At 33.7% G+C, this 72,089-nt stretch overlaps 4 protein-coding genes across 6 annotated transcripts in view; 2 read left to right on the top strand and 2 right to left on the bottom strand.

The window, feature by feature from the left end:
• Nucleotides 1-17,128: 17,128 nt before the first annotated feature.
• Nucleotides 17,129-18,942, top strand: LOC124374910 (G-protein coupled receptor Mth-like). The gene has a single exon (XM_046833048.1). The coding sequence runs from the start codon at nucleotides 17,145-17,147 to the stop codon at nucleotides 18,801-18,803; it is 1,659 nt and encodes a 552-aa protein (XP_046689004.1). The 5' UTR covers nucleotides 17,129-17,144; the 3' UTR covers nucleotides 18,804-18,942.
• Nucleotides 18,943-24,208: 5,266 nt separating this feature from the next.
• LOC124353780 lies at nucleotides 24,209-44,253 on the bottom strand. Its single transcript, XM_046803780.1, has 2 exons — nucleotides 44,083-44,253; nucleotides 24,209-24,682 (listed from the first exon to the last, which is right to left on the bottom strand). The coding sequence occupies exons 1-2, from the start codon at nucleotides 44,251-44,253 to the stop codon at nucleotides 24,539-24,541; spliced, it is 315 nt and encodes a 104-aa protein (XP_046659736.1). The 3' UTR covers nucleotides 24,209-24,538.
• An 836-nt stretch (nucleotides 44,254-45,089) lies between these two features.
• Nucleotides 45,090-59,861, bottom strand: LOC124374918 (phenoloxidase-activating factor 2-like). Of its 2 annotated transcripts, none has more exons than XM_046833056.1 (7): nucleotides 59,676-59,861; nucleotides 58,238-58,413; nucleotides 57,111-57,264; nucleotides 55,174-55,488; nucleotides 54,053-54,318; nucleotides 49,959-50,122; nucleotides 45,090-46,130 (listed from the first exon to the last, which is right to left on the bottom strand). In XM_046833056.1, exons 2-7 carry the CDS (start codon nucleotides 58,386-58,388, stop codon nucleotides 45,945-45,947), a joined length of 1,236 nt encoding a protein of 411 aa, XP_046689012.1. In that variant the 5' UTR covers nucleotides 58,389-58,413; nucleotides 59,676-59,861; the 3' UTR covers nucleotides 45,090-45,944. The 2 variants fall into 2 exon arrangements, with proteins under 2 accessions (XP_046689012.1, XP_046689015.1); XM_046833059.1 differs by lacking the exon at nucleotides 59,676-59,861 and adding an exon at nucleotides 59,517-59,637.
• Nucleotides 59,862-70,553: 10,692 nt separating this feature from the next.
• Nucleotides 70,554-72,089, top strand: part of LOC124374933 (phenoloxidase-activating factor 2-like) — an 11,163-nt gene continuing 9,627 nt past the window's right edge. The window contains exon 1 of one of the 2 annotated variants that reach the window (XM_046833067.1): nucleotides 70,554-70,970. The gene's annotated coding sequence lies outside the window, so the exon portion shown is untranslated. The remainder of the gene's footprint in view (nucleotides 70,971-72,089) is intronic. The other variant, XM_046833075.1, reaches the window with a different exon arrangement.

Raw genomic sequence — 72,089 nt, forward strand, 5'->3', positions numbered from 1 at the left:
TTACTTTATTTTATTCTTGTTTCGTTTGATATATTTCATGAGAATAAAGGATTCCAATAATGCGCTGCACAATTATTGTATATAACAGTACCGGTAATTATTGTTTTTTTTTTACATATTTTATTTTCATCCTTGGACTCCAGTTCAATTTTAAATTATTAGTAATTAAAGTTTTATAACAGGCTTTTAAAAATCTGTATATTGTTAATTGTTGATGACAGTAACTATAGTAATACAAATTTTAACATAATCTTATTCAAAATTCTAAATTAGAAGAGAGAGGGTTTATTAGTTATCAGTAAAAATTATAAATTGAAGATAGAGTATCTGGTGATTCCAGGCTTTAAATCGTCAGTGAAGACGGATTGCTCTGCTTATGATGACTCCAAATCCTAGTCATGAACCTGGTTGGTGATTCCAGGCTTTAAATCGTCAGTGAAGACTGATTGCTCTGCTTGTGATGACTCCAAATACTAGTCATGAGCCTGGTCGGTGATTCCAGGCTTTAAATCGTCAGTGAAGACGGATTGCTCTGCTTGTGATGACTCCAAATCCTAGTCATGAACCTGGTTGGTGATTCCAGGCTATAAATCGTCAGTGAATACGGATTGCTCTGCTTGTGATGACTCCAAATCCTAGTCATGAGCCTGGTCGGTGATTCCAGGCTTTAAATCGTCAGTGAAGACGGATTGCTCTGCTTGTGATGACTCCAAATCCTAGTCATGAACCTGGTTGGTGATTCCAGGCTTTAAATCGTCAGTGAAGACGGATTGCTCTGCTTATGATGACTCCAAATCCTAGTCATGAACCTGGTTGGTGATTCCAGGCTTTAAATCGTCAGTGAAGACGGATTGCTCTGCTTGTGATGACTCCAAATCCTAGTCATGAGCCTGGTCGGTGATTCCAGGCTTTAAATCCTCAGTGAAGACGGATTGCTCTGCTTGTGATGACTCCAAATCCTAGTCATGAGCTTGGTCGGTGATTCCAGGCTTTAAATCGTCAGTGAAGACGGATTGCTCTGCTTGTGATGACTCCAAATCCTAGTCATGAGCCTGGTCGGTGATTCCAGGCTTTAAATCGTCAGTGAATACGGATTGCTCTGCTTATGATGACTCCAAATCCTAGTCATGAGCCTGGTCGGTGATTCCAGGCTTGAAATCTTCAGTGAAGACGGATTGCTCTGCTTGTGATGACTCCAAATCCTAGTCATGAGCCTGGTCGGTGATTCCAGACATTAAATCCTAAGTGTAAACGGATTGCTCTGCTTATGATGACTCCAAATCCTAGTCATGGATCTGGTTGGTGATTCCAGGCTTTAAATCGTCAGTGAAGACGGATTGCTCTGCTTGTGATGACTCCAAATCCTAGTCATGAGCCTGGTCGGTGATTCCAGGCTTTAAATCGTCAGTGAAGACGGATTGCTCTGCTTGTGATGACTCCAAATCCTAGTCATGAACCTGGTTGGTGATTCCAGGCTTTAAATCGTCAGTGAAGACGGATTGCTGTGCTTGTGATGACTCCAAATCCTAGTCATGAGCTTGGTCGGTGATTCCAAGCTTTAAATCTTCAGTGAAGACGGATTGCTCTGCTTGTGATGACTCCAAATCCTTGGCATCAATCTGGTTAGCAACTACAAAAGGCTCAAAGTTTGAAATGGAGATGTTACTACTTGTAACTGCTCTACATGAGCTTGTTGTGATCAGCCTGAAAGGAAACCAGAAGGTCTTGTAATTGTGAGTTAAAATTGCTACTTTTGAACCTGGAACTACCCCAAATTTCCTCTCTCTATAAATTTCTTGAACTTTGTTTTTATTAATTGAAAACCAATTTTAAATTACACTGCAGTTTGGTTGTCTTAAAGTATGACATGTACTTTAGGGGGTGGCGGAAGGTTAATATGAAAATAAAATTTTAAAATGTGCAGTCATAGTTCTTTTTTATTTACTTATATACAATAATTTCAATTGCAAATGTTTGACGATGAATGAACAAATATATTTAGTCACTAGAGGCCAGATAACATTTTGGAGTTGTTTTGACACTGAAAATAGTTAACATTTCTAAAACAATACAAATTTGTATAAATATTACATCTTACACTTGATGTTGCGTCTTTTATTAGTTTATAATTAAGATGGTAATCAATAGTTTTCAATTTAGTAACTATTGAATTATGTGTTTATCATGAGAGATCTTTTTTTGAACATTTTATTTTGTAATTTCCATTTATGATAAGAATAATATTGTTAATATGTATTGAATGAGACTATAATACTGTTTAAAACTGGATATTGTATGAACGAACATGTTGAATAATGCCAAGTGTGTACATTTAGCAGAAAAAACCCCGCATTACAAGTTAAAAGATGAGTGGCAGATGGCCAAAGGTACCAAGTTGTGACTAGAAGAAGTCAACATACAGATACTGCACACAAAATTTGAATGTGCCCTACAGATAACATATAATTATATTCATTACAGTCATCTGCCGTTATGTGTGTCAGCTAAGAAGATCATAATTTTGTTGTTATATCAAGACGCCTTTTCCAGTACTTGTACTGTAAGTTAATGTAGCCACCGTTAAAGTGTTTTAATCAACCAAGATGTACAGTTTACTTCATAAAACTTATGAGTGTTTATTATTTTGAAAAAAGTGTACGCAATATTATAATATTTCCAGTACCACAGATTAAAAAACAAAAATATACTAAATTAATTTCTTACTTGAAAAGTCGTCATATTTAAAGTCTGTTAATTTATTTAGGCAGGGAATGTGTTGTTCTTACTGATAGGATAGTTGAACAGCCTCAACTGTAGCTAAGGGTAGGTTTCGATTTTTAGCAAAATGGTTACCTACATATTTTTGCTGTACATAAAACCTACAAATAGTTTTAATCTCGCAATTTTACATTCAAAACCTGGAATATATTTTCTATAAATAGTCTACCATAAATTATTAAATTTGTGAAGGAAACAGGATTTTCCGGACATTCGCCATTGTTCAGTGATTCTAGTAAAATTTAGCGTGCACAGAATTATTATTGTATTCGATTCATTTTCAACTTAAGACATGGTGATCATGTATCTCCTTATTTTGAGCAATAATCCCTATTAAAATCAAATAACTTAGAGATCTTCATTTACTTAGTCTGTCGCACGCAATAATCCATAATGGTTATCCAGGTTATTTGGCCCAAAATTTTGTTTTTATGTCTGATATCGGTGCTCGTAGAACTCGTAGGGATCCATCTTTATTATCAACTCCAATTCATCGGACAGCCTTATATAACGAATCTTTCACTGTATCCACTTGTCAATTGTGGAACGACCTCCCATATAATATCAGAATCATTAACAAGCGATCGCTTTGGGGCTGAGGTTATGCCCTTATTGCTGTAGATCAGCTGAAGTGACGGTTGGTGGTTCTTGTGGTCACACTGGGGTAACTGCATGTAAGCTGAGTGAATGGAGAATGAAAACTGATAAGAATGAGATAATTTTATTAATTGCCTATTGTATTGTATACATTTTTGCTACAGTTCAATCAATATTTGAAGTGACTACAATTAATTTTTGAAGTGATTACCTCTTTTGGCGGGCTATGGATGTATGTTTTCCATGGTGGAAACGAAAACGGAACGTCACGCTTGTTCGCTCTATGGCGTGCTAGTGAGAGATTACTATCGCTCCTTGTTGAATGGACTACTTCTTTTGGTCGCCTATGATGTATTCTTCGCAAGTGGGGTAAACTTTTATATTATTCATCATGCATGTTTATGTTTTCCACATGATTTAAAATAGAATGATTACTTTACCGACATGTAAACAAATTGTTATATAAACATCTGATTTGAACTAATAAAAGTTGACGTTAGTGAAAACTCTTTTAGGAGAGATTAAAAGGGAAATATAAAGCGTAATAACATACAACATTATATATCATAAGTAAAATAACAAAATGCTTCTCTAATCTAGTAGTGTTTTACAATTATTTGTTTTCTAACTGCTCGATCAGTTTACTCATATTATTATTGATGTAAATGTACGAATATAGCATCGTCTGCGATATTCCCTGCTTCCGCATACTTTCCTTGGTTATGGAATTTGTCATGTTAGATTACTTAAGCCCCAGTAGCGTAGCCAGAAATTACGTTCGGGGGGGTCCGAAACCAGGGGATCTACGGGACGTTTTGTGTGTTATTTGCCAATGAGTTCACTGGTAAAAGGTAAATACCAAAAATATGGAGCTTTACTACGCCTTACAGAAAGTGTAAAGATGTAATAGGGAAATTCAACTCTCACAGCAACTCTAGTACCACAAATTTTCTTGTATATCTTCAGAAACTTTTCGAAGTTCGATTCTGACCGAGTAGAAGGCACCAAAGTGATGTTGAATTCACTGGATAAAAAAGAAAAAGAACAAAACAGAGCTTCACTCAAGCGTATAATTGACACAACTATATTCTGTGGAGAAAATGAAATACCCTTTCGAGGACATTGGGCCACTGACAGCCGGAAACCCTTTAGAAAAGTAGGGCAATTTTCGAGCGTTGCTCGGGTACAGATCAAACTAACGGTCGGAAAATACACCGGAAAAACTCTACTGATTAGAAGTTCGGCTACTTTGGATTTCATTGATAGAGGTATTTATGAATGAGTTATAATGACGATTTTTTTGTATAATTCCACTGTAGACGAGAATATAATTATCGGAAAAAAAATCGCTTTCGGTCGGAAATAAAATACACCAGAAAAACTCTAATGATTAGAACTTCAACTACTTTGGACTTCAGTTATTGAGGTAGGACGACGATTTTTTGTTATCATTAAACTGTACTCGACTATCTGTATAGTTACCGAGAAAAAAATCACTCGGTCGGTAAATACCGAAGAAAAGCTCTCTACAGATTTAAGTTTTGACGATTTTGGATTTCAATAACAATACCAAAAATAGAAATAGAAAACAATAATAGACCATTTTTTGTAAGGAATAAGTATATAAATAATTTTCAGGCTTCCGTTTTTGATCAGGGTATAACTAATCATTGTTTATTAGCTGTAAATTTTAAAATTGCGCCTACACAAGCTGTAAACCCATCTGTAAATTCTGTACAAATTTCTGATTTATTGAAAGTAGCTATAGATTTTAATCTTGTTAAGAATAAGTTACAGACAGTCAATTGGAATGATGTATACTTGGATAGTGATGGAAATAATTCCTTTTGTAAGTTTTATGAAATTATAAATACATGTATTATAAATACACGTATAGGTTCAGGTGTGGCTTGGTAATCAACTAGACCCAGAACAATGGGGTTGGAAGCATGTCAATAATGCATTGGAACTAACCCACACGCTTCTTCCACCTGCAACAGAAAACCTCCATAATTCTGTTTTTGGCAACTGCAAAAAGGGGTGTAACTTAAGATGCGGCTGCAAAAAGGTAGGCTTATTTTGTTCACAAGCGTGCACCACTTGTCAAGGCCAATCGTGTTTAAATGTTGAATCTCCAACAAAAGAAGGTTTTACATGAACGACGAAACAACTGATGTATCGCTGTTAGTACAATTTTCGTTTACTCAAGAAGGTGAGGAAGAAGAAGATGGAGGGGAAGAAGAGGAAATAATTAGGGACGATGATGATGAATAAAAGATGTTTACAATCAAGTATAACGGGACTTGTCACTCGAGCTGTATCTGATTGACAACGACCACACTAACAAAAGTGCAACGACTTAAAAGAAGAAAAATAACCAAACATTTATTTAATTTTAATGGAATAGGCCTACCGGGGAAACCACAGTAAAAAAATCGCGCTAGGTTTACTACCTCGTAGGTGGCGTGGAAACGTGTCCATATTATAGACAATACAGCGTAAGAACATTTTGTAATTGTTTTTTCTTAAAAATTGTTAGTGTTATGAAAAAAAGCATAAAGAGCATTTTTGTAGATAATTGCATGATCTACAATTTATGTTTGAAATATTTTTTCACAAAACTAACAACCGTTTCGCTGAAAAACTAAAAAGACCTATTTTTGTGAAATTTGACCTTGAATAAAAAATTTTGCAGACATGGGATCGATGGGGACTTTTCACAATTTTATAAAAATGGTGTCCCTAAAATCTATGCAAATTTTCAGCTTTCTGGGAATTTTTGCAAGGGTCAATGTCTAAATTGACTGGACTAATAAGACAGTAAGTAAATACCATCTGTAAATCAACCTCATTGTTTCAATCTTTTTATATACCAGATCACATACATTAGTACCAGGCCACGATTGCCGGTAACCACCACGAAGGCGACGTAACGTGCTAGTCTGTGAATGACAACTGTACTTTAACATCACTGTTTCAATATTTCTCTATACCTGACCTACAAGTACGAGTACATCCATCAACTACATACAGTACAAGACCACGAATACTCGTGCCTACAACAAGGTAAACATGCTAGTGTGTGAATGACAACTGTACTTCTACATCATCGTCTCAATATGTCCAAGTATTATAGAATACAGTAGTAGGCCACGAATGTCGGAAAACAGCAAAAGGATGATAGATGCTAATACTTCTATACTTCGATCTTGTCGTCTCAAATTTCTCTTACACTTGGCCTCCAAGTACCACACAATTGCCGATACCACCACTAGGCCATGTACATGAGGCCAGTATGTTGTATTTATGTACTTCAATCTTATAAATCAATCAATCTTTCTTTATATCTGACCTCCACGTACAAAAACTACAGTACCACTCAATTAATACCGGTTACCATCCCATCCAAAACCAGAGATCCATAGATTTCCAAGTATATCGTGATTTACACGTATATGGTGATAGTGTTTCAGTGGCAGTTTTGTAGAAAAAATTTGTCTTTCATTCTCATTGTCTCTTATTATACGAATATTTTAGGTGAAAATAGTTTTGAATGTGAACAGAGTATATTTCCAAGATAAAACAGATGCGTCCATTTAGCTACACAAGCTCGAGCAGTTCACTTGACCTTGCAAGTTCTCAATTATTTCTCGGAGGAGGAAACTGCTGAACAGGTTTGGTTCTTCAGTGAAGCTGCGGTCAGACATTAACATAATGCTTAAGAATATCGAGATAGGGAAAGGAGAGGATATCAATGAAAACAAGATTTTTTTTCTCTCAAATAAGAAAAAATCAAGCGTGATTTCATTTCGAGTAAACCTCTGTAAAAAATCAGATTTTCAGATGATTATCTTTGATTAACCGTTATATTATTAAGGCAGTCTTGATTAAGTGGCTTCAGTATTCAACACTGTATGAAAGCCATAATCGTAATGGCACTTAATCAAATGATATAATTATGGCATATCAAGTTTGATCCGTTTATAAATATTTTGTTACTCAGTGCTTTACTTGATAATCAGATTCAATTATCATTCTACAAGCCCATCCAGCGTCAGGAAACTGGTTTTAAGGAGATTTCATACGAAAATGGACAATTGCGACTACCCTGCTAGTAACTCTAAAAACAGGATATTAAAATCATAACTAAATCCTGATCGTGTTTTGGTTGCGGCCATTGAAAAACTATCTAAATGCTCATTTTGAATTTTAACTCGTGGACAAAATTAATACAGAACGCAGTATTATCATTAGTAAATCTTATAACTTTGACCGATTTCCACACGTGGAACAGGAGGGCTCTTCACTATCTGGCTCTTGACAGACTTTGAAGTGTCAGAAATTTAGCAGGTTTATTCTTGGCTGGAATATTAGGGTAAGAAATATTCGTGGTAAATAAATCAATTCTATTTATAATAAAACCATAAAAACATTTCAATTTATTACATGTTTGATAAATTACGATAGAGCAAAATATGTAATCACAATCTGATATTGCATAAGTTTCTTTAGGTAACACCATTAACATCATCAGATACATAGCAAAATAATCTCAAATCACGTACTACTTGTTGGTTGTACCAGAATTACTAAATTGTGTCAGACTGGGGGGAGGAGAAAATTTGAATATTGAGGGAATATGCAAATAGCTTAAAATTCAGCTGCGAATAAAATAAATGCTGATCTAACATAGCTGTTTAGTGACCACCAACAAGGAAATAGAGGATATAAGGGTTCTATTTGTATGGAGCTAAGTTAATTGCAATGAGCGATTTTGTGAGCGAAGTTTTAATCAGTAATTATTAATGGATTCCTTTTGGCAATGTGTCACAGCTATGTAAGTTTTCAAATGCAAGTATTTTAATCAAAATATGCATAAATATCTGTGAAATTAAAACTAACCTAGAATCTTTACTTAGTGTTTTCAGATTCAAAGGCTCGTTACCATTTTCTAAACAAGTAGGCTACCAAAAGCATTGAACCAAAATAACATAAAAATGTTGTGTAACATACGAAGGATACACGGAAAAAAGGTTCTAAACTCCATTTTGAAAATTTGACATGAGATGATTTTTATAGTGTCGATGGCCGAGCGGTCTAAGTCGTTGGACTTGGGCTTGAGTTAGAGATAGCGCAGGAACAAATCCTGTATGTGACCGTTACATTTTTTATCAGTACTATCAACCTCTTTCTGTATCGATTCTCTCCCTCATACTGTTTGATCAGATTCAAACACAGGTCAGTGGCCCATGAAGGCAGACAGAACAAGGCTTAAAATGGGATCCCTCTCCTATTTGTTTAACAGATGAATATTTACTTTGAAAGTCTTAGTTATATACTAACCACTTAATATATCACTGACGTACTTTTTCTTGTTATCGAAATAAAATGTATGAAACTGGATACAAACTATGTTAATCACCAAATACTGATACATACATTTTTATAAAAGAAATGGAAGACTTAGTCCGCCTAGAGGCAGAGAATTTCTAAACCATAGATATTCTTATATTTTTAATGAATCCAGAGACTGGTTGGTTCTTAGGCCTAGAACTCTGAGTAGTCGAAAGCTTCCTATAAGCCGAAAGCTGCAAGAGACAAGAAACATATAGAGGCTGAGAGATCCAAGAGTTTAAGACTCCCTCAAGACCAGCACCAGGATGCTTATAAATTCCCGGAGCTACTAGATTCCGGGATATTTCAGATCCCGATAGTCTCTGTAGGCGGAAACTAAAATATGTTTGAAGCTAAAGCAACTAACTATAGCTATTCTTTGTCAGTTTTACCAGAGACAAAGTTAGGTAGCTTTCAGACAATGAGTGAATCTATAAAAAAAACAACAAAAAAAAACGCTGAAATTGGAGATTTCTAGAGTAATAAGTGGATGGTAGAGTAGACCTGAACTAATAAAGGCCAGGTCACCCTGAGGTCTTGTCACAGGCGGATTTTAAGATTTGCAGCCCTCCCCCCCCCCACCAACCGTGTAGGCTTACCTTTGTACCGCGATGGGTCGACGCGATGTCGGCGATAGCGAGGCGGCCACGCTAAGCTTGTAATAAAACTAAAATACAATATTTTTAACTTGTGGAGTAATTTATTTTTTACCAACATTTGCCGCCTCGTAAATTCTGCCGCCCTGGGCTATAGCCATTCAGCTCATATGTAAATCCAGCCCCTTGGTCTTGTGTAACATACTTTCAACTTTAATATAGATAGTCACTATTAACGCTATGGCTTTAAGGAGCCAAGGCTCACAATAGAAGTTTCAAAACTCCAGATCTCCCTCATGAGTGTTCTTATCTCATTCTCTTAAAACAGATGAGACAAAAGCCCTGTTCAAATACAAATACGTTGTGTTATTGGTTAGCAAGAAGTCGTCTTTTCTTTAAATGAACAGACAAAAAGTACCTTTCATTCTTCGTCCATTTGTAAATTTCACATGCAGGATGTATCGTAATAGTTTTCTTCCTAAACTTCACTGATACAAAGTAGATTCATTGGTAAGATTAAAGGATAGGATTAGATAACTATTAACTGGATTCTTCGTAGTCACTATCCATTCTTCAAATATGAAAGCATTATGGCAAAATTACTATACTATATTTAAATCCTTGCTGTCTATTTATACAGAGTAGAATTGTATTATTAAACTAGCAGTTACCCATGACCTAGTACGTGATGTCCTATTGAATTTCAGACACGTCATAGGCATATGCTTTAAATGGCATAATACACATTCCTGAAAATGGTTGTAACTGGAAGATAATTCAACCTCCTGATTAATTTTCAAAAGTTTCAGTAATACCACATGGTATTAAATGGGTTTAAAGCATCTAGACAGAGTGGAAATATTTGTTTCATGTGCACATACTATATAGTGGTAGAGCCCTATAATAATTTTGAATTGGAAGTAGACATCTTTATACTACGTATTATTTCATTGTTCATTGCTAAAAGGTTCAAAAGATAAACTGAATTTCCACTAGCCCTTATGTTAAGGATTAGTGTGTGAATGCACTGCAACAGTTTTTCTTGTTTCCATTATCAAAAAATAAAAACATAATCGGTCTGAAAAGTCTATTTTAGTAAAAAGAAGTCTACTTTTGGTCTTGCAATCTTCGCCTTCCAATATAAGTTATTCCCAGTGTGAAACATTTCCATTGTTTCCCCGAGAAAATATATACATAAATAGGTTCGAAATATCTTCTTCGTTCAAAATATTTCATACTAACGTTTAAAACAACCTTCTTCTGGTCCATGGCATTTCCAGTGCCATAATAGCGTTTGCCGGTCAAGGAAATTGGTCTAAAAAGTTTACTTTGGTCAAAAAGTTACTTCTTCCGTACATAGAATATACTTCTGGAATCGCAGTATCGTTTTCATTGTTGTCCTGATTAAGAAAGTATATATTTAGTTAATTTACGAAATCTACTTCAGTCATAAAGCGACTACTTCTGACCGAAAGTACATTATAATGTACTTCCTGTTTAAGGTTTTTCGGAAACAGATAGTCTGCCGAGGGCATAAGACACATGTATGTCAAATTTCACCTTTATCGAACAGCTGGATGTTTCAAATAGAAAATGTTTTTTTCTAGAGTTTAAGCCCTGGATGATTTATTTTCATTTTAAATCTTTTGTTGTCTGTTGAGAGCATAAGACACGTGTATATCAAGTATAATCGTTGTAGAACAATGGAAAAAAAAATATTATTATTCTTATGAATTTGCAACTCAGTTCAACACGTATGGAGGTTATCTTCATGAAATATATTATATTTGTCTGTTGAGGGCATAAGGCGTGTGTGTATTAAATATAATCTTTCTAGAACATCGAGAAATTAAGAAATGAAATATATCAATATATAGAGTTCTACATGTTGCAACCCCATTTAAACCTCTATATATCTTTGATTTTTATGAAAATGCTTTAAGTTTTTTATTTAAGTCATGAGTGTGATACGTGTGTCAAGTTTACACTCTGTGGGATATCGGTAAGTTGGAGAACTTTTTATATTATATATATTTACTTTTCCCTACGTACATGCACATAAATTTCCTTACAAACATATGATGAGTATTAAATGGGTTTATATGCACACTTAATATCTTTTGATTACCCATTCTGCAATCTATCTGTAACATTAAATGAAACACCACAACATGTCTGTGTTTTAGATCTGACTTTTCATAAGCATGTTCATTCATAAGCATGATCCTTATGTTCACTGGGGAACTGCGAAGATAATTTTCAGTAATAATAGATGTGAGATCAGGATTCAGCTTAAGGTCAAGGAAGATTAAGGACATTCCAATAGAATAACAAGTAATCGTGTGCGGAGTCAGTCATGATAGGCGCCTCTTCCACGTCACACTTTTACTTCTGCCGATGGAGCCAAGTTTTACTTATGTTGCTTGTTGCTGTTATGTACGTTTATTACACGTGCATGTTTAGTGGTATCGTACAATCCAGTGAAATACATTCATTTGCCATCAAGACGATGTGGACCTGCTCATCTGCAATTCAGTGTAGATCTTACCAACAACACAGAGAACGCAGAAAGTTCAGAAAGAAATGGTGAGGTTGAAACAAATTCTTCAGAAAATATATATGTGCATTATTATGCTCATATACGTATATTGAGCATTTTTCAGATCAACTTAAACAAGCGTCTTAAATTTGATGACATACTCTATCCTCCAGGATATTTCTTCTATGATAACAACACTTTGAAATTATATCATTGCCTCTTGAAAACATGCATTATTAAATGTTCATTCAATGAGAGGTTTGCCTCTATAGAAATCTCACACGTGTCCCAGAAGAAACGCCATCGCCGTTAAAGCCCTTGAGAGAGTCTGAATTTTCCAAATTGAATCGCCATCAGCAATCAGATCTTCATTCCTAGAAGATGAATGAAAGCGACTTCTGTTATTGTGGGACAACGACGTGACTTACATAGAGGAAAATACGGCTCGAGATATGATATCAAGACGTCTTTCATGATGGAGAACGAACCAACTTATTAAACCTGATCTGAATCAATACTGCATGGATGGTGTTAGAGGAACTGGGAAGATAATCACTGTTAGTTGTGTTGAGAATGACGTGGATTTTGTGATTGAAACAACAATTACCGGTGATTGTTATATGATAACTAGCTGTTACCCGCGGCTTCCCACGCAATCTTTAGAACCGAAGTCCTTATATTACTTAGTAAGAGTAATTATGATGTAATAGCCTTGTCCTGATGAAGAAAATACACACATAGGTAGGACTGAAAAGCCTATTACGACCTAGGGGGAAGTCCTACCTACTTCTTATGTACTTTCGGTATAAGAGGAAATAAAGGAGAAAGAAAGAAAGAAAGAAGAAAGATACACAACTAATCTGTTAAGTTCTGATCACTGTGACAAACTTAGATTTGAAAATTATCCTTGTTTCTTCAATGAAACGAACTCCTCGTCAATATTTTTCTTGAACCTGTTAGCATTTTCATTTCTCTTCAACGTTGTAATGTTCTTGTCCAACGTCTGTAACCTCCGGATGGATGCCTTCACTTCCAGAATAGCAATTCTCTTTCTCCCTTCCACTCCCAGAGCACAAAGGGGAGAGTTTCTCGCTCTACCTCAAGTTTTCACTGTCCACGGGCTTCATAAAACTATTTCCTTTAGTTTTCTTCTCTTTCGATACTCCATTTGGATTTTTCTTTGGGAAAATAATTGAGTCGTCACAAGGTATTTTTGTGCTGGATCAGTAGCAGGACTGGATCAGTAGCAGTAGTGAACTGACTTGTGTTTCATAATACTCGTACATCAATAATTTGTTCCACCACATAAAATACTATAATGGTTTGTTTGAAATAATATAGATTGAAGTTTTAACTATTACAATTTATTATTATCATTGTAAAACTGATAAAGTTGCGCAAATATATAGGCTACATTACATTAGCCTCGAGTATTAACGAGTTCACTCTTTTATAATACGAGTACACTATTGTATATATTAATCTTTGCAGAGAGTTATCGAAGTCAAGATATATATGGCTGTTGTTTATGCCCTTAAAATTTCACATGTATTTTCAAATATAATTTATCTAATGATATTCGCTAACCTTCTGTTCGCTAATATTGTTTTAATTTCTTTCTTAAATCGCGTAATATGCTTTACGTAGTGAATAGAGTCAAAATTGTAAGACGTAAAGATTAAATGAACAGTTTTTTATCAATATTTTTTCGTAAGAGTACTAGTTACTGTATTGAATTTACACACTGTCAAGGCGTAAATCAAATCAAATATAACATAATAAAATATGGTACAGCTTATAATTACATATACCACTCATACAAAGTCTTCCGTTTTAAAACTCATAGTGTTAAGTTAAGGATTTTTGGCCTAATTAAACATTCAACGATGTTTTGAACAAAAATTTAGAGATGCATTTTGTATTTTTATTATTGTGATGTTTTAACACTAAAACCACACATGATAGTACCATCATGATAGTATTTTAACCAAGTAGAACTAACCATTTCAATAATGGAACCACATTTAATCATAAATTGTTTCATTTAAATGTATGTCTCAATTAATAATATGTAATTTTCCAAGTAAGTTTAACATTGTATACTATAGCTAGAGTAGTGTTCACATATAACACAGAAAGATTCTAATAACACATTACCTATATTGATTCATTGAAGTAACGTTCTTAACTGTGGTCACCACTGTATTTTATTAACTGGTATAACTGTTTTAAACGGTGACATTTAGTTCATGAATTCCTAAACATTAATAAATCATTAGGCTACTTTCTGTTAAAAATTGCCATATTTGTGCCTTAATAATAATAAAAGATTCTTGAAAAAGGCAGAATCGTGTTTTACTAAAGAAACCTGTATGTGTCATTGCAAAATTGTGTACTTTAGCCATTTCTATTGCTATATAATTATTTTACAGCTAATGTGAGTATCATAATCATGAATCTTCACGTGAGGTTTAGTGCTGAAGTAAAAGTTTTACATATTTTATGCCTAATCACAATATTTTGTATATGTGATGCGGAAAGAGAAAATACACTAAATCTAGACCAGTTATATAAAAAATTCAAACTAGAGTTACTTCTATATGCGGAAACTCACTGTTCGCACCGAATTTGGAACGTCAACTGGCGTAAATAAAATTCTCAGAAGGGCGCGGACCTCTATGCTACGTACTGTACGTCTTTTACCGTGTGGGGGCGTTGGGGGAGCAGAGCAGCCAGCTTTTCCGTCCACACAATTTAGGCCAGGTGCTTATTCTACCTAACGTGCTAGCTATGCCTGGAAAACTAAGGAAAGATAAAACCGGAACTGCTACTAAACAACTAGGAGCTTTTAAAACCTCCAGATGACGCGACGCGATCAGCTAGATGTGTACTACCACAAACAAGGATCAGTAGAAATATAGGTAATATCAAATTTTACTCCAAATAGCACCAGTACGAATTGATATATATATATATATATATATATATATATATATATATATATGCCGAACTACATGACAAGGATAGAAGAAAACTGTTTTTGATCGAAGTAGGTTTTTAACACCTAAGTATTTACATTTTTGATTGGGGTAACAAGACAAACTCGGATTTGGCGCTGGAGGTATAATTAATTTGAACCTGAAGTGCATATACACGTACTAGAAATGATATACGAGTACCTGATGTATGCCTACTTACGTTTTAAAATTTCATAGGACTCCATCATATTACATAATGAGAGCTTTTTACTAAGTGTTATAATGATTTCGATTTATGTTATGTTATAATGATCATATGCAGGGCCTGTAATGGGGTACCCTCTACTACCACTAATATACTGTATAGTGTCCCTTAACTGTCCACCTAGGACCAAAGTATCTACCACGCGGACGAACGACCTCACATCACCCACGATCTGCTGTATTGTCGATCTGATACCAAGACACTCGTCTTTCTGTTGTGCGGACTATTTTCTCCTCGAATTTCTTCCCTCTCTTTTTCCTTATTTTCTCCTTTCACATTTTTAAAGTTTGTCCCTCATTGGTCTCGACACTTATCAGGTTACCACGCAGGTTCTAACGTAATCATGAGTATTCTTTGAAAGAGTCTGTACTACGGTTCCTATAAGATGTTTATAAATTCCTGGATTCCTTTTCAACCTCACAGGAAACTCCCACGGAAAGTCTATGTCGATATTTATTTGTTTACTCAAAATATTATCTAATCGTCTCTTTCTTGTAATTTGATTTCATTAATAATCAATTCGTTCTTCCCGCTTCAAGTCCATATTCTTCATTTCATGCCGTAGTTTATTTAGAAATTTAAAATTTTGACAATGACATCCTTTTACATTTTTAGAGTTGTATGTGAGGAAGTGACTCTCAGATTCCATCAGTGGGAAGCACTCATGCCTACCCGATAAGGTACGGCACTTTGCTTCGCTCTCCCTCACATCGTTTGTCCTTACACGAGACTAGGGTGATGCATACGGGTGTCGTTTTTTTACAATGCTCTCCCTGAAAATTTGAAAGCTCTCTGTGAGGAAACAACTTTTAAAAAGAACCTGAGGAAGTACTTAATCGTAAAGAACATCTTTAATGGAAATGAGTTCCTCTCTGACAGTGGGTTTCAAACTATGTAAATGATTCCTGTCTTCTTCATTTTCATTCTTAAATACTACGACGTGTGATTATATTGATGAAATTTTTATTTTATGTTAGATTTAATCAACATTGACGATTTCGATGTACTGTTTTGTACCTTATGCAATAAAAGACAATTAAAATGAATTGAACCAGAAATGCTCATACACTTGCAAACATTATATGAGAGTCAGGTTAACTGTGATTATGTTACATCATAAGTAAGTATAAGGATATAGATTTTGAAAACTGTGTTCGAAGCCGTGGGTTACAACTACAGTTAATGCATATAGGCTATTACAATTTATATATTACAAAACAGCCACTCAGTAGTAATTTTAGTTAAGTGTCAGTTATAGAATAGTAATGGTTATAAAACATATTTTTATACGTGTTGTTCCAGCATTATTATTTCTATTTTAAGGCTGTATGTAATGGTTCATTTTTAAAATTTTATTGTTTACTGACTAATATTTCTTTCATTTTGAAAAACGAACATGTAATAAGCCATAGAAGCCCAACAGTTTTCTCATTTTAACAAATATTTTGCTTTTTTAGTATGCTAACTTATTTAACGAAATTGTACATCCTTTTCTCAGTGTGTGTTTTATTATTACTGATTACGTTGGAACATGGTTAAGTTTTTATTTATTATTTTACGAAGTTGCCAGTTCAGAATTCCAATAATTTATTATGATTATTTTTGCAAGCATTTTATTTTATTGCATGTAATAAAGTAATTATATGAAATTTGCCTTTTCAATACAATTTTTAAATCTAATTTTTAAATGTTATTAAACTTCGTATGTATAGAAATTTATACATCACAAAACCTGTTATATGGAAACATCATGTTTCCTTATAACTCAACCTCCAAACTAAACATAACATTAAAATAAAATACCAGATAATATGTTTTCAAGTTCTAAAATTGGTTGCTTAGTCATAAAATCACTCAGTCCACTGGTGATATGTCTAAATAATTATTGGCAGTGTAATCACCGTGAGACCAGGATCCAGCCGAGACTACATATTCAACTTGAGGTCAGTGTAGATCAAGGTCGTTTAGTCGGAGAGGCAGGTGGTCATGTGCCAGTCATGGATGCCACGTTTTCCACACCACACTTGAAGTTTTACTTCTGCCGATGGAGTCAAGTGTTACTTATGATCTTTATAGCGGCGCTCTGTGTTTTTCAAATGTATGTATTAGTGATATCGTATAGTGCAGTGTACCATGTTCCCATATCGTCGAAGCCATGTGGACCTGATCATCTCAAATTCAGCGTAGATCTAACCAACGCGAAGAATTCAAAAACTTCAGAAAATAATGGTGAGTTTGGAAACAATTCTTTACAAGAAACCTATGAAGGTAATAATAGTTTTCAGAACACCTTGAACACGACTCTTGAAATTGATAATGTACTCTATCCTGCAGGATATATCTTCCCAAATAACGACACTTTTAGAGGATGCCCTTGTCTTTTAAAAACATGTATAATTAAATGTTGCCCATTCAATCAGAGGTTTGCTTCAAGGACAAATCTCACGTGTATTCCAGAAAAATCAGCATCAACCTTCAAACCCTTCAGAGAATCCATATTTTCCAAACTGGATCGTCACCAGCAATTGTCAGACCTCCATTCCAAGAAGATGAATGAAAGTGACATATTTGTAATCGTTGGAGAACGATGTGACAAAAATAAAGGAAAATATGGCTCGAGATATGATATCAAGAAGTCTTTCATGATGGAAGATGGAACAGTCCTAACTGATCAGCTTATTTATCTTGATCTCAATCAGTACTGCATGGATAGGATTACAGGAACTGAGAAGATGATCACTGTTAGATGTGTTAAGAACGATTTGGATTTTGTGATACGAAGATCAGTGACCGGTGTCCGTTATAGAGCAGTAATTGGAGTGTTGGTGATATCGGTAGTTTCTCTATTGGTAACAATTTTGGTTTATTGGCAAATGCCAGAACTACAAAACTTACACAACAAGTTGCTAATTTCTTATTTGTTCTGTTTGAGTATTTATTACTGTAGCTTCCTTGTAAGAGAGTTTGTCTATAGCAGTCGTTTAATAGTTAGTGTTTTAAATTATCTACTGCAATTTTCTTTTTTGGGGTGGACAATATGGTTGACAATGATGTGCTACAATATTTGGTGGGTTTTCAGCCATCCCTTAAGGCAACTGAGTACAAACTCACGAACCCAGCCCAGACAGTTCACCTGGTTCTACGTGCTTGGCTGGGGCGGTCCTTTTCTAGCTTGTGCTCTGACGGCAGCAGTAGGAGTCGTACCTAACCTCCCAAATGCTGACTCGTGTGATAAGCCTAGGTTTGAAGATGATCCTTGTTTCTTCAATCAGACAAGAACCACATCAATGTTTCTGTATTACCTTCTCATACCTTTGCTTTTCCTGAATTTTGTTATGTTCTTGTTCACCATCTGTAATCTACGATGCCTTCACTTCCAAAATAGCAAATCTTTTTCCTCTTCCCAATCTCAAAAAGCCAAGGAAGGCATATTCTTGTACATAAAGTTGTCACTATCCATGGGGTTCAACTGGCTATTTCCTGTGTTTTTTTTCTCATTCAGTACTCCACTTGGCTTTTTCATGGGGAGAATAATTGAGTCTTCACAAGGTATTGTCCTTTTCATAGTTCTGGTTCTGTGCAATAAACGTATAATGGCACGATTTCGAGAGAACTGGATCAGTAATAATAGCTTCGTGTTGACATTTGTTTCATGATAAATATAAAACCGAATTAACAGTTCAAACATATAATTATTATGTGTCATATTTTTATAAAGCTGATAACTACTTAATGTAGTTTATTATTGTTTGAAATCATAATTCCTCTGGAAAAACTTAAAGGTGGGCAAATATATATATATATATATATATATATATATACACACCCATATATATATATATATATATATATATATATATATATATATATACACACCCATATATATATATATATATATATATATATATATATATATTATATACTGGTTGCACACAGTAACAAATGTCTTCCTTTTATTATTAATGCATTATGCATTGTGTTTTCATATTACCAGATCGAAAGTCAAAAGTCTAGACGTTGTTTGTGTCCGTATATTTAAACTTTCAGTATGGTGACTTCTGAATGAAAATCTAATTATTAAGAGGCAATGTAGGCTATATGCATACGTGGTTTGTTGTGTACCTTTGAAGTTATAAATGGGCTTGACGTTATGTAAAAAAATGTGTGTTTGTATACAACAGTTAGAAAAATATTCTTATGTTAAAAGAAGTATTAATATGTAAAGATCAGAGTCCGATGGGTGTAAAATAATAAAATTTAGCATAAATAATTTATTTGATATTACACGTTTTGTCACGGTTTAAGCTTACAATTTCTTAATTATTGCTGTATCTAAAGCTTATAAACAAAATGATTTTATGATTTTTTCCAAATTTCTAGTAACCATCCGCTATAGTTGTTAAAGTTCTTTTCTAATTTATTTTCAAATTAATTTCTGTTTGTTTTTTATATTCTGTATACAACGTGTACGGCACATTTGTTAAAAACCGATCAATGCATTTGGCCATACTGGTGTACTTAACCATACCCTTGATTATGACCTTCAGAAGGATTCATAATCATGGCTCAAGCATACGTGATAAAGATACTTTTCCGATTAAATTCAGTTATCTATCCCAATAACGTAAAGCTTTTCATACATTATTTTAGCTTTTGAAATAGAAGAGTAAACTGTAAAAACAGCCTTTGCAATTGTTTGAAAAGTTGCGACACTACCCTGTTATAAGTACTACACCGCACTGATGGCAATGAACAAAGATCCCTCGATGTAGTAAGCAACCTATAACGTAAAATGTCAAAGTTTTAAAGAGTCTCATTGCGAATAATAAGCTCGTTTAAATTCCAAAAAAATGTTTTGAGAGTAATAACGGAACCCCAAATCTAGACCTCAACAGTTTTTAGACACATAAAGGAACAAAAGCTATTATTCCTATTGACTGACAAAGAAAAAACTTTGGACCTGTGCTTTGATGTGGTATGATTCCTATTTTTCAATAGGAGTAAAATAAATAGTACAAATTTAAAAACTTTTTGACAGTTTGGTGTAACAAAAAGCCCTAATTGTTTACAAAATTAAAATTTGTGTTAAATTAATAAATAATAGTTCAATTATAGTTTCATGCAAATTCATTACTTAATGTTAACATTTTGTTATGTAAAGAGTTAATTAAGATAAAATCCAGTACAATAGTAAATATTAAGCTGAATGAGTACAATGTTATATAATTTATATTAGGCAATATATCATAATATTTAATTATTAAATTTACAATTATTCATAAAACACTTTTCTGGATGTTATAGTTTGTTATATTTTTGTTTTAGCGATAATAAATTATGCTTAAAAACATTTAAATGGCCTTTTACTATGAAAACCTGCAGAGCCTTTAAAATAATAATTTACACATATTGATTAGCTTTGAATAAACTTCGTTTTACATTTTAAAACATCATCGTTTATCAATATTTTTAGATTATGTGTATGTTTTTTATATTCAATATATTGTAAACTGTACACAGCCAGGTCTATAAATTGTGTTATAAATGTGTAAAGGTGTGTTTGGTAAGTGTTGAACTGTATTTATATTATAGGTTATTCAACAAAATAATTTTGCTCCATTTGTGATATTTCAATGTGAAATATATTTTACTTCAAGTAAATTTCAAAACACAAGTTTTGATTGTCATTGCGTTAATTACTATTTTTATATTAATTTTTGTTTTATTATTTGCTGATATTCATAATGTATCCTTTTAAACAATCAAAACATAAAATTAGCTCATAAGGTGGGGACGGAAATAAAATTATAAAACTCAAGCCACCAGCAGAAATTTCAGCATAGTGGAATTTAATCTGAGAAAATAAAGTAAGTCTTGGCTAAAACCTCCAAGATGAGAGGGCCGAGTCTCGGGTCTTGACCGAACTATCGGTATTGCACGGTGTTAGAGTCGTAGATAAAACCTCCAAGATGAGAGGGCCGAGTCTCGGGTCTTGATCGAACTATCGGTATTGCACGGTGTTAGAGTCGTAGATAAAACCTCCAAGATGAGAGGGCCGAGTCTCGGGTCTTGATCGAACTATCGGTTGCACGATGTTAGAGTCGTAGATAAAACCTCCAAGATGAGAGGGCCGAGTCTCGGGTCTTGATCGAACTATCGGTATTGCATGGTGTTAGAGTCGTAGATAAAACCTCCAAGATGAGAGGGCCGAGTCTCGGGTCTTGACCGAACTATCGGTATTGCACGGTGTTAGAGTCGTAGATAAAACCTCCAAGATGAGAGGGCCGAGTCTCGGGTCTTGATCGAACTATCGGTATTGCACGGTGTTAGAGTCGTAAATAAAACCTCCAAGATGAGAGGGCCGAGTCTCGGGTCTTGATCGAACTATCGGTATTGCACGGTGTTAGAGTCGTAGATAAAACCTCCAAGATGAGAGGGCCGAGTCTCGGGTCTTGATCGAACTATCGGTATTGCACGGTGTTAGAGTCGTAAATAAAACCTCCAAGATGAGAGGACCCAGTCTCGGGTCTTGACCGAACTATCGGTATTGCATGGTGTTAGAGTCGTAGATAAAACCTCCAAGATGAAAGGGCCGAGTCTCTGGTCTTGACCGAACTATCGGTATTGCACGGTGTTAGAGTCGTAGATAAAACCTCCAAGATGAGAGGGCCGAGTCTCCGGTATTGACCGAACTATCGGTATTGCATGGTATTAGAGTCGTAGATAAAACCTTCAAGATGAGAGGACCGAGTCTCGGGTCTTGACCGAACTATCGGTATTGCATGGTGTTAGAGTCGTAGATAAAACCTCCAAGATGAGAGGGCCGAGTCTCGGGTCTTGACCGAACTATCGGTATTGCCCGGTGTTAGAGTCGTAGATAAAACCTCCAAGATGAGAGGACCGAGTCTCGGGTCTTGACCGAACTATCGGTATTGCACGGTGTTAGAGTCGTAGATAAAACCTCCAAGATGAGGGGGCCGAGTCTCGGGTCTTTATCGAACTATCGGTATTTCACGGTGTTAGAGTCGTAGATAAAACCTCCAAGATGAGAGGGCCGAGTCTCGGGTCTTGATCGAACTATCGGTATTGCATGGTGTTAGAGTCGTAGATAAAACCTCCAAGATGAGAGGGCCGAGTCTCGGGTCTTGACCGAACTATCGGTATTGCACGGTGTTAGAGTCGTAGATAAAACCTCCAAGATGAGAGGGCCGAGTCTCGGGTCTTGATCGAACTATCGGTATTGCACGGTGTTAGAGTCGTAAATAAAACCTCCAAGATGAGAGGGCCGAGTCTCGGGTCTTGATCGAACTATCGGTATTGCACGGTGTTAGAGTCGTAGATAAAACCTCCAAGATGAGAGGGCCGAGTCTCGGGTCTTGATCGAACTATCGGTATTGCACGGTGTTAGAGTCGTAAATAAAACCTCCAAGATGAGAGGACCCAGTCTCGGGTCTTGACCGAACTATCGGTATTGCATGGTGTTAGAGTCGTAGATAAAACCTCCAAGATGAAAGGGCCGAGTCTCTGGTCTTGACCGAACTATCGGTATTGCACGGTGTTAGAGTCGTAGATAAAACCTCCAAGATGAGAGGGCCGAGTCTCCGGTATTGACCGAACTATCGGTATTGCATGGTATTAGAGTCGTAGATAAAACCTTCAAGATGAGAGGACCGAGTCTCGGGTCTTGACCGAACTATCGGTATTGCATGGTGTTAGAGTCGTAGATAAAACCTCCAAGATGAGAGGGCCGAGTCTCGGGTCTTGACCGAACTATCGGTATTGCCCGGTGTTAGAGTCGTAGATAAAACCTCCAAGATGAGAGGACCGAGTCTCGGGTCTTGACCGAACTATCGGTATTGCACGGTGTTAGAGTCGTAGATAAAACCTCCAAGATGAGGGGGCCGAGTCTCGGGTCTTTATCGAACTATCGGTATTTCACGGTGTTAGAGTCGTAGATAAAACCTCCAAGATGAGAGGGCCGAGTCTCGGGTCTTGATCGAACTATCGGTATTGCATGGTGTTAGAGTCGTAGATAAAACCTCCAAGATGAGAGGACCGAGTCTCCGGTCTTAACAGAACTATCGGTATTGCACGGTGTTAGAGTCGTAGATAAAACCTCCAAGATGAGAGGGCCGAGTCTCGGGTCTTGATCGAACTATCGGTATTGCATGGTGTTAGAGTCGTAAATAAAACCTCCAAGATGAGAGGACCGAGTCTCGGGTCTTGACCGAACTATCGGTATTGCATGGTGTTAGAGTCGTAGATAAAACCTCCAAGATGAGAGGGCCGAGTCTCGGGTCTTGACCGAACTATCGGTATTGCACGGTGTTAGAGTCGTAGATAAAACCTCCAAGATGAGAGGGCCGAGTCTCGCGTCTTGACCGAACTATCGGTATTGCACGGTGTTCGATTCGTAGGTACACCCTTCTAGGATGAGAGGACCGACCGAGTCTCTTGCCCGCTCAACTACGACTGTGAAAGGCTCAACACACAAGTTCTTAACATGATTATTGGAGTAGGAATTCTTTATTGAAGTATAGACTTCATAATATACGATGATGATAGCGGAAAATTAATCATACCACTGGAATATTTAAAGTCAATAACGCGTTCTGGAAAGCCACCGTAAAATCTTGAAATAAAAATTGAAAATGCAATTAGGTATACGTTAATCAGAAATATGTGTTTGTCTTCTGGATTGGTAAATAGGTAAGAATTGTGAAAGTTATGTTTTAAAAATCATTTCACTGAAAATAATTACTGTCAAAAACAAAGGCCAAGCAGTACTTAAAAACTTAAAATTAATATTAACAGACAAAAACATGCTGTTTCTTCCATCAGAACTCAATTTTCATTACGAGTAACTTTCGCAATGACGAGAAATAAAGTAAATGTAAAATAAATTGAAGTCATACCTTAGAAACATTATATCAATCAGGGAAATCCAGTATTCAGTCACGGACAGTTGTATGTAGCTTTTAGTAGAACAAGGGTGCCATGAAGACAAAGAAGTAGGTATAAAACCAAAACACACAAGGAAAAATAAACAATGAAGACAATAATAGTTAGACAAATACATTGTTTTACCAAGAAGTACTGTGGTGATTCAATGTAATATGCATAAATATTTAATTTACATAATTAACGTAATGTGTTTGTATATAAGTTTATTTTATAACAATAAAACGTAATGATTTCTGCAACGTTCAACTAAGTTACTACAAATGACGTAGGGCAACAATAATCTGACGCAGATAGTCACAGCAACAAGGAATAACCATTATGTTCGTTCGAGCAGTTCCGTCCTCCTCACAACGTTTCTATAGTCCAGTTGTCATGCTGACAGCCTCTAGAAGTCGAGGAAGATGTCTCGATCCCGCAAGTTGTTTTTTTATCCAGTCAATGAAGTTAGGGACGTTAACATAGACACCTGGAGTCTCAGTGCCACAGTCAATGCCCAAACTACGATGCCAGCTTGCACGTACACGTTGGGGTTGTTCCTGCTGGGACACACCAGAGGACTGCCACCATTACCCTGAAGATAAAATTGGTTTTATATTACCGTTAGTTTGGTTCCGATTTATTGACTATATTTTTATTATTTGGCAACATGGCATGGATAGTTTAAAACATTTTATTCAACAATTAAATTCTTTTTCAGTTTTAAAGTTCACTTTCAATATTTCTAAAAATCTTGTTACCTGGTCTAAAAACACATCGATATCTAAAAACGAAAATCCAAGTCAAAGATACAAATTCAATGCAATAATTACACTATTCAAGCTGCCATCCTGGTTACGTTAAAAAAATGTATTCCTAAAAGTCTGCTCTAATAAATATGACTATGATTTTCACACCCAAAAATTAAAAATAGCTTTTAGAAATAGAGGATATCCTAAAAATTTTTAAATTATAACATGCAAAAAGCAAAAAACTGTACTTCTAGGAATTACAACAGCCAAGGAAAATGTATTACCTCTTACTTTTCAGGTCTATACAAAATTAATGGTAGGCTATAATAAAAACAGCACACGACATTCTACTAGCTTCACCTGTAAGAAGAAATTTAATAATCCACCTAGAGTAATTTAAAAAAGCCTCAATATTTGAAAAACATATTAGTAAGACCTAAAATACCCTCTGATGACCTAAACCAAAATTTAAACAAACCTTTTGGCTGTGAACCCTGCTGTAAGCCTCGCTGCAAAACGTGTAATGTAATAATAAATTCAAACAATTATCGGATAATTGGTCAAATGACTTGTGAATCCAACAATGTCATTTACCAATTGTCATCAAAAGACTGTTCGAAAGACTACATTGGACAGACAATAACTCCATTGCACATTAGAATGAACAAAGATCGCAGTGATTCAAACTTTAAAATTAAATCCAACCCTATTTCAGCCCATGCAATGGCGCATAACAAAATTTCGAATGAATGAATGTTTTTCTTCATCCAAACATCCGGATGGTCTAAATTTAAGGTATGGATAATTGTAGATATAAATTATCCTTTACAATTCTTATTTTATTTATTTTATTAAATAACACTATTAACTACAAATTGATTTAATAAATAAGAAACAACATACACACAATACCCCTCCCTGGGATATATATATATATATATATATATATATATATATATATATATATATATATTCTATACTTGGAGTTTACCTTTTTTCCCAACGAAAAAATATATTGCACGACTAAACAGTTACTGGAGTCAAATGTGTCAGTTTCTGCCGTTTAAATTCAATTCCAGTCTAATTTATTGACTGATCCACAGTTGAGTTGCACTGACGAAGAAACATACACATTTGGGATTTGAGATACAACTTACAATAAAAAGACTACTTTGATAAAAAAATAATCTTATTCTGTTGCCAGTGTTCTGCTTCCGGTTTAAGGGGGCGAGTGTGCAATTCCTTTGATACTCCTTAAGCTACAGTAACAATGTCAAGTGATCAATCCAGTTTCGAGTACCTTACGTGAAAATATTCACAGCTTTGATCATTAAGGTGGATTTTATAACAGTGTTTAAATTGCATTTCCAATGCTGGTTCATTCGTCACTGATGTAATCTAAATTAAAAAAGTAGATAGTAACTTCGTGTTTTACACTACTGATTTTAAGCACACTATTTCTAATATTTTCTCAAATTTAATTGTAAATAAATGTTTCTGCCTCATTGACTGATCTCAGCTGAAAGTGTCAACAGATGTGAAGTGTCAATTTACTTTGGATTACGTGTCGTAAATGTTTTAATTATTTTCTTGAATGCTTAAATTAGGTGACAGTTTTCTAACGTTTCTCTCCTTATAAACCTTTCTCGGACTTCAACACATATTTAAAATAAAGAATTAGCAGAATTGGTCCAGCTGTTCCCGAGATAAGCGCTTAGCAACTCATTGAGCAATCCATTTCTATATAGTAGAACATTAACCAAATTAATCTATCAACTTTGCAGGTGTCTTTGCCAGGCTGGCCACCAGCGCAGATGAAGCTTTCGTGCAGTTCAGCGCGCTGTCCCAGTCGACTTTTGCGGAGACGCTCCAAACATGAATCTCTTGGAATAATAGGAAGGCCTTCAACCCTTTTGAGAATTGCTTGAGGTTTCTTTATTTCTGAAAAATATTAATTGTTCTAATCAATCTAATAACATTAGAACATCATTGACATAGTAGTACATTTAAAACAAAAATTGGCTGGGCTAAGAGAAACCAGTAAATCGGGTCAGTCTGAACACATCTTGTCTGTAGATTTGTCCGCACAGTATCTCGTGAACGGTTTGGCTTACAGCATAAAATGTATCACCAAAGTTGGTCTATTGATTAGTAACACGACCGGAAGTTTACTTTCCACTTTATCCTTTGACCGGAAGTGAAGCATCTACTCACTTCATTACCAGATCATTGCATAGCTGAGATATTTAGCACCAATGTTGATCTATTGGCCAATAAAACACAATCCGAAGTATGAATTTATCATGTTATCGCTTATATGGAGGTAGATTATAAAGCAGTAACTTTTTTACCGAAGCAGAATTCTCAGACCTACTTATTTCCTTGAGCATATTATCAAGACGAACTACACTACGGCGCCCGTAGTATAATTTATTCTAACCAAATTTCGAATGAAAAATGAGAGGGAAGACCAAGGTTAGGATCTCACTAGATCGGAAAAGCTCTCTACAGCTCTCATCTGGTCTCATTCCCCAGACGACCCTCAACGCTCTTTTTGAAAAGTGAATACTGTATTAAATTTGATGACACTTGAAAATCCCCAAATTCTTATTCCGTCCCTCAACTTTGAATCAAATAAGTCTAAGTAACCCAGACTTGTTCGTTGGCAAATGTAAAAAGGCAACTCAGAACAAATTCAGCTGCGTCGATAATGCGTTTATATGGGTATTCCATTTCAAGTCAAAATCAAGATGGATCCCTAAGAAACTTACAGAAAAATTATTTGTTGGATTGCCACCAAATGTATAAATATTAGGAGTATTATGGGAGGTTTGGGAATAAAACTGCACAATATTCGTTTTAGTAAAGTTTAAGAACAGTTTATTGGTGTAGAACCAGTCAGAAATCAAAGATGATATGGATGTATACTGTTCTAAAAGGTTACTAAAGTAGCATAATTTAGAATAGGACTAGTGTCATCCATGAACGAGTGACAGCAAGTTTTATGGTTCTGTTGAAATGACTTTCAATATGTTTTGGAAGTTTACTAACGTATACGAGGAAAAGTAGAGGTCCAAGGATAGATCCCTGAGGCACTCCGGTCCTGATAACAGAAAAATACTACTGGGAATTATTGTGGATTTCAAAACATTAAACGTGCCGCAGCAAGTACGTTTTAGACCACTGACGGACCAATCCTTGAAATCCTTACCTTTCAAGTTTATTAAAAAGTATATAATGATCAAATGCCCTGTTGAGGTCACAAAAAAGGCCAAGGATATGGGCTCTTTAGAATCTAGAGATGATATTATTATTTTCATAAATTTAGTGATGGCAAGTTCGGTGTTTGATCTAGGTTAAAGCCATATTGACTTTGGGTTACAATTTTATTCATTTCCAGGAAGTCAAAATTCTTCGATGCATTATTTTTCAAATACCTTTGCAAATATTGGGATATGGCTATTGGTCTAAGGAATCAGGATCTAACTTTTAGATCAGATGGAAATATCCCTTCACTTAGAGAACCATTAAAAGGATGAGTGAGAATAGAAGAGAGTTCAGAATAAACTTCTTTAGAAAGTAACTTGAAAATCTAAAAATATCGTTTAATATTTTTATGAAAGAAATGCTTGTGTGATTTCATTGTAGCTGACATTTTAAAAAAAAGGAAGATTGGCATGTACGTGAAATGACAGGATTAATGTTGAAAACGCTTAGTGAACAGGGGTATTGAATTAGCCAATCTATCGCCCACAGTAGTGAAAGTATTATTAAGAGATGAGGCAATCAGGAAGGATCGGTAATTATCTCTCTCTTAATTTCTAGTTTACAAATCACCTTTGAAAAGTTCTTTTTAGGTTTGCCGCTACTAATGACCTCCCAAGTTGCCTTAACAGAGTTATTGCTATTAGAAATAGATTGTAAGGCCTCTCTAGACTTACTTTCAGCGATAAGACTACGGTGACACGGCCCCATAGAAGTATATAGTAAGTCTTGAGCTCAGGAGGACCGTGACGCTGCAAAATATAGGCATCCTGCAGCCGCCGCCAGCTGCCCAGTCAGCCGCCGTGTCCTTCCAGGACCAGTCAAAACTTTATTTGAAATAGGAAATTACATGTCAAAGAAGTCCATGAGTATTTCATTGAATCTATAAAATTTGATGGTTTCAGTAAAACACTATCCCAAGTTTCTCTTTGAAGAAATCCTGTGAAAATCGCTTTGTTGATTAGATATTTTCTTGTATGAACATTTTTCTTTTCAGTAGATTTAAGTAGCTCCTCTAAGAAAAAATATATGATTTGGCCATCATGATCAGACAAACATGTAGGAACAACATTAAACTTGAAGTAAGAGTAATGGAAATTGGTAATGATATTATCCAGACAAGATCCTCATTTTTCAAATTTTCTCGTAATTTCATGTATAGTAGGGATGATATCAAAGCTATTCAAGAGGTCCAGGAATGAAATGATGTTTCGGAATGATTCAAGAGTATTAATGTTGAAATTTCCTGAGAGAAGAATTCTGTTCTTCTCTTTTGAAAGTTTAGATAACGTAATAGAAAGCTTGTCAAAGAAAATCTCCAGTTGTCCATCCGGAGATCTATATAGACATATAAACGTAGTTCGCAGTTCAGGGACAGAGACTACCTCAAAATGAAGTTCCTGACTGTGCTGTACCATGTCATCTCGAGGTTTCACAAGCCAGGGACCGTTTTCCTTGGTAAGAACAGCAGTACCACCACGGATAAAATCCTGCATACAAAAGGATGATACAATATGGTAGCCACTGACCGAAAGATAACCTGTCTGATCAGTCGTCATCCAGTGCCCACTTAGACAAACAAAGATCACATTTTCGGCATATAACACAGCCTCAAGTTCTCCAATTTTGTTTCCTACACCTCTTATATTTTGATGAAATAACTGAACATTTGAAGTATTGTTATTTGGAAAGTTGTGTTTTAAAGAATCACTATTAGTAGATTGTATGTCAGCATTGCATGCAACATGTTGATCCATAGGCCTACTAATTTTGTTACAATCAACTACATACAATAGATTGATTTAACTATTCCCAAATAACTTAAAAATTATCTTCATAAAAATTACACATAGAATTAGAAAGGATTTGGTTGTTGGAATGGTGATCAGTGAATATGACGTCTCCTTAAGCAGGGTTCTTTTTGTATGCAAGGAGTTGGGGGCATTGAATTGCTTTTCCCAAGGAGGCCTGACGGACCAGGGCTACTCTGTGTAGGTAAAAAGGGAAGTATGACAGGTATTCCCCGGCGACAGTCTCATGTCCCTGAACAGCTCCATCGAACTCTCGATTCACCCATGAATTGACCATGCATCTGATCTATCTACAAATTACGGCCTTCCCTTTTCTGTTGAAATGAATCCTGCCTTTGTTAAGGCTTCTAAGATCCTTTTTACCCTAGTCTAGAACTTCCAAAAATGTTTGTAAGTTAAAAAAACTTTCGAATTTTGGTACTGACCCGTCTGATGAAAATATATATATATTTTTTTTAAGGACTGCGGTAAACTCTGGTTGGGATGGTAAAAATCAGAAACCTGGTGTCAGGTACAGAGACCATCGGATCAGAGTATACAGTAAACCATGTCGCTCTCATTACTAAAACTAGACACATCGTTTGTACCCCCAATAATAATAATATAGGCATTGTTCTTAAATGTAGGCGATTCGTTTTTTACTACATTCACCCCCTCACTTAAAGGAGACCCAGGTTCTACTGTTGAGGTGATACATATCTTGCCAAGGCTGTCACTATACAGTTTAACAGATATATTTTTAAATGGTATCTTTTTGTATTTTTCCATTTCGTTCTTTTTTTTAAATTTATTAATTTCTAAGATAGATGTTGAGTAATTCCTCTCAAGCCCATCTAAGAGTAACAAAGCCTCAAAGCTGTTACGGGTAGGAACAACACCATTACCCATAGAAGCCGACAGTTGAGTAGAAAGGTTTACAATCCCTTGTCATCAAGAAGAAGCTGCATCCGGGCTGATTAAGTTGTAAGTTTTTTGTTTTTCCCCGTATCAATATTGAATATGTTTATGTTGTTACTCAGAAGGAATATTCGTAAATTTTTCGAGTGATTTTCTTGAGATAGGGGTTTTAAAGATAATTCTAAACAAGCTATTCTTTGATTTTTGTGAAGTTATATAATTTTCTTTCTGCGCATCAAGTGATAAATCAAAATTATCCTGACTTCTTTGTTTTTCCATAATTCATTTTATCAATAAGTTTCTTTTTCAAGAGATAGTCGACAATTCTCTGTTAGTTATGTTTTTGTTTGCCTCAGACAGTTTATTTAGATGCGCAAGAACAAATACGCATACCGGTAGAAGTTCAATCAAAATATCTTCACCGTGGTTGGTGATCAGGATCTGCTACGCCGAACGCAATCTGACAGCAAGATCAGTCACATCAGAATCCAGGCCCTGGTCTAGACATTCAAGATCATTTGTAACGGTGTCCTCTTTAAATGTGCCGCGTGCCTGGTGATAGTCATTTTGTAAAAAACAAAGTACACTTAAATTTAAAATATCACAAACAGACAAACATAAAGGAGATAACGGCGCAGTTGACAGGATAAGACGACACAGGTACTGTTTGTTACTTAACATACGAGTATATTTAACACGATCAATTTTTAAGAAAGTAAAAAAAGCATTTAGTTTTCAAAAAATAAAATACTCAGATACGTTTTTTAAAGAACTTAAAATTACACTAATTCATATTGATCGATGAAAAATACTAATCAGCAATAATAAAATATCACAGCTTATTATATTGTTAACTAATAATTAAATACATTCACTAAGATCTAAACTCCAACACAAACATTAAAATAACCACGTTCAATCATTTAATAAATGTTGCGTAACGTGTAGTAAAAACATTTAATTATCGCAGATGGTTGTAACCAGTAGTAATTGTTGTATCTTGACCTTGTAATGGGCAAGATTACCAAACCTTACTTTACGTCTTTTATATATATATATATATATATATATAAAAGACGCTTTAAGAGACTATATATATATATATATATATATAATATATATATATATATATATATATATATATATATATATGTTTTCCACTTGATTAATTAGATTGTGATATACAAATTTACCTAAATTCAAAATTAGGCTATATTATATTACATTATGTTATTATTGTTAAATTAACAACTAATCAAAACTTGTTTACATGTCAAAAATGTATTTACATTTAGAATGTTTATTATCATATATATATATATAGTCTCTTAAAGCAGTTTCAAAAGAAAACTACAATTTTTTCGTACAATATTTCGACAAATATATATATATATATATACTTTTCAACAAAATCTAGCATGAACTTTTAACATTTTGTCATCAATATTCGGTAAAAACAGAATATAAATATCACTAAAAATGTCTATGTTATCTTGTGAGAAAAATTTTTACACTGTCAAAAATATTGAATTTGGCTGATGAAAAATGTATTTTGTTTATCCTATACTTGCATGAATGTACATAGAAGTATCGGACACATCACAGCAAGCGTATGATCTCTTGAGTATAAATAATTACAACATAGCCTCGTTGTAGTACGCCTAATGGCCGCATATTAAATACTCATCATGGCCAGTAAAAGCCAGGACAATTGACACTAGGTGATTCCAGTTCCCGTGTATCGTAATGTGTTCAACGAGCGTGTTTAAATAATTGCTGCCTCAGCGACATTGATGCAAAACTTTCATATTTGCATTCATTCCGTAGTGAGGTCTAACGATGAAGTCTGATTTTGTTATTTACGTTTCTAGCAAAGGTCCTTAAATCTTTAGCTACAAGACCTGTCTGCCTGTCCGATAAAAACTATGGCAGTTGGAACAAGTCCGATTATAAACGCCGGGCTGAACGTTTTAGTCCAAGTTCTAGGATTTATGTCTCAAAATTTTCCCAAATTTTGTGTAGTTTGTAGTCTTAAAGACTAGATCAAAAGCACGAGATTTAATGTCTTCTTCAGTGCAATGCTGTATAATCGGGCTGTACTCAACATTTATGTACTTCTTGTCCTGCTTTTCGTTTTTCGTATTATTAAAAGTAATCTTTTGTTCTTCTTTTTCTTTACTATTTTGTTCACAATAGAATTGTTATAACCATTAGCCTTGGATATTTTTTATGATATTTAATTCATTGTTGATTTAAAATGATTTAAATCATCACTTTGAGAAGTCGGTAATTTATAAAGTTATAAGCGGCTATTTTTGTTTGTATGGATAATATGAAGTGAAATGGATGGTTTAGTCTGATGTTGGGATGAAGAGGGGGAGGTGATCTCCATGACAGCCTTCACCAAACACGAATTATTAGTTACTTATTAGTTCACCTGATAGCTTGGTCAGTCTTTAGAGGCACTCGAAGTTGGGAATATATCACTATCAGTAGCGGAGATAAATTAAGTACAACACACTTAGTCACCCATTGACACATTCTTAAAATGCGGCCATGACATTTACATGAAGAGAAATCAGGGACGGGGTCACATATGTGGGGAATAAGAACCACAAAACAACAGATAAATTAGTAGATATTGATTAGTATCTAATTTAATCTTTGGAAAGATAGTGACCATCACATAGTAGACTGCGCCAAAAGAGAAAACTGCAGCACAGGACAGGATTTGTGAACTAGGAGGACATCAAATATCATACGAGTACAACACAGCAGCCTATGAGTTCAACAAATTAAGAAAGGCTGTTGTGTGGCAATGTATACAACGTATGTCACGGCGAAAACGAAGGAGGGAAATTAGACACATGTCGAACACATCACAACGGACTGGACTCAGAGTGACAAGCACTACCGAGCTAAGTCACATGATCGGTAGGTCCTATCAGAAAGCAGAAAAGGACGGCATGATTATAGGTACATAGCTAATTCTATCTGGCCATTATAATATAATGGAAACTATTATATATTGGATGTAATATGAAGAAAGATAAATTACTTATTAAACATACAATTTAATGTTGTATATATTATACAATTTTATTCGCCTCTTTGAAACATTTATTTGTATTATGTGTCAAGAAACGAACTTCATCTTGAGGTACAATTTTTCAAACAAACCAAAAGCTTTGGGTATTTGGTATACTTTAACCTATATTATTAAAAATGTATTATACAAAAGCAACAGGGGAATTTTTTGCTGATATAATGGAATTTTCATAACATGGAGCATATCAAGGTAGTCGTATTTTTATTCGTAGCCTACGCTATATAATTAACGGGTTAGAGACCTATTTCTTTTTAATGAAACAATTATTACCAGTATCATAGCCATCTGTAAAAACAAAATTGTTGACCAATTAAAATATGGTATTATTCACTGTCTGCTTCCTGAGTTCAAATACTTTTCAAGTGTTACAATCTTAGGAATTTTTACTGCAACTAGAATTGGATCTGGAAGTATCTTTATTGAAGATCGACACTCAAGTAACATTAGAGTAAGTAAATAAATTTGTTAGTTCACATTATTCATCGCAACATAGTAGTCATGGAGATAATGCTTCATACTTTTTATTAATGGGTAAAGAGAGCATACAATGATAGAAGCCGCTTTTTTGTTTAATATAGTTTCTGGGTAGTCAAATCATAGGTAAATAATATTACAAACTAGAGATCTTTTTCTCCACACTCTCTCTGAAATATGAATATGCGATATCAGCGTTCTACAATCGATTGGGATATTGTCAGCAAACTGAAGGCAAACACTTTGAACATTTGTTATAACTGTTTTGGTAAGTGATTTGAAGTAAAAGAAGTAAAATAAAAGATGAAGTGTCTCAGTTTTCTCTAACAACCAGAATGTTTGCATTTGAAAAATTCTGTATTTTATAATCTTTGAGTGTCCGCCATTTTGTAATGCGTCAACTGTTTTACGTCAGATTTTCGCCAAAATGTTTCTAATTAAAAGAGCTTTAATTTGATGTACGACTCGACCTATGCTTCTATTTAAGAATTTTCACCAACCCCTAGCGGGACGTCCCCCATAAGCAGGATATCATGGTGAAATACATAAAATAATAGTTTTATATGAGCAAAAGACTTTTCAGCACCCCTGTATATATATATATATATATATATATATATATATATATATATATATATATATATATATATATATATATGCATAAGTTGATTGTTAAATAATAAAATACTCTCATAACTGAATGAAGTTATTTAGGTACTAATTTAAATCTAAAGCTAGAACTAAACTTTCCAATGATGAAGTTTAAATTATAATTGGTTATGTCTGTCGCTATAATGTTTACCTTTATAGATCTCAGCAAGTTTCAGTTTACTTTTATGACTTTTCATTGGAGGGTGATCTTTACAACATAGTAAATTCCAATGACCAGGTCTAAAAATTTCCTGCCAACACTTATTTCATATGTTAAAGTCATCCGGAGACTCACCAACAGTGAGACTCACTTTCATATGATTATGTGTCGCTGTTTCTTCTGTTATGTCGCTTAAACGGTGGATGGGATTCATTGTAGACGTGAGTATTTTTATTTCCACCAGCGACAAAGGGATGGGATGGCATTCCAGCCTGTTTTGTTTTGAGCTGCCAGACCAGAGCACTATATACATCTTAGGTTATGATTGACGCCAAGTAGAATAAGATTTTATACCCCATTAAGTCTCACAAACGCTTTGTAGGGGAAAGGGCTATGAGAGACCGTATTCTCTTTTGAGCATGTTGTATAACCCTCTATGTCAGATTTGAATCTAGACTAATGTTTAGAATATACTTTACTACTATTAAATAGTAGGAGATACATAATTAAACCTTAAGTGTGAAAAGCTGGCTAGTTTCCTTTCTTGGTGGAATAGTGCTATGGGTGTTTTCTCAGGGTTTGGTCTGAGACCTTCCCATTGCTACCAGTCACAAATCCCAGATTTTGATTCAAATATCTGCTCAAGTTTTACAAAATAGTCCTTGAAGTCGCCATTTCTATAATGTAGCCTAACAAACGATACTCAAAGAATGGTGGATGACGGATGTATACTCGACAACATCTGTTATGAAAAATACCATCAATAATTAGAAAATGAGAAAGAATAATGAAGATAGACTTGACTTCCTGCGTTCCAGATTTAAATAGATATATAATTTCTTATTTTTTTACTGTCTACACAATAAGAAAGTTATTTCGAAAGTTTTCCTTAAATTTTTTTGAGAGAGCTTCTGCAATGAGATTCCAACCCGATATCTTAATTACTTCACTTCTAGTCACCACTAGCATGTAAGACCATCTGTTCTATATGTATACAGAAGCTATCAGAAAAGTCCTATATAGTACTTACACGCTGTTGATGTATCGTGTGCTGTTGCAGAGATATTGTTTGACACAAGTACAGTTTCTAATACTCAAGGAGTTATTGGAGCCAGAAACTACTGTTGATTGCTGAGTGTTAGAGATTGGGGTTAATGAACTGTTCTGCGAAATAGCATCAGCAATGCTGTTTTTACCAAACGTGGATTCTGAAATAGTGTTTTAAAGTTAATGAGCTACAAGAGCTAAGTATCATATGCTATACAGTTCATATTTGCTATAATTCCTTCTATTTATGTCTCCACCTTCTAAAATTTACCACGAACAATAAAACAGCTATAACATTGAGTGCCTATTTTGTAGATACACAGACTCAGATACTTATTATTGTCATGAACTGTACTGGTAATGAATTATACCTTAGTCTTATATCCATTCAGCATAGCAAACTTTAGTAGACAAGATTCTGTTCAGTTTTAATATTAACTAAATTGAATTACGAGTTATATTCTCGTAATTTCAAGTTAACGTAGATGGCTAACACAGATTCTTATGACTTACAAAGCAGTTGGTTTAGAAAAGATCGAGATGACACAATAAAATAGGTATGGTGTGAATAGAACATTCAAATGATCAAAAAATCATCTCCAGTATTGTATAGATTATGCTTTGATTTCTATACAAACCTGTATACAGACACGTTTTTACAAAAATTGTGTTTGTTCAATTCTCAGTTAATTCTATTAACTTCAAATTATATTTCAATTTTGGCAAGTTAGAACAAAACAACTAAGAAAAAAAATAAAGTTTATAGAAATAAAATACCTAAAAAGAAGATTTTCACTTCAAGTGATGCTGTAAGTAAAACATTACAGAATTGATTTTAAATACAAATTTAATTTCCAAAAATATCTTCTAAAAGGCCCTGTAAAATAAAAAAAAAAAAAAAAATACCTTTACATGATAATAAAAATAAAGTAACATTTCCTGTAAATTCAATAAATTAAAGTCAGTAATATTATACTTTTTCTGCTATGAATAAACTGTTGTCTTGTATACTAAATATTCATAAACTATTCCAAACTCATACACAACCCAATCTAATTTAAAACTGATATTCAAATTTTTAGTAGTAATGGCTCAAGTTGCATCTGAAGCTATAAATGCCTTGAATTGATTTAGAAAGACGCTATCCAACTGTTGTTGAGTAAGAGCAAGTGTTTTAAGTTTTTTTAAATTAAAAACATTTATTTCACTTAATTTGTGCTAATGACTTGGAACAATGGTGGTTAAATATTATTCATATTTCCCTTAACAATTTACATACAAAAAGGTATAAGGCTACAAAAATTTAAATTTTAATCCCTCTCTAGAATATTATAGATCCAGTATACTGGTTTTCATTCTGTCATTAAAAAAAGACTATAATGAAAGAATTTTTATAGAACTTTGTCCCAATTTCATCTGGTAAAATAATCAGTTCATTTGTTAACTTCATTCCTAATTTTCTCACTTAAGTTAAAATGATTTGTTAGGTAAAACACTGTTCTCAGAATAATTGAACCTTTTTAACTGTAAAAGTAATTAAATTTATTTAAGTCAAGATTACTCCCAGACGAATTTGGGGGCTCTTCAGTACTGGGTATGTCTATTCTGGAATCAGTATTGCCTTTGTCAGCAGGGTAGCCTTGCCCCAGTGTCAACAGACCTGCAGTGATCAACAACAGCATCGAATCCATCTAGGAGTGAAATCAAATTATGGCTTCCACTTTAAAAAGGCAAGTATGTGGCAATTTAATATTATTATAATAATCCATTCAAACTAAATCAAAAAAATTTTAAATCATCAGCAATAGAAATTAAAACAAATGAGAGAAAAAAGATGGATGGAAGTATTAAGAAAATGAACAGTGTTAAAGTCCTTTTACCTAATAAAGTTACCACTTTAAATGTTCCCATTTCGCTAGTATTATACGTGTTGGACATAAAGATGTGCCACCAAATTTATCTAGTGTTATATTACCTTCAATAGTGTTTTCCAGCCAAGAGTAGTGAAGAGCTCTCATTTAGTGGCACATCCAGATACCTAAATTCAAGGCGCACCCCGAGTCTCAGAAACCTTCTATGGACTCCCACAATAGCATCCTCTGGTACTGCTGATGAGGGGATCAGACCATACAACAATACTATTTTAGATGCATGGTAGATGTATGGAGAGGAGGTGGTACCCTTTATATTCTTCAGAAAACTCCAAAAGATCTTTGAGTTTCCTTGGATAAAATCCTGCACTTTGTTGATAACCAGACTGCTGATAACAACCTGTTTTGCTCTAACTATAGCAAAGTGATAAAATAGCTGGTATGAGATAAAGAGACTTTATACTGCCTGTGAGGTATTTTCTTGTGAATATTGAGATGGTTGAGCTCCTTGGAAAACCATTCTGGAAAGACTGAAGACCAGACTTTGAGACAATTATTTATTGAGTTTTTCTTTACACTCTCAGATATGGTGTTGATTCATTTATGTTTTCGTTGATCTGACATTTTACAATAATATTATTTATTTTGAACTATAGAGTTTGAAGGTTTTAATGTATTTCAAATTCCGTACTAAGAAGTTTAATTTATTATGTTATTTAATCTGTTAATATTGAATATCCCATGAAATTGTAATATTGAAGTAATTTAAAATGGCATACAACTAATTTCATTTCCTGCTTTATTTAATTGTTAGTACAATAGATTTTAATTAGTGTATAAGCAAGCACAAAATATTTTATATTTAAAGCATGATAATGCGACACCAAATACTATAAAGTAATAAAACCAATCAAATACAAATTTTAACACACTTTTTATGTAAATGACTCAAAATAATAAAATAATAGATTCATAGATTGCAATACAAATGTGGAATATATGTTAAACACTTTAAAATTTAAAACAATAAATATAATTTGCATAGCTGCCCATTATTTATTTAAAAAATTCTTTTAATATTTTGTATAAAAACTTATTTTTTATTGAAGTTGACACGTATGTTAAAATGTATTAAAATGACTATTGAACATCTTTATTAAAACCTGAATGGGATGATAAATTTGTTTAAATGCAAGAGAAATATGTTTGCTTATTAAGAATGCAAAGTAAGAAATACAAGAATATTGGCTAAATTCAGACATAAGTTCTATCATAGATAATTTTCTTGTATTTTCATTAGTCACAATATTGTTCGAGCTTATAAACCAAACATTGAAATAAACTAATGCAGCTTTAATTTATAACAGTATCAATCTTGTAAATAATAATAGGTATGAATATAATAAATTATTATTATTGGAAATAGATTTTGTAGTAATTGTACTGCACATTATCTTGATTCCTAGATGTGTTCATTTTTCAATTCGGAAATGAGTTAAAATGCACTGTATTGTATTTTGTACTTGATACTGGCACAACCTGTTTTTGAAAATTAGCCAATACTTAGTGTAACAAATACAAAACTGTTTTGTGACAGTGATTTTTTTATACACTAGCAGTTACCTGTGGCTTCACATGCAATTTTCAAAATCAAATAGCTTCCTTTGTGAAAGCCTTTATGGTGTATATGATGGAGCCCTACAATAATTTTAAACATAAGTAGACATATCAGGTACAAATTATTTCAGCATCCATGGTTGAGAGATTCAAAACGTAAATACAATTTTGACTCATTCTATTTCTTTTAGGTTTTATTGGCTGAAAGTCTTGAAAACCTAATTTAATCAAAAAGTGTCATCTACCATTTGTTTTGATTAATTTTATATTAATTTATGGTAATTCAAGTGCTATAGCTGAGTTTGACTTGTGCCCTGACCAAGAAAATATAAATGAACAAAAACTAACTTGGATTATAAAGCGGCTACTTTTGGCTATTTCAATTTATCTTCTAAGATTTTTCAAGCGCCAAATTGATAGTTTCCTTTTTTCTCCTGTTAATGAAAATATATAACTTACTTACAACTGAAAATAAAAGAAGTATGTGCATAAGTAATCTTAAAAAGATTAATTTAATAAAAATGCATCTACTTCCATCTCTTGTATTCTGCTTCTGATGAGGATAAGAGTGTGCCATCCCTTTGGTTTTCCTTTAACTATAGTAAAATTGTTAAGAGGTACAATCAGTTTCAATAACCTTATGTGAAAAACATTCACAACTTTGTTCATCAAGGTGGGTTTTAGAACAACGTTTAAATATTATTTTCAACACATTAGATGGTTTATTCGTCAGTGGTGAAGAAATTTGGAACAGGTATAGATAGCTTTTGGTCTGAATTAACAATTAGAGTGGTTTTTACCACCCATAACACATTCATCAAATAAAGTCAAATTCAAATTGAAAAATTAGTTTGTTTACATTCTAATGTTATGATAACAACGACACATAATAACGTTTCACAATTCAAATTAAACTGGCACTAAACAGCTGTTGACAGCTATAATTCGACAAACTTTCTGAAACATCTGTTTACATTGCTAATGAAAATAAAAAGATAATGGCGGGCGACTTATTATGCCAAAACACCGGGGATGAATTTAAACGACCAGAACAGACCCATATTGACCACAGCAACTTTTTAGTTGTACGATACACTTTCGTCATTGGGATAAAAAGGCTAACTCTTATTGTTACTGAAGCCATCGGAGAACTTCAATAAATTATCATGGAATGTGGGAGGGAAATATTAATCTTATAAAAACTGTTTCACTTTATGACTTCAGGATTCCAAACCTCTGTTCTTTAAACTTAAATCTAAATTGGATCAGGAGATTGGAATAGCTTTGAGTGACTATTGATTATCTCTAGACTGTTTATTATGTCATAGAAAAAGAATACATAGATATATTGTCCAGTTTTTCAATAGAAAATTGTGTGCGAAGCCTTGGGTAACTGCTAGTTGTTCAATATTTTCTAAAATTTAAATGTAAACAAATGTTTTTGCCTCTTTGGAGAACTTCAGCTGAAAGTGTCAACAGCTGTTTATGGTCAGTTAACATTGGATTAAGTGTCGTAAATATTATAACTATTTTATGAAGCCTTAAAATAGTTATTTAATTGACACAGCAAATCATAATAATTATAAAATATATATAATAAGAATCGTTATTATAAACCCTGTACGTAGCAAGCAGAACTTAAGTAGTCCTCATTTTGTATGCTAAAACAGCTGCTTCAGTTTTAGTTACGGAAGTATGTGTCTCTAGGTAAGATATTTTGATGAAGTAAGGAATTTATTTAGTTATATTCCTAATCGAAACACTGTATCTAAATCAGGAGTTCAAAAAACAATCCAACATTTTCAGGAAACAGCTAGCGTTAAAGACCACCCCAAACCTGGAAGACCAAAATTAGCTACAAATGAAGCATTGTCACTTGATGTTTTTCAGTCTGTTGTAGAAGATCCTCATGCCTGAACAAAAAATGTTTCTCAAATATTAGGTATATCTCAAACATCAGTTTGTAAAGTTTTACATGACAATGGTTATAAAGCATACAAAATTCTTTTAGTTCATGATCAAAGTGAGGTCAGTTTTGATCGTCGAGTACAATTTTGAGAAATAATGATGCAGAACAAATGGAGAATAATAAAATTAGATTAAACAACAATGCTTTCTCAGATGTAGCAACTTTCAATATTAAACGATAACGATAACAAACATAATGCTCATTGTTGGGCTAATGTTAACCCTCATTGGATGAGAGAGCAATATACTCAGCACTGAAAAATTAATCGTTTGGCTTGGTATTGTGAGGGATCAGTTTGTTGGACCCTTTTTTATTGATGGAAACCCTAATGCCGAGGTATACCAGGAAATTTTACAAAATCAGTTTTATCCAGCTATCCAAGTAGGATTTTAATGAAGTTTAGTTTCATCAGTATGGAGCACCTCCACACTATGGCCTGCATGTCCGTGAGTATTTAAACCATATTTTTCCAAATTGCTACATGGGCAGAAGAGAAAGTATCAAGTGGTCACCAAGATCACCAGATCTATCTCCACTCTAGTACTTTGTGTGGGGTCACATTAAAAACAAAGTCTATAAAATGTAACCCCAGTGCATTAATGACAGAATAGTAGCGAAAATTTAAAAAAACCCATGTGAATCCATACAGCGTGCCATTTCAAGTTTCTACAACAGACTTGAACATTGTCAAACTGTCCTGGGAGAGCAGTTTGTACATCTGATATAAAAAACAAAAGTTAGAAAGGTTCAGTCATTTTATTGCTTATTATAATTGTAGTTACTAGTGCTACTGTAACTTTACATTTAAACATTTTAAACTCTCCCCCAAAAAGCCCATTTGAGGAAATGGAAATGGTTCGGTTTTGTTTCCTAGAGGGATGTCCTGAGTTTCATTTTTCTATCTTTGTCCATTAAAGGTTGAGCAGGATCCATGTTTTTAACTTAATTAATTTCACTAAGCCTCCATTTTGTACTGGGTAAAGATCTACTTTCCACTGTTCTTCTTTTATCAAGACCTTTCAAATGAAGAATAAGAATATTTATTTTCTCTTACACACAAAAATAATTTTTTAAATAAACAGAAGGAAACATGCATATATAAAACTTATTGATACACAAATAATCATTACTTAAAGAAATTAAAATAAATTAATACTCAGTACCATAAGCGAGTATTATTTAAACATAAAATATTATCTTTTTCAAATGAAATCCTGGACATTTAAATACAATTGACTTAAAGTCTTGAAGTGTCACTTAATGGGTTTTTACATTTAAAAAGTTTGAGGCGGTCCCCCATATCCCATTTTGGGGAAGTGGGCAAAGTTGTAAACATGACTAAAATGTTCATTTCTATTTCCTAGAGAGGTGTCCTGAGTTCCATCCCTCCATCTTTATCCATCATATTTTTAACTTGCACTGTATATTAACATAAATAACAAATATTATTATAATTACTATATATTATAAGGTTGCGTTTCTTAGAGCCTACACAACCTTACCTAAAGATAGGGAAAAAAGAATTAAAATAGTTAATATTCAAAGCATTATTAAATTACATACAATATAACACTGTAAGTAATTACATACAATCAAACCTATGAAATGAGGTGTCACTTAATGGGTCTTTACATTTAAAACTTTTGAGCCGCCCCCACAAAATCCACTTTTATACCATTATTCAATTATCAAATGCCAGTATCCTAGAGTATAAAAGACATTAGTACTAATTGTTTTTAGATATTATTTTTCATCCTTAAATTCAATCACATGAGGTATTATGAGTATGGTACTTTGAGGAAAAGATTCTTACCTTTTCCAAACTTTGGCATAGAAATTATTTGTAATAAAATTTAAGATTAGTTATCAAAAATCAAAAGAGTCCAAAGCCAGGAAATTAATGCTGGAGTAGAGTACTTATGGTCAAGGTCACACGACTGTTTTAGATCACCATGCACCCGAACATGAGCCTCTATACAAATGCAATACCTCTGTAATTAAAGCAAAAATCATGCAAACTATTTTCTCTGGCCTGCATGCAGAATGAATACTACATGGAGTTAGCCTGTAGAACAGATAAGTATAGACCATGTGATTATTAAAGTTGGTTATCGATTTTATTATAAAGTTAAATTGCTGAATTGCTATAAATACATAAGACCATAATATAATGACCACAATACATCTTAAGAATTTTTATAAGTTGATACCTACCAATCAAACAAGACTTGAAAGATTGTGGGATAATTTTACATACTGTACATTATGTCAACTGTTTCAAGCTTATACAGAACATATTAATTGTAGAATGATTAATTATTGTACTAACTTATATAACCACCACTGAGAATTCAAAACTTTCAAAGATTTTACCTTTACCAATAGGGCTGTGCTGTCCTCTGCCTGCGATGGTGTAGACAATGAACTGAGGCAAGCTCTAGCACCCCCCACCAAAACCAGCCACACTCCAAATTGTACATCTGGAAGCCTGTTTGAAAAGTTCCCGTTATAATGCTGGGAAGTCCTCACAAGCCAACCATTCATTTTTAAGACCAAGATTAATGTTTCTTCTTTATCATAATCATTGATTATTCCACAGAATGAAATTTAAGAAATCTTTTATCTGAAATTAATGATTATTGTATAATTGTTTGGATATTCATCAGCCTTAAAATAGACAAAATGAACCTTTTAATGTGAATATTATATTTAGGATGGAAGTGATATGACATTTAAATTAAATGAAATAATCATGTTTGAGTTTTTGACTCCTTGAATACCTAATTTACGTTTGCTTAACATAGAATAGAATAGAATAGAATTTATTTTTGAAAATATTACAATAACACATTATATACATTGGTATACACAATGTAATACATCAATAAAGTAAGTAAACAACCAAATGCATACATTTAAGTAGAATATTATATTTAATACAAGAAAAGCATTTTTTGTTACCATGTGTGAATGCAATGAAAAATATAGCAATAAAAGACTTGTTTAAATCATAAATTATACTCATAGATATATTTCAATGTCTACTCCAATCATTCCCGTTAAGATTTCGATAAATGATTTTCATATATTTTTTATTAGGACACATACAAAAAACTGCTTCAATTTGAATATTGATATAACGAGAACTAGACATACCTTGACTGGATTAAATAGTGAAACACAACATGTTAAGGAACAGCAACAAGAAAATAGAAATATAAACACATTTGGAAGTTTTGCAGCACAAATAAATAAATATCACTCTAAATAAATACACTTCTTCATTTTGGAAACATTTAAACCTTATTTAATACCAATTTATGTTACTATTATAACATTCCTGTTGATATTGTAGGCAGGGGAATATAATGACAACTATGTTTTGAATTCATAATTTATTTTACAATATAGAATTAGAGAATGAGAATTTTGTTCTAACGTACAACAGAAAAAGCTTTATTGTGGTACATTTACAAGTCATAGTTCAACCGGTAAAATTTAAGCACACATTTTAAACATTATTTTATAGTTGTATTAGGTATGATATCTCCAAATCTAAGGTTACATCTTGATAATGTAACTTAACATCTTGAAATTTAAATAAAATTATAACAATGATCTTAACATATTGAAAACTGTAATAATCCAGTTAAAATCAAAAAAGGAAAAAATCCCTCTAGTAAGTAAAACAATAAAGTAAGTTTTTTAGTAGAAGAAAAATATATATATATACAGTACATAAATACCAATAATTTATTCAGATAAAATAATAAAGGCAGTATAGAATACATTTTGGTTTACTTTTCCAAAAAAAGGACTGGACCAAAACTATGCATGCTTCATAACTACTACAAACATGGAACGTCTATAGTTAAACCAAATAGAAATGTTAACATTTTGTAATTAATGTAATTTTAAATATTCTCTTAATTTAAATATGGTAAATGTAAATTAGGCCTAACTAATGAAAATACAACTCAATGATATATTAAGTTTAGGGCTGTACAATGTGAACTGCTCAATAAATATAGTATTGTTACTATCAAACAAACATTCATAAAGCTTTAAATATTTCAAACAAACTGTTCTTTGCAAGTTTTTGATAGTTTTGATGTACAAATATATAAGAATATGATGCCTAACTCTTAGTATTACTGACTTATTATAAGATTTTCACATTTTCAGTTCAGTGACATAAAAGAAAGTTTCCCAGATGAAACCATGTCAACAAGTCTCTAGAAGTCAAGGAAGATGTCTCGAGCCCGCAGCTTGTTGTCAATCCAGTCAATGAAGTAAGGAACGTTAACATAGACACCTGGAGTATCTGTGCCACAGCCAATGCCCCAAGCTACGATGCCAGCCTGCACGTACACGTTGGGGTTGTTTCTGCTGGGACACACCAGAGGACTGCCACCATCACCCTGAGGGAGAAAACATTCAAGATCAAATATACTCAAATATAAATCTTTAATTTACTCATGAGTCAGTTATATCATAATATTCAAATTTTTTTTAAATATGAACAAACAAGTCATTTTTTGGTGGTGAACTTCTGACATCTCAGGTTATCCATAACCTGTAAGTAAATAAGGAACAAGTCAATAATAATAAAAATATAGAATTGATGATGTTTTTCTAGGTTTCCCTCAAAGGGTAGCCAACAGCAACAGTCAAGCCCCATGGCGTGATAAAATTTTATTCTAGCAATCAGTTTTATGTTCAAACTTCTTTAATTTATAATAAATATTATTTCTGATGGGCCATTCATATGTAAAATATAAGCATTTTGAAGTTCTTATATGCTAAATTCTAATTTTTTAAATAAACAACTTTGGCTATAAAAACCTAATGATTTGTCTTTCAGCATCTCTTTCATTGAATACTCTATTCTAATTTTCATGTTGCAATGTCTTTCGATACATTTCTTACTAAAAATTATCAGTTTTATTTTTCAATTTCAGCATACTTGCTTCTAAGAAACTGTTAAAATAAAAGGCTAATTTGTTATGTGAAAGATTAACAAAATGTTGTCTAGGATACACAGTGCCTCCCTCCCCTGTAGGTTTCAGGTTGGTGCCTGTAATAGTTTGTCTCAAATTGTAGCGCAAAAGAATGTCTAATATGGCAATAGAGTTTTTGTTATCACTAGTATGATAACATTAAAATCACCAAAAAACCAAATGTATTTATTTTTTGTCGATTTATATTTTTGTGTATGTTCATTAATTTCTACAATTTTTTTTTTTTTTGTTCTCTTAGGACAAGAAGCTTATAAATTGCACTTAGTCCTGTAAGAACCTTAGAGCTGCTTCCGGAGTGATAGGATATTCAGGATGGGTAAGGTTAGAGAGTAGGGGCCGCCTCCTATCGAGATCCATGAGGAAGAATTAGGGCACTACATCTCAAAGTCATCCCGGAAGAAGGGGAGGCCAGCTCTGAACCAGCCTCTTCAGTCAAAGTAGGCAGGGGGTGGCACACCCTTGTTGAGGTTAACAAGAACCTCTGAGGTAAGGGAGCAAACCCCACCAACTCCAACAGTCTTCTTCCACAGTAGACTAGACCTATCGAATTGCCCATGAACCCCAGAATCTCAACATTTGCGGTTAGTGATGTGCCGCTACTGGACATCCATAAGGTTGCCCAGGTTGAAGTGGCACATCGGTTTTTGCTGTGCCCAGTAGTGGGTTCAACTGGTAGGTATAAACCAGCCAGAAGTGATCCCTGCTGGGTGTAATTTTTACAATAGTTAATAACTGATTTGCTATAACGTGTTTTCTGTCGCACTTAAAACACGATAAGTAATTATTAATCGTGCTTTTGTAAATAATATTTAACTTAAAGTTCATATTTTGTTCTATATTTGTTCATCGCGAGCATCTGCTGCGTTTATAAGCAATGCACATTAACTGCTCAGCCGCAGTAAAAAAACACACAATTACTAATTTCATGTCTCAAAATTTGTGTATTTGTATACACAGTAAATATATCCTGTATAAAAATATATATCCATTTATATACCCAGCTTGGCTGGGAGGTACGGAAAATTTGTAGTGGTAGCCCCCTCCCCCTGTTAGGTTATTCTAGATACGCCTATGTATGTGATAGACACAAAACAGTGCTAACAATATACACTAATCTTACACGTGTAACTATCAAATTGTTTTATTCCTAATAGGTTAAAATAAAATTTGAAGTATGAAACTTTTTGATATATTTTAGCAAGTCTTTAATAAAATACTCACTGCATCATTTCAGAAAGATATGTTTCTAGTGGTGTGATAGTCTTGGAAGTAAAGATAATTTTTGATGGTTCATCCAAAGATGTAAACCATAAAAAATTGTCACAAACATTTTCACTTTGGATACCTAATACAGTTTTTATATAATGTTGGAATTACTTTCTTAATTCCATAAACATGTTACTAAACAAAACAAGGTATGTTAACTTATGAAAAATGTGGGGCAAATAAACAACTAAAATAATTAATGATTGATATTCGAATAGTTCATGTACCATAGTTTTCTGTGAAAGTTAATTATCAAAGTTAAAACATAAAATTCATAATAATAACAAATTGTTAGCATCTAATCACAATAATATGAATTGCCACTACATTATGTAATACTTAATTTCATTACTTTAGATCTTAAAGTTAAAGATGTAATACTAGTGAGGTAAGGTCAAGTCAATTAAATAATTTAAGAGCAATATAAAAAAAACTTAATTTTAAAAGTTAGCAAGCCTGAATTGAGATATTAATTCCCTTTGTTTGTTGTTGAGCTAAGCAGTTTGGTTACCTCTTTTGGTTACCAACCTCAAATGGTTCTGAGTGCTCTCTTCTGAAGTGCAAACATCCTGAAATTGTCTTGACGGCGACAAAAGATCTGGAGTAGTAATCCATAGCTTTGCTACAACTCAAACAAGCCAAAGTATGCAAGCCTAAGAATGTTCGAAGACCGTCAAATTATGAATCTTAATCAGTTTGTTTACATGAAAATTCTTCAAAGGTTTAGATATAAATTCAAACACAATCCAAGAAATTTTCATTTGTCTTGAAAAATAGTGTGGTATTATAATAGTCTTTAGATCAGCAAGTTGGAATTTAATAGTTGAAATTTAATTTAAATTAAATTAAGAACTGAATCAATCTAGCATGACTGCCTTACATGATACCTGTCTAACTTATTCATCAGAATAGTTCCTCTTATGATGTGGCTAACAACATATAGTGCTTTGGAGAGATCATAGAAAATCCCCAGTAAATAATGACTACTTTCAAAGGAACTTATAATTTTTTTGACTGAGTGTGAAATAGATGACATTGTACTCTAGTCAACCCTAAAACAAAATTGATTTTAAGAAATAAGATTATTGGTGTCCAAAAACTTTGGATTTCTGTTGGATAGCCTACAAATTGTTTCTGTAATTTTCAAATCAGTTGGAAAAGTTTCTTGAAAATTGAATTTGAATTGATTATATCAAATTTAGGGACAAGACAGCCACAGACTGGAGAGAGGCTGTTGATTGTGTAGAAAAATAATTACATTAGGTTTTACAATATCACCATTTTACAATTAGATATATTATTTTAAAATTAGTGATAAATGTTATTGTATTTCTAATAAGAGGGTAGGCAACGGTTGGTTAAAGCGTCATCTTTGAGCACATAAGAAATAGGTGAAATTTCAGGATGACTTACGCGTCTTGTTAAGGCCAAGAATGCACATATCAAAACCCAACTAGAACCTCAAAGGCCATTTTCAGTCCAAATTCTTATTATATTGGTATAATATTGCAATAAGGAAATGGTTGACCACAACGAAATATTGTAAAAAATTAGGAAACTTAATTTCATATTACGCTATTTTAAAATTGTTGAAACTCATTCAAGATGTTATTAAAAACCTTAACATTCGATTTTAGAACCTATAGTTATTAGTAGACAAAATAAAACTGGTGTCCAAATTCATTTGGAAGCTGCATATTAAACTTGCATGGAGTTAATTCATTATTCAGGTATTACCAACTCTCTTGAATTGAGAGACTGAGATTCTACGACATTGTTGTTTTAATAGGTCAAAACAAAAACATTTGTTTACTTGGGTATGGGCCACCTTCCATGAATAACGTAAAACAATACTCATTAAAATGCCTGGAGTTTATGATGTAAACTAAATAAATATTCATCTTTATCTATGATAGTACTCTTTATATTAATAATTATTTACTTCAGCAATATACTACTAACGTTACACGTGTCTTTGCCAGGCTTGCCACCTGCACAAATGAAGCTTTCGTGCAGCTTGAAGCGCTGTCCCAGTCGAGTAGTGTGCAGAAGCTTCAAACAAGAATCTTTTGGAACAATTGGAAGACCTTCAACTCTTTTGAGAATTGCTTGAGGTTTCTTTATTTCTGAAAAATATTAATTGTTCTAATCAAGCTAATAACAATAGAACAAAATTACATAACATTAACAAAGTAGTAGATTTAAAACGATAATTGGCTGGGCTAAGATAAACTAGTAAAACGGATCGGTCTGAACACATCATTGTCCTTAAATTTGTCCCTACAGTATCTCAAGAACTTGCTTGAGATTTTCTGTTTCCTGCAAAATCATGTTAATTTTAAACCGTTAAATCCATCAACAACATTACAAAACTAGTCATTGTAATGTATTTAATAGAGTAATTTAAAACTGGTTTTTTTTCTTAAGATCTATAGAGGATATAAAATCTATACCTAAGTAATAAATCGATCGTCAGATGCACTAGTTTTAGTGGAGGTAGAAGAAATGGGAAAGTATCAAAAGAATTGATACCTTGTATTAAGCTGACCAGAGCATAAATATGCTGCTCTCTGTTAAAAACTTAAATTCCATTAAAACTGGCTTCAAGCGAAAATACCCGAACAATATACAGTCAGTTACATAAACAAGGTAGGGGTACGCCAGACTACGTGCCACGTAACGGGCTTCCTTAAAAATGCATATAAAAGTTCAAGTCTATAGCTCATTTAATTCTTAAGATATAATGTGGACGGACAGTCAGACAGAAAACCAGCTTTACAGCCTCCAGTTAGAAACAAAATTTTACCTGGCCAACCGAGTAATAGATGGGCTTCAATGACGCTCATCCAAATTCAAAGATTGCATTATGGATATGCATTATCGTAGAACTCATTCTTGTCCACGTAAAAAAGTCTACAGGTTCTCGAAATATCCTGTGAATTAGGTTATGATAACGCTCAGCCAAATCCCATAGAGGGATATCCCCAACATCAAACATGATTCTTAGTTAATTTCGTTCTTAAGATATCCACCGGAAAATAGCCACAAAGACAGGCAGACAGACAGAACAGGAATGTTGCTGGAACCTTCATTGATAGCTAAACAAAATATATTAGAATCTTTGTAGGATTCAATTCATTCTTGAGATATTAAGTATATAGAGAATATTAAGATATTACGAATAGAATTGTGCGTAGTGTATAGACCGCCGGGTGCCTCTGTTTGGTAGTACAATCAGCTGGTAAATGAACCAACACGGATGACGAGACACTATGTTAGACCACATTATAGTGGAAAAGTCGGCTGAGCTCAAGAGGAATGACGTCATCTATAAATCAAATATTCATGACCACAGATAAATACAGATTTTTGATCATAAACTTGTATATTTCGTACTGAAGTGTGAGGAGGAAAAACTAAGCCGAAATACAGAGCAGACGTAACGTGGCATAACGTTTGTGGAATTTAAAATGTAAATGACAGAACCAGCCACTAGTTTAAATATAAAAAGAGTATATTATGAACAAGTACCTATTATATAAAGTAACCGGAAGGAAAGCGTCCTGGAAGAACCCAAAGATACAGAACTGGAGTAGGATATAAAATAGATTACGTAACAAATATTGGAAAGCATGGATGGAAAAAAGTTCGGATTTTGATAACCATACAGATCAGCGAGGAATTAACTGATTGAATTGGTATGGAAAGCAAAACAAGAATACTTTCATATAAACTGTCGTAAAAAACTGAAATGGGTCGATTAACGGATTTAGTTTTCCTACTGTCACTGAAAAAGAAGTTATAGGCAGTGACGGCATATCGATTCAAATGATAAGTTCTTGAGCCCTTTGCAATCGAAGACGCATCTTATAAGCGAGTCTCTAAAAATTAAGTCCACCTAAAAACTTAAAACTTCAATATAATACAGCCACTCCTAAAAATAATTCACCAACTGCTCTTGAGTACTTTAGACATTTTTCCATCCTGCCAGCTATATCAAGATTTTGGAAAAAATATTTGTGCGACAGATGATGAATATTGTAAAAGTGCATTACTGTGGATTTAATGATCAAGTGGTCGACTGGTCGAAGCCTTGAATGACAGATATATATATATATACATTTATAACTAAAAATAAATCTATTCATTTACATTACATATGGAATGAATCTTAGCTTAAAAAACAAGCATCAATAATTAATGAAACTTTATACATATTTACAATACTATAACGAGAAACACATGCATTCATTGGAATTCCATTCAATTGCCCTAAGTACTACACTCCAAAGCCGCCAACCGCTATATTCCCTGAGCCCCAGCATCAAGGTCCTGACCTCCGCCCCAAAAAGCGAGCGCGCTTATCGATGGCTCTGATGTTCACAGGTAAAGCATTCCACAATTGACAGGCAGAAACTGTAAACGATTTACTAAAGGTAGTTGTTCGATGAATTGGGATGGATAATAAGGATGTACCTGTCCTTGTACTTCGTTCACTTATTTCAGACATAAATTAAAAGTTGTTTGAAAGATAACTGGGACAATATGTATTTAAAATGGCGTGCAACAGAATGAGTGAGTGATAGTCTTGAAGATCTTGTAATATACGTTAAAGACGTTAAGATTTGACGTATTTATTAATATATTTATTGTTATTTATTTCTTCCCTCATATACTTTAGTTAAATATATTTTAGATTAAGGGTTGTTGTTATAATTTATTTACTTGTATAATTTTTAATACGTGACAAGAATTCCTCTAAAAAATCAAGGTATCTTAGAAACACTTGAATGAATAAAAACATTTTTATTTATTTATTATTTATTACACTGAGTTATAGGCTCTCTAACACTCAGCTAAATCTCATGGAGGAACTTGCATCATCTTTTATCTTGTCCATACTGCTGTGCAAATAAACTGATATAATGCAGTATTGAATGACCTTATAAAACGTAACGTAAGTCTTACCGATAAATCAAACAACATAACCTCATTACATGTGTTAATGCCACCCATGTGATGGCAACATAGAAATGTCGGTTTTTGTACTAAGTTTGTTTACTAATTTATTTATTCTGCAATTTTCTCTTTGACATCATTGTTTACAATAAGATATTTGTAAAAATGTTTGCTAACGATTAATCAAATCCGATGGAGTGACATGCACTCTCATCAATTCGATGTTGCCATAAACATGAAGATTGACGCAAAATTTAAAGTCAGATTGTTCGAGAGACATCGTGCAACAAACATACAGACAAAAATAAAGAAACATGAAAAGAAACATTTCTGATAACATCATTAGGAATTGTATGCATTTAAAGAAGGAAACGTTTTGCATTATTTAATAAGGCTGCAGGATATATAATTGTTAGGGTTAGCTTAACTATTTATGACTTTAAGCAGATACTTTTCAAATGAAGTATACCGTAGTTAAGAAAAATTACACGTTTTTAATAAAAGGATTAATTTAAGGAACTGGATTTGTAAATAAAAACGTGTAATTTCATCGAGTTATATTACAAATGCACTGTAAACACTGTATACCCTTACTGTCAACAACTTTTCGTTGAGCTAATTATAGAATGTCCCTCATGGATTGATAATTTTTCAATTTTTATTAGCTATTAGATAATTTATTGTGCCATTGATATCTTGAACACCGTTAGAGATACAACAAAATAATTTGTGAGTAAATGTTATATGAATACCAAAACACCTTAGACTTTTTCTCTCTAGGCTCATAATTAACGCAATTGTGCATTTAGAACATTTTAACAGCCACCACGTTGGAATGAATTGAGTAAGAAACTGGCAAACAGACTTGGTCGAGATATTTATAAAATAATTTTTGTACCGTTTCAAAAATATATATAAACTTATAACTATGGAGGTGGTTTTTAGATCTTAGGGTCCTGTTCGTTGAAGTTAAATAGAAAATTTTTTTAAGTACTAATAATGAATACAATTGCAAAAGGCTAATATGTATACCAAGATTTAAACCCATTATATTTAACAAAATCATGCGACGCCAAAGCAACAACTGTATAACTTACTCAGAGTATTTGACCCCCATCCACTGGCAACACAGTTTCTACCGTCCATGTTCTCGTTGGGCTCAGGGAGACAGATAAGACCAACATTCTCAGCAGACATGTCCACCGGCCTCTCCAGTATCAGTAGGGCTGGGTCGTTGGCTAGAGATCCATTGCGGAATTGTTCATGAATAATCACTTCTCGCACCTTCAAATCTTGTGTGGGATACAACTCATTCTTGTTCTGAGTATCCCATTCCCCCATTCGCACCACCAGGTTGTCCTTCCTATAAAGCACAGATAATATCGGAAAGTTGCAATCATGCCAAAAGTGTAGTTCCTAGCAGTGGCGAGTGACCAGAATAAGGTGATAAGCTTTTATTTTTCTCTATTTTTAATGCTATCAAGTTATTTTTAATTATGATATCAATTGAATATGAAAATTTGTAAAGTACAACAAATAAAACATTAAAACGTTAATCAGAACAAGTTTTATTTTTACATTAAAACATAAAATTATAAATTAGAATTACCACTAATTGCAAATGTTTAATTGTGCTAAATATAATAAATTGTTACATGACTAGTTTTTACTCGTATTTACCAAGAAAGTGCCCGCTTGTAAAGAATATAAACAATAAATAATAAAATATTCCTTGATGCAAAGCGCAGAAAATAATTGAAAACACAATCGAATACTTCTTTTGGAAATAACACATATTTTCTATTAGAATCTTATACGGTTTTATTTCTTGTTCAAATAATTTCAATAACACCCTACATACCTTCAGACACTTACAAGATATGGTCTGTACATTACTACTGTAGTTGAGTTGTGTAGTCGGTGAGAATAAAATTAGCCATCATTGTATTACAATAACGTAATCGGCTTCAACTATACTATAAACTGAATTTTTAGCTGTCTTCCAATGTAACCCTGGCATTTTATTTGATTTCTGCAAGTTCAAAACAGGCTTTGTTCAAAAAATGTATGTAAATTACATGTGAAGTTATACATACTGGAACAACGTGTACTGCTTTAGAGCTGTTTTGTAACACTGTTGTTGACATTGGAATCAGATCTAAGGTCTCTTAATTATAACCAAAACTCAAGTGTACATACTAAGTCTTATAGGACATACCCCTGTAGAAGGTGGGCCCCAGTGAGGACTACTCGAGGATGTATCAGTGAACCGCCGCACACATACATGCTCTGGAAACTGTCCTCTGCGGCAAGAGTGTGAGGCTGCAGAACAGCTGCCATCCAGGGGAATTCGCCGTACGAGCTGGCTTCATCGTTTCCCTCAAGTCCAAATCCTATTCCAAAGGTTCGGGTACCACATTTATTCTTGTTCTTTACTGGCTGTGAGGTTGTCACTGAGAGGTTATCCTCAGTCAATATATCTTGTACTTCACAGCACTTCTCCAGAGGGCTCTTACATTTTGACTCTTCAACACTGAAATAGTCACTTAGTGAATGTTTGAACGAAACACGTGCACATCCTAAAAGATATACAACCATACACATACACCCATTCATATATGTAATATAAAGAATTAAATATTGTAATAATAGCATTTCCATTCTAATGAAAGTAAACTTAATAATATTGTTCAAATAGTTAAAACCCACACGTATAGTTAAGACCCTAAGTTATACTTTCTATTAAGGGCATAATAAAAATTAACAACTTTTTTTATTGAGTTATATGTAGTTTTCCTCAGTCCAGAACAAGCTGCACTGCCGGCTATCTTAGTTTTAGCACTAGTGGAACAATGTTAAATTTCATATGCTTTCAGGCTGTACGTTTTAGTCGTAGACTCATAGGGAATACATAATTTCAATTTTTTTTAAAATGATTAATACATATAAAACGCGTTTTAAATTCTCGATGTTTTTGTTGGCTATTCAGCAATATAATACAAAACCTTCTTGTATCTCATAATTAAAATATTTAAAAAGTATAAGTTTTTGAGACGTAAAATAAAACATGTTGGGATGCATTTAATCATATATTTAAAATGAGACATTTCTGTGGGGTCCTATGGCAAGAATTAAGTGCGTGGAGTGTTTTGAAGTTTAACATTGCCCTTATAGTTCATAAATTTTGTTTTTTCACCCAAAGTGACGTTTTCAACATCTGAAATAGCGAAACAACTAACTCTTTATTACTCATTTATGTGGTTAAATCTTGTGTACAGCTATATTTTACTGTCTATACCAGGGAAATTCTAGTTTTTTAAATGTAGTTTAAAATATTTTACTGGAAATGAGACCTCTTTACTCATACTGCTGAGATAATGTACAATAGACAACAGAGTTCTTAATAACAATTATTCATTACAGTGTAGTTTATTTAATATTTTAGTATTCACTGGAGGTTTTGAGTATTTTCCATTTCACTACGAGAAAAATGCTAAACAATGTCTATGGTCACAGTAAATGCGCTTTCTTCCACAACAAATTTCCACCTGCCCAGACATCGCTCCGTCTAGTATCCACTTTCCGCATTACTTTCAAGAATGTACCAAGAAAATCCTCAGATGACTCCCTAATGCGATTTATTCCATCCTATTGAGCCAAGTTTGCCAGTCATGGACCGTCTCCCGGATGATAGAGGTCAGCGAGAGTTGGCCAATTGCCATCTCAAGTTTTTCATTTTTCCTCTACTTTCTGCAACCGAAGGTTTTATAGGAGTCGCTAAAAAACTTGGTTGCCCGAAAATGAATACAGAGTTTCCATATTTGCCAATTTTTAACAGGTAACCTCAGAAATTTCCATGGCCGACGAAGAACTAGAACACATAAAAAATAAACCATCCCACACTTCTTTTCACTCAATGTCACAGGTCTTTAACAACATGGCTGCCTAAATACCTCTTTTATCTTGTCGTCATCGCTCTACAAATCCTCCATGATGCTACTCTGGCTTTAGATCGGGATAGCATCCCACTTCCTACACAAACCCGCTTTCTCACTAAAGCAAGCAGAGCAGGGTCGATAAGCATTCGTTAAATCTCAATTAAAACATAATCCATCAAATGCACTTAAATGTTAATTCATATAAGTATATACTTACACACTGTTCACGTATGGTGTGCTCTTGCAGAGATATTGTTTGACACAAGTGCAGCGTTGAACATTCGTGGTGGATTGCTGAGTGTTGGAGTTGAGAGTTGTTGTACTGTTCTGTTTCTTAATATTAGTATTGCCGCTGTTACCATATATCGATTCTGAAACAGTGTGTTTCGAAATTATTAAGATAGGCAAATATTGTAATATTATGACCCACATATGTATGTGGGTAAGGGTAGGTTTGCATTCATACGTTCTATTTGTCTGGCATCACCTTTCGTTGCTTGCAAGCAATAACACATTAGGGCTTTTGTATTGTATACAGAAATACTACGGGGGAGAAGAAGGTAAACAGTAATTACAAATACTTTAAGCAGTAAAACGGCTAAAACTTACTAACCTGTATTTTTACATCAAATGTTGAAACTGCTGAGGCCTGCCCTGCAGCATGTACTAACTATGAAAAAGGTTTGAGTTAGTAAGAATCGTGGTTTTCTATAGAAGTTATTTACTTTCTGAATGTTGATTTCATGTTCAATTTAATTAACCTTCAAAAGCCTTTCAAATGAGGTGTCACTTAATGGGTCTTTACATTTAAAAGTGTTGAGCTACAACCCCCCCCCCCAATCCCATTTTGGAGAAATAGGCAAAATTGTAACAGTGACTAAAAAGTTCACTTCTATGTCCTAGAAAGTTGTTCCGAGTTTCATCCCTCCATCTTTATCCATCAAAAAGTAAACAGAGTGTATGATGGTGTATACCAGAGTCTGAGAGTATACCAGAGTGCATCAGACTTAACTCACACTGTATAAAGTACATTTTGAGTCTAGCCAAAGTTAAGATTGATATCTGATATATGATTGATCGATATCTTAAAACATTCATGAAAGTTACAACTCTGATATATATGTTTTTCTTTGAATCTATGAGGTTAAGGAAGAGAGTGTTCAAACATCGTCCCTCCTTTAAATAGATTCTGGATCCAGTATTTGATTTCGTCCTATATTAAAATAATCATATTCTGTCTTCTCTTTAATCCATAAAGGTTTGTTAAGTACAAATCATTGCTATTTTCTAAGGGTTATGTTGAAAATTTACTTTTTAATTTAAAATATTTGCGACAAGACTTACCTAAGAGAGCGTCAAGGTTACTCTCCGATATTTTAGGGGGCTCTTCAGTACTGGGTCGGCCTATTCTGGATTCAGTATCGTCTTTATCGGCAGGGTAGCCTCGCCCCAGGGTCAACAGGCCTGCAGTGATGACCAGCAGCATCGATCCCATCTGGAGTAGAATAAATTTCACTTTTCTGAAATTGAAAGATTAAGATTATTGCAATGTCCCATGTTTTTTAAATGTAATAAATAAGTGTTTTATATTCTACCAGCAACGTATATTTGATGGCTATAAATGTAATAAGGATAGATGCAGAAGTGAAACTGAATAATGAGGAAGGTGTGTAATCTTACTCGCAAAACTGAACACTTAAAATTCTTCGTACTTTAAATCAGAGATCTTTTTATAGATTACCTGAACTTAGCACATTTATAAACTATGCACTATTGATATTTGTTTGAGGAAAAGCTTTCTATAATATTCAATATTTTATATTAACTCAACGTGGCTATTATATTAACTTCCTTTTTTAGTCCACAATTTATGCAACTTTTGAGTTATTCTTCAATTATAAATATTAAGTGAATTATTATAATACCCACATAAAAGAGCGATGTGGTAAAAATGCTTAATATTATTGTTAGTAAAGATAAAGGAAACTACTGTGTGTGTGTGTGTGTGTGTGTGTGTGTGTGTGTGTGTGTGTGTGTGTGTGTGTGTGTGTGTGTGCTTTTTAGTCCCTAAAAACAATGTAAAAAATTACAACTTTAGTCTTTAAAACAATTAAATTATTTATTTATACAATACTGTAAACTTCCAAATGTATTATGAGGACAAAACGAAAAATGATGTAGCAGGAAATTACATAGTAAAATATTAAACCTAAAATAAGTCTAGGCATTAAGGGGAATTTGATCTTAAATCGGTATCTTAAAACCAATCATAACAGGCCGATTGTCATGTACCAGGATTATAAACATAAAAGTAAGTACAACAAAACTTTACTTACATAATTCAAAATAATAAAATGATACACATTTAATACTCTAGGAAATATTCTAACAATTTCTAAATTCACTTAGAAATAAGTTTAATAAATATTGTTCAACTTCAGAGTTCCAAAGTTTGTAAATGGATACTGAAATACGTAGTATTTTGTTACTCAAGGTCACCTAACTGTTTAATATAATAAGCTCCTGTTAAAAGCTTCCATGATTACAACCACAAACTGAGAAATTGTCATGTAACAACTAAAAATAACAAACAGTTATTTTTTTATTCCAATTTCGATCCTACCTGATTTGTCAAGGTTTGTAAAAATTTCACAAATGACGTTATTTTAATTTTATGAAGATTACATTATACTATATTTACAAAAAGTAACATAAATAAATGTATCAACTTCATGTAAAACAACTACTTCCAAAAGGAATTAGCAAGATTTGATTTGATTACCTTTTCCACTACAGACGAATGTGGTTTTTTCCTCTGCCAACGATCATGTGGATGAACTGCAGCAACCTCTGGAACTCCACAAAAACAGACCGCACACCAAAGTGTAGGTCTGAACCTGTTTTGGATGTACCCGTAAAATCGCTGGGAAGTCCCCACAAGCAAACTAGGCATCCATTTTCGAGGTCAAGATAAGTATGTGATTTATACTGTAATCAAACTCGAATAGTTTTCTCAATAATGGAGGAAAATCACTGTGTTCTCCTTATATTCCTCTCTATCATAACTCTCCATATCCCCACTACCGAACGAAATTTCCCGATACGTTACCAGTTTTGAAAAAAGAACAAGCCTAGGTATGTGTTCCTAGTTATATTTAGAATGGAGGTGTTCGATACAAGTTACATCTTTCGTTATTTTAGTAAATAAATGCTAGTTTTTAACACTATACTAAAACGTAATACTGTATTTATAAGGAAACAAAATTTGTCACCAAATATTTATACAATTTATATAAATTATCGTTGTTTTCTGTTTTGTTATAATTGATTTTAGATACATTTTATTGAAATTAGTTTGTTTAAGACTAGCAATTAAAACAGACAAAGGATTTCCATGCCAGTTTTTCGTATCTTCACCAATTAGAAAACACGAAAAACTGTTTTGGTTTGATAGTGTATGTGATGTGATAATTCATATAATATATATTAAAACCGTTAGCCATTGCATATTAAGGGAAAGAGCCACTATTTACTATATCCACCATTTATTTTTTCATTTCAAAGGTAATACTTTGTTTTATAAATGGAGTATTAAACACAAATGCTTCACTTTTCGAAAGTAAAAATTAACATTTTCTTTTATAAACGTTTAAAATATATTCAATTATATTGTTTTACATAATGCATTATCTTGCATATTTGTTATCTTGTACTGTTGGTCTTGTAGATTCAAAATATATAGACTACTAGCTGTTTCCCGCGGCTTCGCACACTTTTCGTAAGCTTTGCTCGTGTATGAGCACTTCTGGTTCAAGTGAATTATATTTCTAACGCCGATGTTGAGTTTATCTTGTTGCCACGATCAAGAAAATCTGTCAAAAGTGTATGTTTATAGCCATTGTACACGTATATGTACTTTGTTGTAAAGTGGTCTAACACTCAAGCTTTAAGTTCAACCAGAAATGTATTTTAAATACAAATATACATCAAAACTTAGCGCCTTCAAATAGTGTTTGGTTATTTAATATACGCCATTGACTCGTAATTGCAGTGTTTAATGTGCAGGCGCTTTGATAACTTTTATGTTTTGCAGCAAAGCCTGGTGGTGAGTTATATCAGTGGGCATATAGCATATAAACAAACCTTCTACGTGGAAAAATACATATACATACAAATTTTCATAATGATTGGTCAAATAGTTTCTGAGTCTATAAAGGACATATAGGACATATATGAATCGGTCATTTTAAAAACAACACATGTGACATTTTTTTTCAAATTTCACTTTTTTATATTTTCTTGTTCTATTTGAGTAGGGGCACAATTCCGTGCAGAAATGACACATGTGCTATGATGCTTTGCCTGTTAAATTTGGATCAGAATATTTCGTTCCGTGCAGAAACGACACAAGTGTATGCACATATGTTGTTTCTGTACTGAATGACGATTTTCTCTGTCTCTTTTGCCGTTGGCAACACTGTAATCTGCTGTTTCAATCAGCTATGCTTTTACTTGCTCGTTATTATTTATTGTTTCTTATAATATTCCTAACCTAAAAGTTGTTGTGATTGTGAAAGGAATATATTTTGTTATTACCATGTCAAGTGAAAGTGATTGTGAACCGACTATTAAAAGAAGAAAATACAAAAGAAATGAAAGTGAATACAAGAGAAACATTGTTAAAAATGCTAGAGTGAAAGGTGTAGAATGTAGAATACTCATCCCACTCGGGTAAGAAAGTCTATGATAAAGTACAAGAGGATTTTAACTGTAAATGTGCCGAAAAGTGCTAATCTAATATATATATATATATATATATATATATATATATATATATATATAATCTTAGAACAATTATATTTATTTTTTACCCTTTCGATACCATCCCATTTTAACCTCAACCAAAAGCTAGAGTGGCTGACGATCAATTTATTTTTTAGGCAATATGTTTTAATCAATTGCAAGAAAACAAATACAGTACAAATGGGCTCTAGCTCGTCGAACTATACCTTACGTAGCATATGATGTATCATTTACAGCTTCAACATAGAATTTCTGGATAGTGCTTCTGTGATTACTTTTCAAAAAAATAATCAATATACAAATTTGACATACTCAATTTCTAAATTGGTGATACAAGTAACATTGATATCTTTGCTTCTAAAATTTATTTTGACACAAATTGTTAGCACCATGATGTCATTAATAAAGCTAAACCCTAGAACATGTAAACTGTGATACTTGGCCATGCAGCACCTCTTTACTACATTCACTTACAGCAACTTGTGAAACTATCAACAAGAGATTTAGTCCATATATTTTCGTATAGCAACTTACACATATACCACAATAAAAAAACCGATGTAAATTACTCTGTCTACTGCACAATTCTCAAAACCACCATTAAGCAGTAAACGTTTGGCTACAGTATTATGTTATCATAACCTTTCTGATAATATATGATTATTAATGAATCTTTTTCCTTAGATCCAAAGAATATTTTCAAATAACGTGCAAATCTCTTAACTATATTACAGGTATTAAACCAAAGTCAGACTATAGTACAGCATTGATTAAACTTGCTTAAATAACAAACAACATGAGAAATGTCATGTCGGCTACAAAGTAATATGTACATTAATAATTTATGTTCCAATACATTTCCGTTTAGCATCCTTTTATTAAATCTTTCTGTCTTGTTTTTAATAGGCTATCAAGGTAAACAAATTCGGGTTACTACCGGTTTTCACTCCATCATAACAAACTAATCAATAATATCCTTTACATACACTCTTTACCTATGTAAACAGTACAGCATGACATATACACAATCAAATTATTATCTACAAAAAACAAAACTATTCGGCGGACCTCGACTATATTCTGAGGATGGAGATCTCCGAACACGTAGTGACAACAGTTCATGGGTTGTTTCTTTGGTGAGGGGGGGTGTATGATACGAATTGTAATAATTTAATTTTCATATTTAACCAAAAGGGGGCATATAGCAGTGAATTATAGTAAAATGTCTAGATATTCTGATAAATAGTGAGTTTAACTCAAATAAATACTTCAGCTATCAATAGGCCTAGTGTTGTATTGATATTCTGATAAATAGTGAGTTTAACTCAAATAAATACTTCAGCTATCAATAGGCCTAGTGTTGTATTGTGCTAATACAGAGCAAACTTAATAGCCTGGGATGAAATCAATGGCCCTTATGTTTTATATCCGTTTTTATTTTACCCATTACAGTGCAACCTCGTTAAGTTGGACTAGCCGGATATAACGAAAATCCGGATTAAACGGAGAATGTTGAAATGATAAAGACCAACATTTTCAAATAATACAACATTTTTGTACTGTGAAAAATACATAAAATACACATCATGATAAAGTATAATGCAGTAAACACAGTCTAATATTTTTGAAAGAAATTTGTTGATTTGAGTTGCGTCAATTTTGAATGACGTTTCCATGCCATGTGGTCATGCATCCATTTCAACATGAGAAGCTCGGCCGGTGTTGTCTCTTTTTGTTGCTCGAAATAAAACATTGACTCACCCAAATGAGATGCTGCTTCTGCATAGCTTATAACTGCGATATTTCCAGTGTATCTTCATCAGTATCCTCCCTGTTATCGGCATATTTATCGCAGTAAGGTGCAAATACATGGAATTTGGTCATCAGTAAGAGTACCATAGCTTCTGTCGTCGACAGCTTTCAATGTCATTAATGTCAACGTCTGAGCATCCATCGAGGTCTTTGCCAACTGAGCCTCAGGTAGGCTATTCCCCCACCCCCAAGCGTTTTAATGCGGCTGACTAATCGAGTTCTACGAACAGTCTAATGATAAACAACCATCCGTCCCACTCTCGGGAGTCTGGGTTTACGAAAAAAGCTAATTTAAAATTTTCCTGAACTGACCCGGAAATGCCTTTCTGTAAGCAGTCTTTGTACATAGTCAGCAGCGGTTGTGCACAGGTCCTGAACTACTACCTTGATCACTTTCTTCGTGACACCATCGAGGCCAGGTGCCTTATGTGTCAGAGGATGTTCGATAGCCCGGGACAGCTCCGCATCAGTAAAGAAGGGAATCTGCCCAGGGTCGACTGGGATGCACCCGTATCCCCTGACCGGACGGCTTGGAAACAAGGCATCCACAATGATGTCTATGATAAAGGAGCTCATAGTTGGGCCGGCTAACTGCGCACGGATTCTGCACATTGCAACTCGGTAATCCAGTTCCCAAGAGTTATCGTTCATGTACTTCCTTAACTCGTTCCATTTATCGCATTAGCTTCTGATGATTGCTCGTTTCAAAGCTCGTCTCGCTGTACAGAATTCCTCTGCGGCGGCCTCGGGAACTCCGCCGACCGCGAGTAATCAATCTTCCGCCTCAGACTGAGGCTCCTTCTGCGTAGCGGTGCGATTTCCTTGTTCCACCAGCACACTGGAGCTCTACCATGTCGAGTCTTTTTTCGCCAACGAGGAGTCACAGCCCCTTACGGTAAGCTCCATCGTAGAGTTTACGGTGTCCCTCGTCACTTCCAAGACAGCGTTTTTCCCCCTATTTAGGCCAGACTACTCAGATTACCCTCTAAGAAAATACAATTTATTTTATTTGCTTGTTTATGGCATTTGTCAATCTTTCCTTCCAGAATCCAGAAATTTGGTAGAACAAGGAAATCTTGCTTTGATTGATGTCAGACGATATTGAATTTCGCATGGACCAATTAATTTATGTTTCGTATACCCTTTCCTTCATTACAACATTTGATGGAATAAATTCAGTATTCACTATCCATTATTCATTATCGTGTCATAATTTGTATCTAAGGCTAAGGCAATACGGAACTACTTCAAATTCAAATTTTCTTTATTGCAGTAGACAATGTTTTACAATTGTATTGCATGCGTCTAACTTATTCTAATACAAGTTGAGTTTAAAAAAACAATTTTAACAATTTTACATTAATTAAACATTCTTTTACAATCGTCAGCACAAAAATGTTATTAATTTCGGCAACAGAGTTAACAAAGTAATTTTATCATTCACAGCGATTTTTCATGAACTCATTAACGGAATAAAACTCATTCGACACCAAAAGATCTCGTAATCGAGCTTTGAAACGTTTCTTTGTTGCCAATTCTTTGATGCACTCCGGGAATCTGTTGATCACTTTAATGCCAACCTGCGATGGAAGTTGTTCATAAGCCATCGTTCTGTGAGACTGAAATCTCAGGTTGTCCCTTCCCCTCGTATTATATCCATGGACGTCACTACCATGTGTCAAATCGCATTTGTATCTATAATACAGAGCAACCTCCAGGATATAGAGGCAGGGCAAAGTCAGCAATCCCAAACTCCTGAAGGCATCTCTACACGACTCTCTAAATTTTAAATTTGCAATGATTCTGACTGCCTTCTTTTGTAGCCGAAAGGCTCTTTCAAATTTTTATTTTGCGCAGCCACCCCACATTCTTATTCCATAAGAAAAGTGTGGGTATACTAGCCCATAATAGGCCATTTTAATAATTTTTCAGAACAATATTTTGCTACGTTCCGCAGAGCAAAGATACTATTGGCAAGTTTGGAACATAGCCCGTCGATATGATCACTCCCAAGTCAGCCCTCTATCGAGGTGCATTCCTAGAAATGTAGTAGAATCGACTTCCTCTATAAGAGAATCGTTCACTATGACAACTGGTAAATTTTCATTTTCTTGCTGCCGCAAGTTGAAATTAATAAAGTTTGTTTTTTCATTGTTTATTCAAGGTTTTTTCTTCAAAGAATTGAATGCATGAATTAATTTCCATGTAGGTGTCTATTTCCAAGTCATTTTTTGACTTAGATCTTAGACAGAGAGTCGTGTCATCTGCGTATTGAACAAGATGTCCACTTTGAATAGTATTGTTCAAATTGTTAGCGTAAATCAAAAAGAGAACGGGCCCAAGAACGGATCCCTGAGGGACCCCACTGTCCATTCTTATTTTAGTTGAGATTGAGTTTTCAATTTGGACACACTGATTTCTGCCTTCAAGAAAAAACTTAATCCACATGTGTGGCAGCCCCCTAACACCGCAATGTTCAAGCTCAGACAGTAGTGTAGTATGATGGACGCAGTCGAAGGCCTTGGACAGATCCAAGAAGAGACTTCTTCAGGAGTAGTCTTAAAATAACTACATAATTTTACCATCGAAAGATACTATACATACGAGGTACACATTGTTTTCCATAAAATTACTGCCTACAAATTTTAATTTCAAATTTATATAGAAGTTTTGTAAAGTAATATTTTTATTATAACTGAACTAAATTGTTTGCTTCTATACATCAAATTCTATGATTATCTAGTTTAAAAATCATTTTTAAAAATTAGAATTTATTGAAAAATAAATTAAATAAAGACAAATATATTTGGCCACTGAGGTGTTGTCATCCATCGGGTAAATTCCATAACACTCTCCGGCCTATTCAGCATATATTTAACATTCGGGTTCAGAAGATCACAGTGCAACAAAAACAATAAAATTAATACCAAACGGCCAGTAATTACTGTTAAGCATTAGCAACCAATTATTTATATCAGTGGTGTAAAATAATTTGCAGGAAAATAATAATAATTGCTCATAATTCCTAGCTTGTGTAACAAGGTGCCCCATGGATCCTGTGACCATTTGCAGAGTTTGTGTTCTCACTGCAAATATATCGAGCAAATATATCACTGAGCACTCGATCTTGACCTAGATGCTGTGCAGTTCTATCACGATGATATAGACATCTGATCATTTGGCCGACGTTACCTAAAACCCGCCACAGATCGTTGACAATGTCACTACGTGTTCTTTTTAGTCAGGCAGAGGTTACTTAGTTCAAAGATTATGAGGTGTATTGTACTTTAAGTTTAAATAATACGCTATATAAATGCGTTATCAATGCCCAATGCCCAAACTGTTCTGAAACTTTGTATACATATTCAAGTAAATCTGTATGATAAGAAATAATAGTGAAAAATACCAAACACGTTGTTTAAGTGTACTATAATTACTAAGCATCTTTATATATAATAGATTTATGTGGGAAATGAGGAAAATTGCATTGGACATGGTGACCAGTCAGTAGAACAGGACTCTAATTAACTCATACTAGAACCTATAAACATTCGAACTACCCTCCAATACTTCAATTAACTCATCCCCTTTTCAAGTGGGGTGTAGCGTTTTTAAGGCTACATTGGTTGATATTTTTAATTAAAACTTAAATTAAATGAAAATTTTGGGGATAGAAATATTGGGATTTAATTTTAATTAGATTGTGAGAAGTTAGGATAAAAACGAATATGTAATCCTTTGGCAAGTTAGTGCTGGTAATTTTAAATTATTAGGAAGGCGGTTCACTGCCTTGAATTGGTCTTGTCTTGTCTTGTTCTGCAGTTACGTTAGATCTGAGAAGGCTATTGTTCTTGAGTTGGATGCGGCTGGGCTAATGAGAGAACGCCGTGGATGTCCATCAGAAGGGAAGGGAGGGGAACTATAAAACCGCCAGCTCATAATTTTCGCCCTTCTTTCGGTAATTTATCGTGAATTAAGTTGATTACAGTGCGCCGTGTTTCTAAATTTTTTTCCGCGAGGGATTTTGAGGAAAAAATTAAATTAATAGAAACTACAGAGCAATCTGAATAACTGATTCTCGATTAACAATAGAGCACAATAGAATCATACAAGTTTCATTTGGTTCAAACTTGCAAGAAAAGTGAATTAAAATTGAACTTTGTTAATAACTTTAATTGAGATTTGGAAATTTAGTAATTTATTAATATTTAATTGAAACTGTTTTATTGTGAATTATTAATTGGAAATTAATTGAACATTAATTATTGTTTGAGAGAGTTGTATCTGCATTGCAAAGACTTGAAAGTTAAGGTACAACTAGTGGAAAGAGAAGTTTGATTTTTTATTTTGAATTTTGAATGAACTTAGAAGTGAACATTTTTATTTTAGTTATTTCCAAGTGGTATCTGATTTTTATTTGAAAACTTTATTATTTTATTTCAGTAGAGAGCTCTGATTTTTAGTTTTATATATTTGATTAATATTTTGTTTTCTTGTCAAAGGACAATTACTAAACGGTTTATCAATTCTTTGTGGAAAATAGAGTGATGAAAATTCTGAAACATTGAACTTATTAATTTGCAGTTTAAAATAAATCCATTATTTTTATTTATAACTGTGATTTCTATTTTAGACAAACTAAACAAAATTTAATAGTTAACAATTTAGTAATAAATTGTACTGAATATTCACTGGGAGCTTACTAATAAAAAAATATTTTATATCGTCTTGGATGTCTGAATATTAATTTCTATAATCCAAATCGTTATATGGGGGTACCAAATTCACGAAATTCTTGTTGTATTAGTTTAGGACAGTATATATATATATATATATATATATATATATATATATATATATATATATATTATATATATATATATATATATATATATTAACAATACTATTTATTACTTTAAAATCTAGTCATGTTATTGAAACTGTGGCATTGCATTTTGACGCTAATTTAAATAAGATTATTTTGATTACATGCTCGTACGAGGCAATAATAAGAAAATGCACACAATAATTAAAACGTTTGATGAGGAACAGAGGGGAAGGCTACTAACAATTTGCGAACTTTTAACAGAGTTAACAATTTTACTGATTTTACTAAATAAGTTTCTCTTTTATTTTATGTAATTTTAATAAATTACCTCATTGTGCGACATGTACTTCGGACTATCTCATTTGTTTTCGTGAGAAGGAAAGGCGCAGAGTGGTTCTGCGTAATGGACATGAGAAAGTCACAAAAGAAGTATTTGCTAGACGATGGTTTATCAAATGTGGCAAACCAATCAAAAAGTCTATCAAAACATAGAGATGTGATTGATAAGTCACGATTGAAGTAGGACATATTGAAGTATTGGATAAAGAAAGATAATTTTACAAATTACTATTTCTTTTTTAATATCTATTGCAACATGTCATGTAAGCTTTGAAAAACAACAAAATTAAGTATTTTTGTAAATAACTATAATTACTAAATCATTAGAAAAAAACACTATGCAATTCTTAGAACCGTATATACTTCATATTACAATATGTCGTGAAATAATAACATGATTAGGTAATGCAGCCATCTTTTAAATTCCTTGTGTCATAAACTGTAACAAATTTATTTTGTACTACCTCGAGAAATGTACATATTATTTCTCCTATGTAAAATGCAAACATTGGAAAAGTAACAGCATAAACGCTCCTGAATGTGCATTTTATAATACAAGGTCATTCTCGACGTCCTTCTTTTTCATACATTACTGGACACATTATAGTATTAAACAAACCGAATACAATCACGTGACATTTTAACATTTGACATAGTAAGACATGTAGCTATATATTTAGCTATATACTTTTTCATACATTACTGGACTCATTATAGTATTAAACAAACCGAATACAATCACGTGACATTTTAACATTTGACATAGTAAGACATGTAGCTATATACTTTTGTATACAACACCAGCGATGTACGCTGCACGTGGCTCCTACCTGGTATTAAATAAGAAAAAAACATGCACCAACAAAACGGTTAAATCACATGCAACAACCTTCGTCGAAAAGGCATAAAATGTAGGATTGAAAAGACTTCATCATCCATTGCTTACGACATTTAATTTATTAATTGCAATACCTAGGCTTAATTATACGGTTAATATAAATTACATTCTTTGTTAAGTCCGGACATGGAGACGAGGAATTTGCCCTCTTCATTACAGATTATGTATTAAAGTTGAATCGTTTGCAACTGAAAACCGTAAAACGTAGGTTGCAACTTAAAATCACGAACAGATACCCTGGCGCACGTGATACGGTTTAAATTATTCCAAACTCTTAAAAATGAATAACCCAATTTTCCAAGCCAACATAATTACATTGTTCAATTATTTGCAATTTTTGATGTGATAAAAACGAATCTATTTTCAATATAGTACTTTTTCTACTCTCTCTAGGAGTAGGATTTCTTTCTTTTTACTTGTATATGTTTTTGTGTTTTTATCTGGATATAAACTTGATGAGAAGATAACATAGTAACTACCAGACTTCCGGGTTCTACAAGCGTTTTATCAACCAGTTTTAAAATGTGTCCTAGAATATAATAATACCAGATATCAAGAACCACCTAATCATTACTGAACCCATAATCTGGAGGGGATGGACATGAACCATCGTTCGTGTCTCTACACATCGTGTTCACATCGTTAGAAATTTGGTGTATCCACCTGCGACTTTCAACCATCTGTACACTGTACTATACACAAACCTGAATTTATGCATATCATTTAACGTGATAATTACATTAAGTAAATAAACCTTGTTATTTTCACATATTATAGTGTGGGTTTCAACCCCCTCTCCTCAAGCGTGATTCAGAAATATAATACTAGTGAATACTTTATTTTTTCATATTGAAACAACAACGTGGTATTCGCATGCCAACATATTGCATCTTGGTACATCCAAGGCTGACCAGTGTGGTGGATGTGCGTGCGAGAAACAAGGAGGAAAACAGAGACGAAATAGAATGAGCGGTAATTCTGAAGTTGATCAGCTGGTTTCTCCATCCTAACACGATCGCCAGCGCCACTGTGTTCGGGTTGCCCCATTACGCGCGTCCGCCATCGAGGCAAACGAACTTATAAAGTGACAGAATGTGGTGTTCAGTGTTCCTCAACAGTAGGGATCGCGTCAGATAACCTCGGGAAACACAAATCAGGTCATATCTGTAATACGTTCGTTATATAGCGAGGTCGGGTCAAAGTTAGTTGTCGCTAGGTTTATCTGCATATTCGAGCGAAGTGAGCTGTTGTGCCTGTCCGGGAGACATTTTAATCGGCTGGGAATTCCCTGCTTTGTAGATATTGAACTGTTTTGTTGAAGTGGGATAGTTAGTTCCATCGTGATCTCTTTGCAGTTACCACTCGTTTTCTGCAATATCATCAAAACAAGTATCAAGGTATGTATACATTTTTAAAAGTAACTTATACTTATACCCTACTTATGTACTTATGTATAATATTTTTTTCCTTCTTATACTTGTAAAAAACCAAAATTATATGGTTTTTTTCAAATGGCTCTTTAAGATTAATAATGTTAATCTAAAAATGTATTATTAGGCAAAGAAAAAGTAGTTTTGAGGTATTTTCGCAAGGTGGGACTATACGCCAAAATCGATTTAAAAAAGGATGTAATGATGATTTTAATTGAAGTTGTGCCAAAAATATAATTTGAATCTTCTATATCTATGGAACGGGTAGTTTTAGGGACCATTTACAATAGTAAAAAACACCTGACACCAGGCCCATACTCAGACCTTTTTTCGGACAGTTTTACCGGGGCCCGGGCCTCAAGGGGGCCCGCTCCGCCACACTAGTACGGAGGCGAGTGCCTGTAAATGACGGGTCCGACCGAATATCTCATCCGGAGCCCGACAATGCTAAGTACGGCCCTGCCTTACATACACCCTCTCAATGGTATGTTTAACTAACTACCTTCCGAATGTCACAAATATATTTATTTTTCTCGAGCCATTTTGACAAGGAAACCGTAATAACCCAAAATCTATAATCCGTTACCCAACTTTAAGAGATGGAACTTTCCATCCCCAGATTTGGTTTTATATGAAGATGTACCCATATAGAAGGAATTAGAATGGCTTATTCAAAATAGTTTCTTTTTCATTTTTCTATTTCTCTTTTATTAGACTATAGAGATAGTAATTCTCACATTTTCGATTAAAAAAAAATGTATAAATTTCAACAGCTTACGCACGAGGAATGCAATATTGTAGACAGTAGAGTTAGATTAGACAAGTAAAGTTTGATTAGAAAATATCTTTGACAGTTTTCCTATTAGCTGTCTGAGGTGCAACACATTACTGTTCCTAATTTTGTAACCAGTTGTTCAATTACTATGGTTTATTTGACTTAAGGAATAAATCCAGTCAATTCAATTGTAAATCTAAAACACGCCATTTTCCGGTTACAATTGTGTGGCCTTGAGAGTAACAGAATGAAACTAGTGTGCTTATTGTCTCAAACCGTGATTTCAAACAGACCAACAATCAAGGCACGGG

This window comes from Homalodisca vitripennis, chromosome 1 (assembly GCF_021130785.1).
Source record: "Homalodisca vitripennis isolate AUS2020 chromosome 1, UT_GWSS_2.1, whole genome shotgun sequence".
Lineage (NCBI taxonomy): Eukaryota > Metazoa > Arthropoda > Insecta > Hemiptera > Cicadellidae > Homalodisca > Homalodisca vitripennis.

What these genes read in the sequence shown, in the direction of transcription:
- LOC124374910 (XM_046833048.1), top strand. Translation starts at nt 17,145, where the DNA reads ATGGATGCCACGTTTTCCACACCACACTTGAAGTTTTACTTCTGCCGA.
- LOC124374918 (XM_046833056.1), bottom strand. Translation starts at nt 58,388, where the DNA reads ATGGGATCGATGCTGCTGGTCATCACTGCAGGCCTGTTGACCCTGGGG. An exon ending in GGGGCCCACCTTCTACAGGG is followed by an intron (nt 54,319 to 55,173) that starts GTATGTCCTATA and finishes TGTGCTTTATAG; the next exon opens with GAAGGACAACCTGGTGGTGC. An exon ending in CTGGCAAAGACACGTGTAAC is followed by an intron (nt 46,131 to 49,958) that starts GTTAGTAGTATA and finishes TTTCTCCCTCAG; the next exon opens with GGTGATGGTGGCAGTCCTCT.
- LOC124353780 (XM_046803780.1), bottom strand. Translation starts at nt 44,253, where the DNA reads ATGAATGGTTGGCTTGTGAGGACTTCCCAGCATTATAACGGGAACTTT. An exon ending in GCACAGCCCTATTGGTAAAG is followed by an intron (nt 24,683 to 44,082) that starts GTAAAATCTTTG and finishes TTTTATCTTCAG; the next exon opens with GGTAATGGTGGCAGTCCTCT.